The sequence below is a fragment of the Cryptomeria japonica genome, chromosome 3 (genome assembly GCF_030272615.1).
Source record: "Cryptomeria japonica chromosome 3, Sugi_1.0, whole genome shotgun sequence".
NCBI lineage: Eukaryota > Viridiplantae > Streptophyta > Pinopsida > Cupressales > Cupressaceae > Cryptomeria > Cryptomeria japonica.
Window position 1 is genome coordinate 507414681 of NC_081407.1, and position 72089 is coordinate 507486769.

General features: G+C 37.1%; 1 protein-coding gene across 4 annotated transcripts; it reads right to left on the reverse strand.

The window, feature by feature from the left end:
- Window positions 1–546: 546 nt before the first annotated feature.
- On the reverse strand, window positions 547–42453 carry LOC131044832 (protein STICHEL). Of its 4 annotated transcripts, none has more exons than XM_059218426.1 (7): window positions 40386–42448; window positions 32854–33073; window positions 5995–6615; window positions 4686–5520; window positions 1201–1270; window positions 933–1063; window positions 547–806 (listed from the first exon to the last, which is right to left on the reverse strand). In XM_059218426.1, the coding sequence occupies exons 1-6, from the start codon at window positions 42081–42083 to the stop codon at window positions 977–979; spliced, it is 3531 nt and encodes a 1176-aa protein (XP_059074409.1). In that variant the 5' UTR covers window positions 42084–42448; the 3' UTR covers window positions 547–806; window positions 933–976. The 4 variants fall into 4 exon arrangements, with proteins under 4 accessions (XP_059074409.1, XP_059074408.1, XP_057834268.2 ...); XM_059218425.1 differs by having other exon boundaries at window positions 547–831; XM_057978285.2 differs by having other exon boundaries at window positions 547–1063; window positions 4686–5511; window positions 40386–42453.
- Window positions 42454–72089: the final 29636 nt, after the last annotated feature.

The window sequence follows — 72089 nt, forward strand, 5'->3', positions numbered from 1 at the left end:
TTCGACTTTCTTATTTAAAACCAGTGTTCCACGGGGATGCATCCTCCCACCGCACCCAACTCTTGCAGAAATCACAACCTGCAACCTTTTCAAATGCAAATTTTTGAACAGAAAATTGTGGGAAAGATGCATGGAAGTCCTTTGTGATTTCTGAGCTGAATGGTTTACAATTTCTGTACAGCTATAGCTAGGGTTCTGTAATTCTTAATACCTCAGCCTATTCTGTAACCTATGCAAGTCGAACGTGATCTGAGATCTCCATGTCTTAGTTTTTCCCCAGCTTCTGCAGTTTCAAGATGGCCTCTATATTTCTCAGTCTATAAAATGGCCAATAATATTAAAATATTTGTTATTATTATATATTATGAGTGCTGACATCCCCATATTTAGGTACTTAGACCCCCACACCTGACACTGATCCCATTCAAAAACTTTGTGGAACTATTGTTTAAAACAGAGAGATCACCGACAGCGAAGTTTAAAATGAAATCTATTCAATTTAAGAATAAAATTGAACGCTAACATGGCAAATCAGAAACAAAGCAATATAAAACATAGAATAGGGCATTTCTTGTGATGGAATAGAATTACATAGCCATGTAGTTAGTTGGATTTCAGATTGCATCCAACTGCAATCCACATGGACTTGTCCCTGAATTAAGATAATGTGTGACTTCTTAATCTTGCATTTGCCATCCATAGGATATTGCACAAGCTTCAATTGTTTAAAAGATTTTATTTTATGAAGGTGCTGTATTGCAGCTATGTCATCCATAGCACCCATCCCCATGAAAACAGTAGAGAGGCTGCAAGCAATTTGATTGGCTTAGCCTGTGAAACAATTGTGTTTGTTGTGCATCTTAAGTCAGTTTACAAATTCTAAAGATCGTGATCTAGAGATCAAAATTGTGTACATAGTTTATCCTTCTTACCCTGGTATTTGCTTGCCAACTTGCTCAGACCATTCCATTTAAAACTACTGTATCTGGTGCCCCCTTTTAGCCTTAGCACAGGGCACAACCCAAAACAGTAAGCCCGGTTTCCTTCGAGGTCGTCTCCTTTGCTGATTTGCCCAAAAACAAAAAATATAATCATGATTTCAGTAAACAGCTAGAACCATCTGCTCATTAAAGCAACTCAAATGAACACCAAAACATTAAATGACAATTGAGAGAGCTAGAAGAGATTCTGATCAAAAACCTTTTCCTGATCATATTTGAGTGCTTTCCAACAAAGAATACCACTAGAATTTGAGTCAGATCCATATGCCCTATTTAGTGTAGCATGGACACAAAACACGAAAAAAAAAATTATTCAATGTAATGATAATATATGAAATAAAATTAGACAAATGCAATGCCATAAAGAAACCATGAAATATACACAATAATGACAACATTGGCCAAATAGACAAAACAGTATGTATCTCCTAAAATGTAAAACAGGGGGGGAGGGACTCCAAGTTGATTATTTCTGCTAACACATTCATTATTACAAAAATTGGCATTTCCTGCAAGCAAATCATATACTACTGTTATCTCACATTGTTGACAGGTAATTATCAGTCATCCATGTTTCAAGTCAAATAGATGTTCTTCAAACAAATTCTGTAGATAGGTACCAAATACAGAAATAAGCTAAGTCACAAGGTTCGAATTCGAGTTCAAGTTCGGCAACAATAAAATTCGAATGAAGTTCGGCAAGGGAAAAAAATTGGAAAAAAAATTGACGTTAAATTTGCCTTATATATATGTTCTTTAAATATGATAATGTAAATATTAAAATAGCAATTTAATTTAAATAAAATGATATTTGACAATTACAGTGTTGTAAACATCTATCATTAAAAAATTTAAATACATCAATAATTGTTTGATAAAATATTATAGATGAAAAACAACCTAAATGAAATAATAAAAACAAACAGCCGTAAAATAAAATTCGCGGCCTATCTGCACGCCCAGAGGCTGACGACTTGGTCGCAACTCAACTGTTGGAAGAATAGGAGTCGCAACGCATGTAGCTTGATGGTGCTCAACTCTCAGCAGTGGCCTCACTCAAAATCGTTGCTAATGTTTTTCAGTGACCTTTCTATGATGGATAATGTGTGCTCAGATTGACAATTATTAGTGTTTTAGAAGAAAAATAGCTCAAAAACCTTTAAAACACTTTCCAAAAACACTAAACAAATGATTTCCGAAAATATATATTAATAAACACATGCTCCATGTTTTTCGTACGGATCCCAAGCGAATTCCAACGAATTTTATATAGAAGTTTAATGTTTGCTGAAATTTGAATTTCTTGCTTGAAATTCGGCGAATCTTGTGACATAGGAAATAAGTATAGCACCCAGCGAACCCACAGTTGTAGAGAATTCGCAAGCAACATCAAATGTGTGCCAAAAGCATTCTGCATAAAATGAAAGAATAGAAAAGGCATTTCACATGAAAAGACACAATTGACATGAATAGAAACAGGAAAGAAATTCTGATATCTGTATTATATATAAACCTGAAAGAGTGCATAATTCTACGGCTCTTTACATGTCGCCTTGGCTGAACATTAAGAAGGTATGCACCATAGTTTTAAAACTCACTATGTGGCAACACTTAGCAGACCAAATTTTGACTTGGACTGAACAACTCAGTAAAAGATCGACAAATTAAAAAAAAAAGTACTTAAATTCATTAACCCAGGATGTTTCCTGCAAAAAGAGCCTGATCAGGGATGCAGCAGGGACATCCCCGGGATGGGGATGGGCTTTTTAGGCCCATAGACGCATCCCCGAATAACATAGCTTTTTTCCAATTACATCAAGACAGTCTTTCAAACACAACAAGACTGATGAAGTCAATTTGTGCCACCTCCCTGATGAAGTCAATTTGTGCCACCTCCCTGATGCTAAGCACCATCACTATTTGCTAAGAAAATGCAAATCTAGTTTTGAGTATTGAAATTTCTGAAGGAGATTGTAAAACAAAAAGAAGACTATGATGATTGTATTCCTTGTACTACTGTGACAATTGTTGCTGCAACTCAATAAGAATGTTCACGAATGTTCATTATTTCTGTGAATTATCTGTATGACTGAATTGTTTTGGATGCTAATCCCAATGTTCTGATAAGTCATTGTGATTCAATAGAAATTGAACCTAATGTTGACTTCAGTTTATTGGCAATTATGAGTATCACTGTTTCTATGGTCTATAATTTTAATATTTTGTATGTTTGTATAAATACCCGCACTCACCCAATCATACCATACCCAAGAAAAAAAGTTTGACATACCAATGTACCTAAACCCTGTACCCATTGATAGAACCACCAACTTAGCCTATTAACTATATCATATAATGGTCAAAAATAACACTTAACACAGAATCTTATGCACAGATTGCTAATGGAATCAGAAATAAGAAACAAAAGGTAGAGCTAACATGAATGTTGGAAAAGACTTGCACTGATGGAATCTGCGTTACCAAATTGGCAGGAAAACCCCCACATATCTGCGCATGATTCGACTCAGAATCAGATTTTAAGTACGAAACACTTACAGAATTGGAGAGGGTACAGCCTTTTGGGATCAGAATCATTTTGAGTCGTTGACACATGCACCCAGGTGATTCCAGAGGTTGGACATGGCATTTCCACAGCAATTCTAGCAGTGGGCAAAACATCTAATGCATTTTATTTGATTTTTTTACCATAAAACATGCACTTGAAACCCTAACGACAGTCATTAACTTTTAATGCATTTTGTTTGCTTCACAGCCCAAACTTTTGACACAAAGAGCAAAGGAGTTGCAGCCCTAAACCCAATACTGTCACAGCGAATAGGGAATATTTTATGCTTACATTTCCCATAACAGATAGTCTTGCTGCTCAAACTTATATCGTATATGATAAATCCCTTACAATAAGTTTTAAATCAATTTACAAATGATTCTGGATTCAAATTTACTTTATTACAGGTTATAAATTCTTACAATTTTGAAAAAACATAAACGATAACCTCAAGGTGCACATATTTATGGTAGTTTAGTTGATAATATACCCTGTAAAAATATTATAAATGATAACAAAATGAGAAACAGTTTATGATATAACATATATTTAAGATTTATTAACGAAAAGTCAAATTTGGTATAAATCATAAATTTAGAGTCTGTGGTATATTTAGTATACGATACAATTTAGGATTTATATTTAGTATAATTTTGTTGTATAAATTTATTTTAATATTGAACAATGAATATTTATCATGACAATCAAGTTTGACCAATTGATACTGAATTAATATAATGAATTTTAAATTTCAAATATTTGTTAGCATATACATGATATGCAGCATTAATAACTTAGTTCCTGTTTTTAGGCTGCAAATATCAATATGTATATATTTATGACTTTTATCTGTTTTCTTGCACAGGTGTACCTAACTCATACCCAGCTCAAAAAAATCATCATTTCAGCATACAATACCCAAAAACATACACCCAAACAGAATCCTGGTTTGTGTAAATTAGATAAAAACCGTATTAAGAGAAGAATATTATAAAAGTTTTCCAGAGAAGAAATCAATAAACACATTTTCTATCAGCATGCCATATTACTTGAGAATTTAGAGCTACAGAAGAATTGAAGGCATCAAAGGTACAAGACATTCAAAAAACTGAACTTACAAGGTTTCCTCTTCAAAACTCGTTACAAAAGCACCTTGATCAAACGAACTAGAACATAGGCACTCTTGGTGATCAGTCCTTGCACATCGAAGTTTCCGAAAGTCAATACCTCCATTTGACTTCACTGTTCTCATCTCATGACATGATCTCCCTTCTTTCTGCTGTAATGCAACTCCTAGTGGCACAGTACCGATACCACCAGAAGATACAAATCCATTTTGAAGATCGATGACATCTCGAGGGAGCACTTGGTTCTTCTCAGGCTTTAGAATATCCTTCAAGCCAGGAGCACATTTTTCTACTGCTTGCAACCAAGCACTCTCTAGTCTCTGTTCATCTGTTATTGAACTATTTCCTATTTTTGAATCTTCCTCTATTCCACCATGCACAACAGCTGGACCACTGTTTTCCCCTGTAGTAATAGTTCGCAATTCATCTGCTTGAGCACATTCTGCTGGCATCAGTAATCCTTTATGGTATCCTTCAGAAATTGCTGAAAAGGATTTAGTTCTACTTATTGCAGAGTGAGCTTCCATACATGTTTCTCCACATCCCGTTCTATGATCAGAATTCAAGGCAGTGCTCTCACATTCCTGGTCTGCTGTACTATTTATTACGACATCCCTCTGTTCATTGGCTGAAGACTTTGACAGCTCAATTGAGTTTTTTCTGGATTTAGTATTCTCAATTTCAGCTGTGAGAGATGCCAGGTTAATTCTTATCTCCACATTGCAGCCTAGAATGAGTGAAACTGAACTTGCAATACTCTTGACATATCTTTCAGCCAGGGATTTTGTATCTGGATTCCAGAATTCTAATTGAACAACTGCAAAACCTACAAGTGGCCACTTATCAGTTCAAACTTCAACACAATGTGTGCAGCATAGGTAGTCCAGTTTTTTTATTACCACTTCAACAGTTACACAAGGCTACAACAATGAAAACCTTATGTAAACAATTTATGGCACAAAAAAACTTTTCAACACTAGTGTGCACCATAAGTATGATGCATATATTTCACAGCAGTGCAGACACCGTTCAAATAATAAAAAAAATAAAAACCAATAATCACTAAATCAAAACAATATTGATGACCAAATGAAACATCACTATTTCAAAACTGCACTTCTCATTCCAGAAAAGATAACTGATTAAAATTCCCACCAATTCATGCCTAAAATCATCCTGGCAATTGTTTATAAAACCCAATATTTTAAGTAAAAAATGTTTTGGACATTTCCTGAGCAAATCCATTATTTGAATAGAAAAAACAACTATGGACTCTTATTGGAGAAAACGATATGCCTACCTTTTCCTATAGAGACTGACACTAACTTTCCTTGTGTACACAACTGCCTTAATGTGTTTGAGCGGCATTCTTCTATTGTTCTCCTCCAAAGCTCATCCAACTTACTTGGGCTCATACAGCTGAATTCTGGTTGAGCTGAATCATTGTTATCATTGATGTCATCTGAAAAACTCCTCCCATAATGACCCGACCCAGGTGAATGACACAATGAATGAATCTGTGACTTGATCTTGGACACCGGTATTCCTTTATTTGAATCATTAAACAACACAATGTGTCCTTGATTCAGACTGCCATTTCCATTCCCTACCACAGACTTTGGCATTGCCATCGAATCCGAGCGCTCAACGGATGGTTCAATGAGTTTTTTATTACCTAAAAGTTGTCGGGATGATGAACCACTGTACAATAGTCCATAATTATTCCTTTCTTTTACAGCTGCAGGACTTTGTGTGGCACTGGTACCAGCAGATGTGGGAACCAGAAGAGACCGTCCAGAACCAAACTGGAGAAGAGCTGCTGTCAGCCATGTTGTCTGGTCATTTGAAACCCTCAGCTGTTTTTCTGCTTCAGAAAGAATTTTCAAAGCCCGTCTTAGTCTCTCTAACTCCTCTTCTGTTACTGCAGAAAGAGAGAAGTTAGCAAATTCAAGGAAATTTACACAGCTCAAATCAAAAAACTTAATATCTTAAAAAACTAAACAGTCAATAGGATAACCATATAATATCAAAGATAAGAACCAGCATGCTACCAGTACTCCTATGCAAAAGTCATTTTTACCAGGACCCAATAGATAAGAGTTGCTATTCTTGCTAAAGCTTCTGTTCCAAATAAAATAAACATATGCAGTTTCTTCAGAAGTGTACAAACACTTACAAAACTAACCAATGCTTAATATCCTTATTAGTTTTAAGAACCGCACATGCATTAGTTTAGTTGACAATGAACAGGATAAATGCAATAAAGTTACCAGAACTTCACTCAACAAATGAGAGATCTGGAAACCTGACAGATTGATGAGAGCTTAGTTTATACTCTTAGAGGATTTGACAGACAAACAAGTTTGAAGGAAAAAACATAATGCGTATTTGATAATTTCAAGTCAAAAGCTAAGAGCACAAAACATGCTTGATATCAAGTAATGTTTCAAAATTCTAGTCAGGAAAATTATAAGAAAATCGAGCGTGGAGACCACTTGATAAGAACATTAAATTTCTACTCATAATCAAATACAAAAGGTATCAAATACAGATGCTTCTAACTTCAAGTTTCAAAAATTAACTTGGCAGCCATCTTGTACTGAACTAGAGCAGTCAAAGCTTCCCTTATTTATTGAATCCTATCTTTCAAGGTTGGTCAGACACATGCATGGATGCAGACATACATTCATTTGTGCACTGTTTTATAAAATGGAATTCAAAAAGGCAAACATGGAGTTCAGAGTGACAAAATACTGTGTCTAAGTCGAAACAGTAAAGTTATAGTATCTTCTCTTTCTACATCAGATTTCTTGGAATTTTGCTTTTAAATAAAATTTTGAACTTTTTTGAAATATTGTTGGAAAGTGCACAAATATAGCTATTACAAGTAGCTCATAAGAATATAACCAAAACAAGCTCCCACAGAGCATAAGTTCAAACAATAGTAGTGAGACCAGTAAGACCAGCTCCTGCAGAGCTAACAAAATGACCAAGACGTACATCATATCTGGCAGATTTACACAAAACAGCAAGAAACTAAAAACCAACAAAAGTAGTAACAAAAAGAGATATCCTCCCTTCTTTTTCTCCTTGGCTTCTTCCTTCTTATGAATTGCTTCGAGTAACTTCAGCATTTCATTCTCCAGAAATTTGGTTCCAACTCCATACACTTCCTAAACCACCTCTCAGGATAGATGTTAACAGAGACATCTGGAAATGGAGTAGATGCATCATCCATGTTTTCATTCTCTGAGGAGCTGTCTACTAAAGTCTGCTGAAACTTAACTGAATCAGGAATACCCACATCACCAGGAGCCTGCTGGTTATCATCTTAAACAGACTCTGACCTCACCAACTGGAGTAAATCTGTTGGGAAGGCTTTTTATCTTCAGAATCTACTTCATGCATAGGCTTCCCATCTGATTCATAACTCATGTTCCCAGAATCAGCTACTCAACATCATTCCTCTCCTTTGGAATGAAAATCTGGAAAAGAAGGTCCCTCTTCAACAAACTTCTCCGCATCTTCATGACATCTTTTAACCTGCCAAGACATCATGGAATGATAACTTCTCTAGAGAAGTCACCGAGCTAGGAAGTGATGGAAAGGGCAAAATATATTAGAAAGAGCATTGTATAGTACTGCCTAACTTTAAAAAAGCCTATTACAAAATTGAATGGCCTTCTAGCACATTAAGAATGAAAGCTTTGGATTTTACAGAGATTTTCTGCCAGATAGCTGAACCTCTCTTTCATGATGCCTTTGCACATGTCAAAGTTAATAGAGCCATCTCTAAACCCTTTGCCCTTCAGAGATCTATCAGACGGGACTGTCCCCTAGTTCCTTCTCTATTTGTTATAGTTATTGAAGCAATACACTATCTCTTAGAGACTCACCCTTTGGCCCCAGTGTTAAAGATATTTCTTTACCTGATGGTTTGAAGTTGGTTGATTTTCAGTTTACTAATGAAACTTCCCTTTTTTTCTTATTAGGATGAAAAATAACTTTTTCTAATGTGATGATCAAACTTCAGTTGTATCACAATACGTCCAAATCCAAACTCTAATCTTAGAAATTTGTAGATCTGAGCTTGACGGTTTCTCCTTGTTTTAATAAAATTCGGTGGGAATGTGGTAGCCCTCAAAAGAATAGTTAAATCCTATGAATCCCCTTTGTTTTATCCCCTTCTCTTGGTGATATGTGGACCTGGGTGTTTCATAAAGTTGACTAGAAGGTTGCAACAAAAACCCGAAATGGAGATAAATCTTGGATGTATTGATAATTTAAAATATTAGTAAATTTTGTTCCCAAAAACAAAAGGAACAAGAAAGGCCTGCATCCTCCTGACTCCTTTAGAAAATTCTATATTAAGCAACAAGGTCCACTGTATTCTGTAATATCTAAAAGCTTAGGAATCTGTCAAACACCTTCTCACAGTGCATGTATTTATATTCAGAATTTATGGCAGCATTCAGAATTTAGTATCTTTACGGTGGAATTTACCTTATAATGGCAAACCTCTATGTCTCTTAAAAAGTTGCTTGACCAAGGCCTAGTTTTTAAAAGGTAAAAGCAGGGAAACCCAACGCATCCCCGGCATTTTTTGGGGGCACACCCATTTCTGAAACTTTCCAAGGCTAAAGGGATGCCTAGGGAACGCCCCTGAACCATCCCCAATTTTTGAAAAAAGCAAGGGATGTCCTGGAAACTTGGGGATGTCCCAGAAAACAAAAGGGGAGGTCCAGCCGTCCCCAAGACAGACAAGGACCTCTGTGACGTTCCCCAACCATCCTGGGGACAGCTGACTGTCCCCATAAAAAGATAACATGTCTGCATTCAATCAGCTACACAGATAGTTGTGTTGACCCTCACCAATAAATAGTTTAACTTTCTTTTCAAGATAAAAAGTTGATTCCTTCACCTTTGCTGTAATATTTTGAAATGATCCGTGTTCAGAGAAGAGCGGAGTAGCTGTAGGTAATCAGATCCCACTTAGTAATGAGATTGACATGACCTGACCTGCCTTGTGCTTGTCCTATTACTCACTGCCAATACCTGTCCCTGACTCCTTAATCAAGTAACATGCAACACTAGGTGTTTGGCTTTTTTTGGAAAAAGAAACTAAAAGCTTAAACAGTGTTGATGTGTACAGTGGATTGGATGGGATCTTTGTCGGCCCTGCAGTTATGATAACCTAATACATAAGTTTTAATTTTTCTTTCTTTTCAGTAATGGTTGTATGTAGTTGTTAATGTGTTTGCTTCATGTAGTTGTTAATGTGTTTGCTTATGTTGGTGCCTGCTGAACTCCTTTGGGAGCAGTTTATGCAGGTATTTAGTGTATGTTTTAGCATGTATTTACTTGCTTGAAGCTGCTGGGCTGGGGCACCATAATAAAACCCTGGAATTATATCTAAAATAAAAAAGAAGAATCAAAGACTAAATATTTATTTACTATAATCCTTTGGACTTTCACAGCATGCTGAAAATTCTCCCTTTCATTTGATAAAGCCTCAAAACAATTGATTTTATTTTGTTTGGTGCATGAACTGGTACTCATCATCAGCTGTTTAATAAATGTTAGATAAAGAAAACTGACATCATATGCCAAAAGCCCCCACACCTCAATTCACCCTAAATGAGGAGGAAATCAAATGAAACTTTGTTTTTGTATTTTCATATTGTAGTAGAAAGTACAGCCTTTGGGAATTTTGTTGCAATTTGTATACAATTTTTTAAAATCACATGCATATTGACAATGAATAATGAAAACAATTAATTTTTGGCATTTGCTAATTTGTTCAATTCTTCTGTGACCTCTCAATTTAAGACAAATGTTATGTATTAAAGATCTATAATGTATACGATGAATGGCTTATCAATGTTATCATATGAATATTTGAAATTTCCCTATATATTTTAAATTTTCCCTATCTTTTGTATAGCCATCCCCTTCTGTCCCGTGCTGTCCCCGTCCTGGAAACTTGTGGTAACATAGGATACAAGTCTTTGGAGACTTGTTCAGAAATGGGTTCGTGCTAGCTTCGGATGATGTTAGAACTGAATTTTTGAATTCAGACTCTCAAATAACATTTTCTATGGGGACCAAGACACTAGAAATTTCCCAAAATAGATCAAGTTCTCCTTCAGTAACACTGAGATATGGAACAATATTTGAAGGAAGGATGGGCCTCCTTTAAAAAAATCTCCTCCAAAAGCTTTTATGATATGTTATCTTGTACTCGAGGTGTTTTTCAATACCTTACCTTAACCTCAAGTAGGGAATTAATTTTTCTTCTAAAAATTGAACCTAAAACAAGCCTGCTTTAGATGGTTCCTTTCTTTTAATAAATTAGTTGGCCTACACGTATTCAGAAACTACTTGGGTTATCTTAATAGAAAATTTTTGTTTTCTGTGCTTGTGTGTTCTTTATAAGTGTTAAAGAAAGATGCATTCATCTTTTTTTAGTGTTCTATGTCTAAAATCATTAGGCCTTTGTTCCTTGATGATGTGATGGGCTTAGAAAGATTCTTTTGAACAGTTTGAAACTTTCTTAGATCATATCAATGGATTGACTAAGGATAATTGTAAATTTTGGCTTGCTTTATCTACTGACATTTTGTGGGGCATCTGGAGAGCTAGGAACAATAAGTTGTTTCAAGGTAATAGGAGGCTGCATACTATGAAGTCGTCTTATCCTCTGTTTGCAAGTTGCAATGCTCTTGAATATCCAAAAGAATAATTTTTTCAAACTGATGAATTAACTAACTGTTTTTGATTAAGTAAAAACAGGTTTTAGGGGACCCGAAACCCTTTTACAATTCGAAAGATAAGCATTAAAGAGGCAAAACAAAACAACTGCAAAACACCAGCACAAAAACCAGCAGCTAAGAAAAAAGACAGCAAGAAGCCAACAAGATGTTGGCTCCAAACCCAGCATTACAAATTAATTGAAAACTTTAATAGATTCCTCAACATTTTGAGCCAAGAGCATCATCGCCTTGGCCGCTTCCCTCAGGTCGTTGTTTTCCTCTCTCAGCTGGCTATCTTTCGTATTGATCTCCATCCTAGTAGTGTTCTGCCTTGTTTTGCGCCTGGGAGTCTGGTGGGTGGTGCTGGAAGTTGGAATATCATCAATGACAACCAGATTCTTTTCCTGATTTTTCCTTTCCAGATGGTCCACCAAAGCATTCATGTTCTGTGATGAGACTTTGAGGACCTAGAGGCTATGGTTCATGAAGTTTTTTAGGGCCTTCTCGATACAGGCGACCCGGGAGTTAATGTTGTCTTTATCCTCTTCAATCTGTTCTTTCAAGGTTCTTATAACATCCTCCAGGTGTTTCAAATCACCTTTGATCAAATCTTTTTCCAGCCAATCCTCCATCTCGATTTCCTCTTTAGCTTCACTGGTTTCCATCTCATCATTCTTTTTCCCAAAGTCCTTAATCAACTTATTAATCTTGTTTTCCAACTCCCTCTGTTTACTTTGCATGCTAGTAATGTTGTCAACAACCCATTTCTAGAAGTTGAAGGACTCCAGAGTACAGTTACGGGTAGTATTCAAGATGGTGGTCGCAGAATCCCTACCCTGTTCAGTGCCCACAGAGTTGGGATTGTCATCCTCCTTAGCATTCCGAGCAACATTCCTGCTGTCCGAGCCCATAGGGTTAGAATGAGGGTTTTCAGAGTTACCCCCTTCATCCTCTTCACCAATGTTCTCATCCTTTTCATACTCCATATCCGTTTCAGAATCCTTACCCTTTTCCTCCTCCACATCATAGTGCAGCTCCGTATCCACATTATCTGTGTCAACTCTCCTTTTTTGGTGGGTCGAAGCATTAGGTTGTTCCTCTTCCGAATCCGAATCTTTGTCGCTCTCAAAGATATGTGCATTCGTGATCAGAAGGTCATCTTTGGTCGCCCTAGCCTTGTCCTTCAGATGTTCATAAATGAGCAATATAAGCCCCTGATGGGCTATAGGGTAGGAGTTAGGCTTTTTAGCGTGGTCAGCAAGACTCTCATTCAGAGAGGAAGCTAAATAAAACGGTAGGGATATTTTGGCCCCATGACGGAAGTGGTTCAAAATAGCAAAGTGATAGTTATAGATTTTTGTAAATCTACCGTCAACAGTTAAATACTCCATTAAAACCCTTAAAACTTTTTGCCAAAAGGGCTTTACCTGCTGGGGAATGTAGTAGGAAATGTTGTCTTTCTTCACAAGCTTGCCCTTCTCATCCTCCGATTTCGTGAAGATTTTGAACGCCTCAGCTGCATACTTCCGATCTCTGTAAAATTTGGTGCCCTCAGTCTGTAGACCCGTGACCTCGGCGACCAGGTTCTCATCAATTTGCCATATCTCCCCGAACAGGGTAACTCTGTTGTTACTCCAGCCTCTGGCAAAACCATGAGAAACAGAATTTTGGCTTCCGTGAAGCTTTTCCATATAGTCAGTAAAGCCATATCTGTGAAGTCTTCTCCAGACTTTTCGTTCACCCTTCCAATTTTCGCAACCTGGGGGCTCGATCCTGTTTAAATTACCACCCATTTTGAGCTCCAGGTAGAAGTACCAGCAGCTATACTTCACAGACCGCAGATGAAACCCCAAATGCTTGTAAATTCTGGAGTTACTGAACAGAGACTCTTTGGTTGTTTTGAAACTTATGTTTATGGCTGCACAAACCCAACAATTATGATTATAATCTTCCTCACGCATATGATCATGGAAATGATGCCAAAAAGCACTCATTAACTGGCAGTTAATCCGCCCCCAAAATCTGTCTTTGGAAATCGTTCCCCCAAATATAATCATGATATTAACTTGACCCATTGATACGATCAAAATATAATTGCTCTTTAACCTCCCTTTTACAATGAGTTTCTCCAATGTATTTAACATCATTCTCTAAATTGACCCCTTCATTAGCTAAGAGATCCGCTACCTTATTACCTTCTCTTAGAGTATGAGTTATGCTAACACTAACATAGTTATTTAACAAATATTTAGCACTTTTAACTAAGTTAGTAATATTCCAAGAAACAGAGCTTGTACCTTTGAGGGCTTGGATGATGTTTAAGGAGTCCCTTTCGAGCCAGATTTTTTTGAATTTGAATCCCTAAGCAAGCTGGAGGCTTTTTAGCATGGCCAGAGCTTCAACCACATGATTATTTTGGACCCCAAAAGGAGAGGCAAAAGCTGCAATGCAGACTCCTTGAGCATTTCTGATAACTCCTCCACCACCAGACTTCCCAGGGTTGCCCTTAGCCGACCCATCGAAATTCACCTTTATCCAATCATGATCAGGAAAACGCCAAACAATATTATCTCTCCTATTCTTATTGTCAGATCTGCAGACTTTATGTATTAGGTTCCATTCAGTAACGATGTCTTTTTCCATATCATTCATATCAGTAACAAACCATTGCTTATTGTTCTTGTGAGGAATATTGATGTTCTCTTTTATGGCCCTGCAAATTTTTTCAAAAACCACCTGAGAGTTGCACTTAGCTTCCCTAAATATTTTGTTATTTCTTTCTTTCCAAATGCTCCAGCAAATCATGGGGAGGGTCAAGGACCAAAGGTTCTTGATAAGCTGGCATTTAGTGGGGAAATTCCATTGCCAGATAATATCCTTGATACTCTTGTTCATAACCCAACTAACTTTCCATTTCTCCCACATTTTACACCAAATTTCCCAGGTAAAGGAGCAGTGAATTTTTACACAAGACGTATTTAAAGCATGCATTATAGTGGCCATATTTTGAAGTCCAAAATAATCCTCCAAATAACACAAATTATGAGGTTTATGATCTTTCTAATGTAGAAATTAGAACCTAACCAAGAAAGAACAAAATGATCCAAAAGTGGTAATGATGAAAAACAGTGCAAAATCAATGGCCAAAACGAAACTTAATTCTACTTTTTTATGTTTTGATAATAAAGTGGGATCCCTTTGGCTGAACATGTCTTGCAAGGAATGAGATCGAAGCAAAGAAGAGTGATGAAGAAATCAACAAAAATAATATCCATGCTCAACAATGCATCAGGAATCTCTTAAAGTAATGCTGATTCTATCTTTTTGTCTTAGAATGATTTCTCAATCAGTCATCTGCTGGCAGTTTGATTATTAAATTATATAGTATAAATACTTTTTGTATTTACCCCAGATGTGAAACTCTTTCTACTATCTTGGTGAATTAGTTATGGTATGTGTTAAGTCAAGATGGTCGATATATTGTAACTTTTTGTTAATTCTTATACAATATAAAAGTATATATAAATTAAAATTTATTAATTTATTAATATTTTTTCCTAAAATATTAATTATTACAAATGTAATATTTATGCTTTAGACTTCAGCTTTTAGTTTGAATTTTTCATAACATTTTAAATGTTTAGGACCTAGGTTATTTAATTTTTCATAACTATTAATATTGAATTTTAGGAATTAATCTTATAACTGATTTTAAAAATATTTTAATATCAGAATAGAAGTTATTAAAATTAAATACACACAAAATGAAAATAGCAAGGTTTATATGTGGTAAATAATATAATTAAAAAACAGACATAAAAAGTATTCATACTTGATCATGATTTTTTTATTTTGTCAATAATAGAAGAGGCATTATTTAGTCACAGAGACATGTTACGATAAGGGCAAGAGACAATCATAATAAACAAAAGACTTCAGGCCCAAGATGGATCAAGTATAGTTGAAGAAATGATAAGAAGTCGTGAGTTGTATCTGCTCTTTGAGTTCTAAAATCTTGTATGCATGCTGAAAGGAGGCTTAACTGAATGCCTTCATTGGCCTTTTTATCAGCCACATGTTTCAATTTTCTCGGAATTTGAAGCCAGTTAATTTGATCAAAATTTTGAAGAACGCTAGTAATGTGGGTAAGCACAAGAGCGAGCTTAACAGATTCGACAACTTGTTTAACCCAAGAGGCATCAGATTATCAAATTACAATCTCCATAAATGTTGTAAATCTTAAGGTTTTTCTTGATTGCGAGAGAAATGGCCAAACTTGCAGGCCTTAAGCTCAGCAATATTATTAGAGGCTTGCCCTAAATTTATGCTTTAGTCAAGAATCTTAAGTTGAGGACTATGCCATAACATGCCTCGAGCAGCAGCAATACCAGGATTGGATTTAGAAGCACCATCAAAAATAAGAGCAGGGTTGATGAAACAAATATCCAAACGGGGGTAGCTGACTGGGGATGTGCTGAAGAATCCCTCAAGGTTCCATTTTTTAAGAAGATTAAATTCCACTCTAGACTGTTCATACAGATTTTGCCTTCTTTTGAAATGGGCTTTGGCATTTTCCACCATGGTGTTGATGTGTTTTTTAAGCACTTGCAAAAACAGAATAAAATACCTAAGTATCTTATCCTCTCTTGAATAAAATCTCTTGGATGCTAAAGATTAGCTTAAGGATCATTCGAGAAGACTCCAAGGTTCATGTATGTAGGATCACTACGTGTGGATAAGCTTTGTTGGTCATTGTGATTGCTGTTTCATCCAAGGGCATTTATGGTTAGAAAGATTTCATGAAGTGATTTGCAGATGATATGCAATGAAGTTCCTTCCTAACACTATGAAATGATTACCAAAAAAAAATGGCAAAAGATAAGGGTTTAGAGAAATTCTAAACTATTCTAAGAATGGATGGATGAAGAATGACACAAGTGAAACTCAACCAGTTATAGATTTGCCATACATGAACAACTCCACTAGAACTAGTGCAATCTTCTAAGGGTGTTTGGGAGATTTTCAAATCATTAATAATTATAGACACCATCAATTGAATGCATATCAATGATTAAACAATAATCAAACTTAAACACTTTCAAATGTTCCAGTTGACCACACAAGGCTCACTTCCAATCAGCAAGAAAGCTAGTGGTATGGATAATGAGCTTCACAATATATCAAGTGCAACATTCCGTCATTCAATCTAAACACTAAAACTAACATCAAAGATTGGCTTAAGAAGATAAAAGAACCATGCAATAGGCTTCATGAATTGAGCAAAAACACCATAACTTCAATGTTTTATTGATCCAATAGCCAAACAACAACAATTCTTCAAGTCTCTCTCTTGCCAATATTCTAACACTATTACTCTCTCTTCTATTCTATTGCTATTACTATTGCTTATTGCTTATTAACCCTTACAAATGAAATGAGTGGAGTTTATATAAGACTCCCAAATACAATGAAGGGCCCAGATCGAATGAAGATCAAGGGCCAAGATCTTTCCACCTAAACCCTAATTAGGGTTTGATACAAATGAAAACCCTATCAAGATAATCATCATCATGAATCAACCAATGAGAAGATAACATGTGCCCACATGGAAATTGAGGAAGCATCCTCCAATAGGAAAATAGAATGCCGAGTGGGATCATAACAAACTATCTTCTAGAATCTGGTTCCTTTCCGGCATATTCAATGAATCTGGACGTCATACTTTCAACTTGAGAAATTGGAATCTCTGGTAGATTCTTCATTCGTTCCTCTAGGTGGATTACTTCATCAAAAGCTACAAGAAGTGTTATCTCACATCCACTCTCAAGTTCTTTTGTCTTATCAATAAGAAACATACTAGTATGCATATGATCTAACTATTTTTCTGTGATCAGTCCACCTTCTCCTTGAAAGATGACTTTTATCCTGTCCTCCAATTCTTGAATGTCCATATCTGTTTCAATTTCTGCCCTTTTGTCAAAAATGACGCACATCACCTCAATTACCTTGTCATGAATAGGATGGACGGTATCTTCAACTTGATTACATTTGTTACTAATGTCTTCAAAAAGGAGTTTCTTCATTTGAAGCAAAGTCAACCACTGTAACAGATTAGGAGTTGATTCATTTCTAATTACCCCTTCTTGTGCCAATATATGTCTAGGTGCCTTCCTTATTGCTTGCAATACTGGGACGGCGACATCTTTAGTATGAGTGAAGGCATCAACTGTCACCATGAGGTTATGAACTATCTCAAGAACACGAATGGCTCTACCAAGTATTTTCATCATATTTCTCACAAACTCATTGGCCATTGCGAAAGATTTGTGGACCCATGCATTTAGAAGTTGTGCTGAGTTCGCCATCATTTCCATATGGTTCACCGATTCATGAGGAAAAATTGGTGGAGGTGTGATTGTTGGATCATGTTGTCTTAGTGGTTCCTTGAACAGATGGAAATAGTTCCTCCATGCATTTATCTCTTTTTCTAACCTTTTGTTCTTCTCTATTTCAGCCTTTAGCTTCTCATTGACTGCCTTCACTAAATCGGTTGCTTCATCCATGGCTTTCTCAGAAGTAAGTGGACCTAGGTCAAATGTCTCCAAATCATATTCATTCGCCGTAATCTCATCCTCATACTTATCTACTGTCGGGGTAGCAATTTGTATCTTCCTGGAGCCTGCATTGTCTCTTATTATTTTAGACATCTTTGAAGCTTTCCTCTTCTCAATGACTTCTTGAGGTCCATTTCGAAGACAACTCAAATGCTTGTTCTTCTTCTTCTACTATTACCTCCTTGTTAAGTCTCTCCTTGAGCCAGTCGGGGATAGAAGATCTTCCTTCCTTTACTTGCACTTCTTCAGGCAATGGCTCATTTCTAGGAGGGGAAGTTACTTCATTATTATCTCCTTGTTCTTCATCATATATGAAGGGCTGGATTTGATGATTCTTGTGGCATTTTCCCTTTATCTTGTCTATTATTCCTATCATTTTGTATTGTAGACTCCATTGATTCATCCACTTTGTAGACCATGCTTTCATCTATCCTTTGATCCTTACCTTGATTCATTTCTTTCTCATGCCTAGAAGAAGCGCTAGGAGGCTGATCAAAATTTGTCGTTTGCTTCTTCTTGGACGTCTCCTTCTTTCCCTATTCATTCTTCCTCTTTGATCCTTTGGAATGAGAAGTGCTCTCACTTACACTTGCCCTTTCTTCTTCTTTTGTCCTTGTTTCCAAATTGAATGTCATGGTTACATCTTGCTCCTTCAATTTCTGATGTTGAATATCCACCAATCTGTGTCTGCAAGTTAAGACTTGATTCATCAATTCCCTCAAATCTATAACTTCCTTTTCATCCCAATTAATCTTTATTCCTTTATCTTCCATCTCGTAGGTAGATTGGATATAACTACCACTATCTTGTGCTTGATCGGCCACTCTATAGACTTTGGATTTTCTGATGAGATCAAGAGGCAGCCAGGAGTGCATCTTCTTCTTTATCTCTAAGTCATCTTGTGCATTCATCCAAAAGTCTTCTACTTGAAACACATGTTTATGCCTTCTTCCAGCCATGTCTTCTACATTACCATAGGGATCAAAGTTATCTCTAGAAGCAAATGGTGTAAACGAATAGAGAGATAACTCTGGCTCGGCACATTGAGCTACTTGAAGGGAAGGACAAACTTCTATTGAATTGCCAAGTGAAATAGAATTAGTGATGACACCTCCATGTTTGTACCTTAATGACTTGGTACATGATAATAATTGTCTTGCCACTTCAAGTAGTGCTATCCTGTTTGATGGATAACGTGGTAACATATAAGGAGGTGAAGGACATCCTTGGATCCTTATGTATGTAAATTTGGGAAATTGAATGAACCATGCACCATATTGTTTGATAAGTGATTGTGCCTCCAGAGACAATCTCTAATGGATTCCACCTTGTAGGATCCTAGTGATGTGCATTGTGAAAGTATCATTGACCGTTCTATAGTGCTGCTTAGGTGGATGATGCAATATTTCATAGGAATCACAAACCCTTATCTCTTTGGGCCTTCTTCCGACTATGCCTCTATGTGGTAGCCCCGCATATTCATAACTCCTTGCTAGAGAATATATGACATATGAGCTCATGTGGAATGACTTGGTGGTAACTAACCTTCTCAATTGTACATCTAGGCTATTACTAATGATTCTTGCCCAATTGATCATTCCTTTCCCTTGGATGATTATTTGTATGAAGAAGAACATCCATTTATCAAAACAAAACGCTTGAGGAGCACCTATAACTCGGCCAAGCATGGTGATCAAATCCCTAAATTCTTCTTGGAAGTCAATTCGGTGTGGCCCATTGATGATTGATGAGGTCTACTCTTTTGCAACCAATCCCTATTGATGATTGATAAGCATGCATCAGGATCATCTTCATATATTGATTTAGCTCCTTCTAAGCTTCTATAGATCATGTCCCTTTGTTCTGGGAGGTGGAAAGCTTCACTTATAGCTTTTTCTGATAGGTAAGCAAGAACGGTTCCATCCTTGGCCACAATTGTCCTTGAGCGTGAATCATTGTGCTTGGCACACTCAATCATTAGTTCATGGCATCTAATTGCAGGAGGGAAGTCGGCTGCCTTGATGATGCCGCTTTCTATTATCCTCTTGGCTATAGGTGATGGTTTGCCAATATATGTTGCCTTGCGAAACTTCTTCACATTGAAGTTCCCAAGATTTGTATCTCCAATGTTGCTCCACCAGGATGTGATTTTAGTCTCCAAGTCATCGTTCTTCTGATCTTCTTTGATGAGAGCCTATCGGAAGGTAGATCCACTTGCCTTGGGCGTTGCCATCATTCACCTTTCAATCAAAGGACTGATCCTAATCAATAAATTCACAGTTTGGAATGCAATTCTGATGTCTAAAGGCAAATTTGGGTTGTCTTAATGATCGAATTTACTGATTGATATGTCTCCCAGCTGAGTACAATTCGCTCCCTCTTGATTAATTCAGATGCTTCATGGTGAATTTGCCTTCCTAAAACATCAGATCTGTATCTTTGATGCTCGAATTTATCTTCTTTGATTACTAGATCTGCACTTTCAATGTCCAATTTTGTCCTTGTGCTGGAGCAATTCGCCTATATTCTGATGAAATTCACTTATGTGCTGACAAAATTTGATGCCTAGCTGAAGAAGTTCATTAAATCTGTTCCCAAATTCGCATTTGGAGAGAAGAAAATGTTTGAGTTGATGATTAAAATGAATGTTCTAACTTCTCCTTTATATGCGCCTAGGGTATAAGTCATGTCTTTTGGGGTGCAAGGCCGACTTGATTTAGCAAAAATAAAACAACAAATTACCTTTCTCATGCCGGCCGACTCAACACAAACTTTCTTCATCTCCTTTGCAATTTGAATTTTGAATATTATTTTGGCGCCAAAATGCTTGTCTTTGATGAATTCGCTCTTGGACCTTAGGGAGGTACACATCTTGAAATAAGTTCGCTCTATGTCCTTAGCAAGGACATGAATCTTGACAAGAATTTCGCTCTATGTCCTTAGCAAGGACATGAAAATTTCACTCTGGATCCTTTGGAAGGACATGACTCAAAAATGAAAATCGCTCTATGTCCTCTCCAAGGACAAGACTTGGATGAAAAATTCTCTCTATGTCCTTTCTAAGGTACGTGACCTTGTGTTGAAATTCGCTCCAAGACCTTCGGGAGGTACATCAATTGGAAATAATTCGCTCTAGGACCTTGGTAGGGTACACATGATGAAATTCGCTCTCTGTCCTTCGGAGGGTACATGACCTTGACAAAAATTTCGCTCTGTGTCCTTAGGAAGGACACGACCTTGAAAAAAAATTTGCTCTATGTCCTTAGGAAGGACATGACCTTGATAAAAAAATTCGCCCTATGTCCTTTGGAAGGACAAGTTCAAGGTGAAAAAGTTCGCTCTATGTCCTTTGGAAGGAAAAGGTCTTGATAAAAATATCGCTCTTGGACCTTGGCAAGGACAAGACCTTGAAGGTGAATTTCGCTCTTGATCTTCACTTGGAGAAATTTGCTCTGGACCCTTAGCAAGGACATGACTTTGAGTTCGCTCTAGGACCTCTCCAAGGACATGGTTTTGAGTTCACTCTAGGACCTCTCCAAGGACATGGCTTTGATTTATTCCTCTTTCTTCTACCTCATCGATTTGAGCCTTAAGTTTTCCAATCTCTCCACATGAAAGCATCATCAATTCGACCCTTAAGAATACCTATGGAGGAAATTCGCTCCATGACCTTTGGAAGGTGCATGCCCTTGGTAAAATTTTCGCTCTAGGACCTTAGCAAGGACATCAAAAAATTCCGTTCTAGCACCTAAACAAGGTACGAGGTCAAGGCATTTAGGCAAATTCGCTCCAATGAGGGAGCAAGGTACATGGTCTTGATGAAAATTTTGCTCTCAAGTTAGGACAAGGTACGTAGCTTCATGAATGACTCTTCACTTAACTCTTTCACCTGGCTTTGCTCAATTTGTTCAATCTACAAGTCCTTCATCATGACTCATTCTTGCAACACTTGTTGATCTACTCCACTCCATTCACTAGAAGAGAGCATAGAGAGACTACTCCTAGAGAAGGCAAAACCTAAAAAAAGGGGGGGTCCCCATCTTGATGGGGCGATGTGTGATGTGGTCACAACACATGGCATGTTGAATCCTACGAATAAGAAAGTTCTTCAAAGCTGTAGTGGCTTCAAATATGTTTTGTTCCTGTCAATTAAAACAAACCACATACAATAAAAATGTAAGGAAGGCCATAAAAATTTAAATAGAAGTTTGCCTTTTAACAAACTGTTGTAGCAAGAGCTCCAGTGCTGAGTGCAAGTGTCCAAACTTAATCTATTTTGAAACCAAAGTCCAAAGCTGACGGAAACAGAGATCCAAATAGAATAAGATTCTTTGCAGTCGGAAACAAATAACAAAAAATTGAAAACGCAAAAAATAAAAAATGTGGCTTGGCAGGATGGCCAATAGTTGTCAACAGGGTCACACAAAAGGAATGGCAAGAGCTGCACAAAAATATAGTAGTTTGACACCTCTTGAGTCTTGATGATGCTCTACTCTCAAAAATGGGTCATTTTTCTTTCTTCACGGCTCCCACAATGCAAAAAATAAAATATTCGGCAACAGGTACAAAACTGACTGTTTTTCCCAAACAAGGTATGTTTTGATTGCTATTGTTTCAAACTTTCAACTAACTCAGCTCCTAAACAACCTCAAATGACTCAATTCCAAATGAAGAATCTTTTACAATTGTCTTTCATAGATAGTTGCCCTCAAAAACCCTGGAAAACACTTTTCAAAAATATATTTTAATAAAAAACACACATTCGCCTTTTTCCATACAAATATCAAGAAAAAATTTAACAATTTTTAGAAATAAGTTTAATATTTACCAAAATTTGAATTTCATGTTTGAAATTCAGTGAACCCTGTGACTACTTATAATGAAAAATCTATTTCCAAAGAAACACTGGAGGATTTAAGAGGGCCCAAATAAGCTTTGTGCCAAAAGCAATGCTTACAATTTATGCTACCAGTTCTAGTATGGAAGCTGGTTTGGGTTCACGGATCCAGCAAAAGAAAGATTTGGGGCTAGTTTTGTCCACACAAAATGCATATAAAAATTGAACATGTATACATATAGACTAAAAATAGAAATTAAGTTTAGAATACGACAAAGCATAATATAATAATCAATAAAAACACCATAAACTCTAATATCATTTAAAACATAAATGATAAATATTATAAAATATTCACTGTTCAAACCTGAAGTTTAATATTACAATAATTATAGCAAGTTCAATCAATTTTCAGCATCATATGGATTTTCTAAATCATCAACACCAGCATCATCATTTGACATTAGATGTAGAAACATTTGAAGAACCACAAGCAATGCCATTGCCACTCACACTAAAAGTGTGCTACATTTTGAACTCATGTATAACATGTCGGAAAGTGAAAATATCCAAAAGTCAAGTTGACTTGGCTCCATATCCCATAACTTCATGGGGGTCTATGGGCAATGCCCATATGAAGACCTTCAAAACTACATAAACATTCATGGTGCTTACCATTTTCATAATCTTTTAAAATGCAACGCGAAAGGTGGAGAAAAAAAATTAAATAAATAAAGGCAAAAAAATGGACGGATACGCCTTAGGTTTGCCTAGGTTCCCCCAAATCCTTCCCAAGGTCATCCCAAACAACCCAACCCCACTCTCCTACATCCTGACTGTATCCACAAGTAGATCGGGCCAGATCATAAATCCAGTTCAAACCAAACCCAGATCTGGCTGGTCTATAGGTGGATGCTCTTGCCATTTAAATTTTCATTTTTTTTAATAAGAGCCTAAGGATATAAGCTGGAGGATGATAGATCATGAGTTGGTAAATACGGATGCTTGAGATAACTAATATTGCTGTTATCCACCTGCCCCCAAGATTGAGCCACTTACTGTTGAAACTTAAAATGCACTTAAAAAAGCTTAAACAACAACCAATGCTTTTTAATTTAAAGCTCATGGGTCACCCAAATATTTGAATGGATTCCCATCATCGTGAGCAACCCACGGGATCTCAAAGAAGCTTCTATTTTCAGCAGCAAAAGTGTCTATGGTGTAGAATCTGCATGTTGATACTGATAACAGCTCCAAAAGTGAGCAAGAATTTGTCAATGCAGCACTTTCATTTTCTAATATTTTGTTTGGTGGCTTCCCCAAGCAAGCAAATTGAGCATGGGTGATCTCCCTGAACCTGTTGACAAACTTAGTTCAAATGGTGGCTGATGCTCTTCTTTCAGCAGAAAGGAACCTACATAGAGCATCAACAAGAATATTGTATAGATAGGAAGATAACGGGCAGCCTTGGCAAAAACCCCTGGCCGCCTTTAAAAAACTAGAAGAGATCCATTAATAATTGAAACAATGCAAGGATCAATGATGCAGCCAAACATCCATTTCCAAAAGGATAAGGGAAGCCCAAAAGCTTCCAAAACCTGTGCTAAAAAATCTAGATTAACTCTGTCGAAAGCATTTGACATGTCAAGTTTAATGGCAATACTTTTCTTGGCTTCCTTATTGCTTGAATGTGACGCTTTATGGAGAATCACTATGTTGTCATTTGTTGAATGAAAATAGGTTTGAATCTATTTAAGGAAACAACATTCTTTTCCTTTGGCTTGAAAGGTGAAGTTTATGGCACCAATGAGCTTAACTATTTTTTGAACATATTCAAGTTTCAACAAATTTAAGTAGATCAATCATGATGAGATCAAAGAACTGATGATAGAATTAGTGAGCCCATCAAGAACAAGGGCTAATCTTTAGCTAAGCTATAAACAACCTCTTTAAGTTCCTCCATGGTGAGTACGTGACACAGTAATTTATTTAAATCCACTATAAAGATATTTAGAATATTACTAAGGACAGAGGCATAGGTGACACGATCTCCGTCCATTTTTTTGTACAGAACTTCACAGCAGTCATGAGCAGCTTTTGTACTTATCCCAAGGCCAGAGAGCACCAGAAAGCATGCAACTACTGTGAAGCTGAATTTCTCTGATCATGTTTCTTTGATACCTCTGATGGGTTTTGAGATGAAATTATCTACTGTTAACATGACCTTCACAAAGCCAAATCATGAGAGATTTGAGTCTCCATCATTGTTCTTCTTGCTTAGTTTTTTTCCTGCAGTTGTAAAAGAATAGAGTCTCTTACATTTATAAGAGCTTCCAATAGGGACTCCGTTTGCTTTAGTTCTTCAATTTCTCCAAGCCTCAGAAGAAGAATTGCTTTGAGGTCAAAAACAATGCTGTGGATAATTCTGCCATTGGTTGAAGGAAAAAGGGTGAGAATGTCTTCCTAAATTAAAAAATGATCAAGCCTTCAGAAATAAAATATTTTCAACTCTCCTATTAGCTTAAGTGTATTTACCTCAAGAGGGCTTGATACCTTCGAGACCAGCATAAGAAATGATATCTTCAACCTGCTCCTTACAGGGGCCTCTAATGTTAGAGCCCACCCTTTTTAGAAGGAAAAAGAACCACATTGAAGTCACTTGCAAGAATTGGATTACAAGGTTTGCATTCCTCAATGTAGGACAAAATAGAAAGCAAACACTGCTTTTTGTTGATAGGAGAGTTGGGAGCACAAACATTCAGATAAATGAAAATGACTCTGCCTGAACCAAACTCAAAGGTTAAATAGAGACAAAGTTTTCTTTGGTGACCATCAATCTTAGTGAGACTACTAGTATCCCAAGCTATTAGGACACCACCAGATGCTACTCTGGCACTAATTACTTCCATTTCAAATCGATTCCAAATAGACATTCAGGAATCACAGGCAACTTTTTGATGTAATTTGGTTTTTCAAACTCCTATTAGAAAAGGACTATGATCTTTGGTTTGACCCTTCAGCTAGTTTCTTCTAAGGGCACCATCGAAGCCCCGACAATTCCATGAGAGCACCATCAGATTTTAGAGGGTTCCTCACCTTTGGAGAAACCTTCCAAAGTTGCCTGGGTCTTAGCCACTATGTTGTTCCTTGTTTCTTCAAATCTAACTTCTTGATTCATTTTCCTTCTCAGTTTGGTAGATAATTTGATATGAATGTGATCAAAGCCAATTATAGGCATGTTGACTTCACCATTTTTTTTTTGCTCTACTCAATCCATTTCCCTAAGAGGTTCGAACTTTAGGTGGATCCTCAGGCAATATCCAAGTGCCTAATCCCTAAGAGATTCTTTAGGTGGATTCTCATACAATATCCAGTGCTTAATATCACTTTATGAGTTGTTTCCTGACTGATTTGTATCTAAAGTTTCTCTTCCAGCTTAAAATCAAATTACAGATCTTTTTCCTGACTAGAAACCAGAGCAGCAAATTTGTTTGAAGTCTCAGGATGAGAGTCAGCAGGCCTCGGTTTTCTACTCCTCGATCTTTTATTTTTTTTCTTGTGTTGGACTTTTTGAAATCCATCAGAATTGGGTGACTCTTTCGTAGCTTTAGCTTATTTATTGAGAGAACAGACCCTGGAGAAATGACCATATTCATGGCAAGATAGACAATTCAGAGATTCACTTTCCAAAACTTTAATGAATGTGCTTTCGTGAAGGCCTTTTTTAAGAGTTGCTTTCCAACGGATACAAGCACATGTAACGTAAAGAGATTTAGGGGTAATCAATCCCAAAGAATTCCAATTTTATTACCAATAAGCTCTCGTTAGGATTTGATCCAGAGGTGCAGAGGAAGAAAGGGAAGACATACCCAGAACAGAACTTCTTCAGGCAACCAAAAATTTAGGAACAAGGCACTAGTGCCCCTAAACAAGCGACCACCCTAAAAAATTCTATCTTGCTTCTTCGTGGACTTGAATATTAAGGAGAAGTATCTGTGGATCACATATCAGTAGCTCATAAGAATATATTTTTGAACCCAAATTGAGGTGATCCATCTTTCATGAGTGGTAGGGCTTGGCCATAATCCAATGAATTGGCCAACTAAAGCATGCTCCATTAAGGTGTCTATGGAGTGGCTGATATTTTCAACAAGAGCCTCTATCATGAGCATGCAGTCTAGTCAACAAAGGCATTTTGGGGGCAGATTTTGATCCAGATGCTTCATTGTTGATGGCTTTTGGCAGCAGTCTGAGCTATAAATCTTTAAGTTTGGCACCTTCCAAAAGCAACATTAGAGAATTAAACGTTGAAAAGGCAATGGAGCAGAGCAGGCAGCAGAAAACCTACCCGACATTGGCTATAGCACTAGAACTATCAGCAATTTGCCAAAAAGCAATCATAGACAGAGCACAAACAGCAAGAAAAAAAATCATGACTTTTTTCTCAAAGTTTAGTAATTGATGAATTTGTCCAAGAATATTTTCCTTGCCACACTCAAAGTCAAACACAAACATGAACCTTGTGAAACAGATTACAAACATCTACAATCCCATATGCATTAAAAAACCAGACTTCAAGCCATAGAGTTCTCTATGAAGAGACTGTCCATGGTTGCACCTACGCTGCTCCTGGATAATTAGCCCTCAGCTAACATACATCTCTTCTCCAAAGAGTTTCCTTTATGTTTCTTAATAATGTTCCGGAATTTCCATATTTCAACATTGAAAATTTTAAAATAAAAACAACAGAATATCATATTTCAGTTTAGGTTTTTCCTCAGTTCAGAATTTACAGCAACTAGAATGTCAGATCTTACACCAGTGTTCTTTACTCCTATATCTGATAAGACTAATACTTAGAGTAATGAACATAAACAGCAACAAATAGCAGATAGACTAAAAGAATTATATCTTTATTCAAATGAAGTTCTTTCACAGTAGTAGACCAGAGATGATCAGCCAAGGATCAGACTACTTTCCCTGCCAACAAAAAACCTATTTCAAGAATCTGATGATTGACGAGCAGAATACAACCATCAAACTATCAATGAGTGCCTCCTAACAACTACCCAAAAGCTGATAAGTAAATAATACTGTCAGATACAACCAAATTAACAAAACTTTATAAAGTAATTTTAAGCTAATTACAAATGGCAGATTTTTGTTTGATTTTAAATATAAAATCTAGCTATCTGTAGCTTTCATGGTACTTATAGCAGTTTTGCAGGTTGGAACACAGAAATTAATCTAGAGTTTTTATATCACAACAGTGGTACATGAATTACTTTCTTGGCATTGTGGAAGATGCTCTAGCAATGGCACATTTTTTTGATGAATTGAAGGATCTGTCAACTCTGATTGATCAATATCCAAGTACAATCAACTTCTTAAGCTTGAATCGCTTGCCTTATTGTCCAATGGAAACTGCTATTAACCCTTGAATCGCCCTCTACCAACGGTACATTTTGAGGCAAATTATTTCTTAGACATAGATTGCAAGTTTGGGTGTTGCCTTCCAAGCATGAAAGTAAGGGCAATTGCAGCTCCATACATATTGCAGAAATTAAAAATTACTTAAGAGTACACAATTGAAGAAGCATTAGAATCCACTATTGGAGTGGGTAATAACTCTACTTGGGAGATGAAAGCTCGATAAAATGATCTCATCTATGTGGCATTCCTATCATAACTAGTACACTATGCTTGATCATTCCGTTTCCTATTTGACCCAAGAGGTAGTGCTCACTAATAGATGAAGAAGCTCGAGAAAATGTTTAGAAGGCTTAGAAATTATTTAGCATCCAGCTCTACAAGTGTTTTGAGGAAAAATCAATTTAAACAAAGGGAATTGTTATGACCTTCATCAGTACTTAAGATGAGAAGCAAAGCTTTATATTTGTAAGGGTTAAAAGAGAATCGCTTATACTTTTCCCCTTCATTTTACGCACCTTTGTGTGTGTATCCCAAGTACATTGCCCTAGCACATGATTGTCGTCAATTTAGTGTTCCCATTGACCCGAAACAAAAATTTACATTCAAAAACAGAATCTTCTTTGCTCAGAATGTAATATCCCCAAATTTTGGTGAAGTGACTTAACTAAATTAATTGATTAAATTATCCAAAAATTAATATTATTTCAAAAGGATGACTCGTAATTGATACATTTAATTAAATATTAAAAATTAAATAGTCACTTTATTAAATAAAGTTCTCCAGCCGTGACAAATATTAAATGTGTCTAATCTTCTAGATAGTGGTTGAAGGTCTTTATAAGGAGGTTTACGGGCTGTAGTAAGGATGATTAATTGATATGATGAGTTTGTATGATGCTTTGTGATAAGCTGGATCTCTGAGGACGGAAACCTTCAGCAGATTAACAAGGTGTTGGACAAAAACCTAACTCTTTCTAAGGATGGATTTAACCAGAATTCACTTTTGGGACAAGTTGGAGACAAATTTGCAAATAAGTTTAACTGTCAGATTTATAAGTTAAAGGATGTTTGCCGATAGAAATCTTTCTGATATTAATAAGTTTCATGTAAAATTACTTTGGCATGGAGTTTGTTTATTTTGGCCGATTTCTTTAATCTTGGCATAAGGGAATAAAGCTTGGAAGTATTTTATAAATAAAGGAGATTTGATGTCGGGTTAATAATTTTCCTCAGCTATGCTACCATTGGGGAACTACAGGCAAATAAGGAGCCATTTCTGAATATTTCAATTGTGCAGTTTTTTATATTCAATATTGATATTTATCTCCATTAGTGGTATAGAATTCTTTTGAACTGGACAAATTATTATTTTGAGTAGGTACATGTTTGAAGGCAGCCTCATATTGATTTCTGGAATATTATATTTCGAAGTGAGCCTTATATTCACAGGAGCATTTCTTTGGCGATATTCCTCAAAGGCGGAAAGTTGCATTAGTAAATCGTGGGTTCTTCCCTTATTTCAGCAGCACTTAAATATTTCATGGGAGCCATATTACAGTCTTGGTCTTTCTACACAAGCGCACAGAGTCATTTATGCTGTGGAAATTATTCTCTATAGTAACCTGTGAAGATGGTCAAACCAGCGATTAGGAATAATTAATCTGCCTTTGCGTGGGAGCCTGCAAAGTCCAATCAACTCATACCTGGTGGATTCTTCCTTGGTGAGAGTGGCTGTGTCTAAGTGGAACTTTCTTTACCTTGTCCGAATTGTAGCAGGTTAGCATTCACATCATTGATATGAGCTGAGCCGTATTCTGGAGTCGGGTGCGCACAGACATCCCTTCTGTCCTGAAGCAAGCGTTTCCTGAGGTTTGGAGGGTTGATACTGTCTGTGATGCTAATTAATACTCTGTGACTTCGAATGCAGGCACTGATCGTTTTGAATCAGTCCTACCCTCAATCTGGCAATTCATAGATGTTGTGCAGAAAAAGTAAGGTGCAAGCCAATTTCTTATTTTCAGCAGTTCTCTTATAATAACCTTTGTAATCTCTGAACAATATTATGATGGAATATGATGTTATTGCAAATCTGAAACACACTCCGTAATGCTAGAATATCACTTTGTGCATTTCATTTTCCTTATATGTTGAATTTGCAATCTTGGTCAAAATAAATTACGACACTTCTACAGAATGTAAACTCTAGTGGACCTGAAAATAAACCTTAGTAAACCAATTCTAAACTGCAACACAGAGATTCCGAAGTCTGTAATTATAGAAATATAGCTTAAGGGAGGTAGGGGGGGCAGTGGTTTCGGACTGAAACTCCTGCTCTTGCCGAAGCGAGAGGGGGGACGGACAAGAGCAGCTCACCTAAGTTATGATCATAGCATGGATCAGGACCAACAAGGTCGTGGGGTTGGGATACCAGTTCGACCTGGTAATGCAGGGCCTGAGCCAGATGCTTCGGTAAACATACATAAGGGTTTAGATCTACGTAATCAGAAAGCTCAGAAACGACAGACACGACGTTTGCTGCTTCAACGGCTGCTGCAACAGCATCTGGATCAAGAACGATTGGATCAACTGCTTCATATACAACTTAATCGACTGCCCGGGGAAACTGGTGGATCAACAATATAAACAGATATTAAAGGTATACCTAACAAACTAAGATTCCCTCCCTCCCGAATTTCCATTCCTATGAACACCCGCTAAAGTTCTCCCACCCGGTTCTGCTGGGGGAGGGCCCCTACTATTCTAAGGATAGTGGTCAGTAACTCACTCTTTTGGATCTGTAGGGTATGGATCTCGATCTTGAACATCAGAATCTAACTGAAGAATATAAGCACACACATATATACATACATCTATGTATTTTAGAGACAGCAAAAAAGAGATCCCAAATTTTGGGTATAACTAAGGATGGTTGGGGAACTGCTATCAAGGTTTGTGATGTCTATATATACTCATATGTGTGTATATGTGTAGATATAGATACAAACACATAAATATATATGCATGTATGTGTATATATTATGTATATGTTTTTGTATGTCTATATATACACACATATTTGTGTGTACAACAGTACAAGTACATGCACACATGATTGTATGTGTAGATATATACAGACACATGCACATATATACATGTGTATATGTTATGTATATATGTATATACATACACATATACACATATATGCGTACATACAAATATAATAATATATACACACACATGTATGCATATACATGTATGTCTTTATATATCTATTTATTTATAGATATATGTACAAATGTGGATACATACATATGCACACATGTGTATATATGTGTAGATGTATAGTACATATATACACTGTATAATGCTTGTATGTGTATATACGTATAGATACATATAAATAGATATACACACAAATATACACAACATGTACAGACTTGTCTGGGTGATGAAAAAAGTCAACAATGTTTTCTTAAACTTAATTCTTTTTCATTTTTTTTTCCTCATTTTGTCTTCAGAATGTGCAACTGCAAACTGAGCAGTCTCAGATATTCTTATTTTGTATTGTAGACGGACATTTGTTTTGAAGACATCTGTAAAGTTAAACTATTCAGATTTCCTTGTTTTAGTGTGTGATTTTATCTTACCTAAAAACAAAATTCACTAATCCTGTAATTAGATTTCCTGGGCTTGAAAGATTTTAAAGAATTATAAGGAGCAATGGGCTTACAGCTAGGCATGGTGCAACTGCAAGGACTAACAGAATCCCTGTGGCCCATACCTGCAGTACAGTAGCTCATTTTTAGTTAGTTTTTCGAATTATGACAAATTGATAATCAAAATAGTTCTGTGTTCTCTAAATTCATTGTCTGTGTGCATGCATCATTTTTGTTCTTTTCTGTAAATATGTATTTTTTGTTTTTTGCTGAATTTTTGTCTAGTCCCGAGTTTGAGTCAAAATTTTGTTGTGCCAAGTTTGCATTTTCCAACTATGATCTCTTCAAAGAGATCCAAGCTTCTTACAGGAAGAAATCCGTACAACCCAAACAGATGGTCAATCCAAATTCTGCAATTAGATGACCAAATCCACAGGAAGAGAGATAATTTGGCTATTTTTTCTATTATATCAGAATAATAAATCAGTTGCAATTGAAATGAATCAAAATAAAAAATTATATCTTAAGAATAGTATCTTACCAAAACAAACTAATGAAGTGATTCTTCAATTAACATGAAAATATTGGCATGTTGGAGTTTTCAAGTCAAGCAACAGTTGGTAAAGTACCATCATTAAGGTGCATGCTACAAACATAATAATTCAGGAATGACTGTGCATCTTCATAAAAATTGAATATAAATGATGATAACATTGGGTTATTTCAAAGTTGAATTAATTTTCTAAACAACGTTGCATTTAAGGTACATCTAAGAGTTGCATGAGTAACACAAACTTCATTTGCAAGAAGAATAAGAGTCAAGAGGTTCCCAACCCAATCAAACATGCAAAAAATGAATGTACTTACAAGCATGCCTGTGGAAGAAGATTCCCTTGCACTTAATATCTCCAAATTTGTAGCTACCAGCAAGAATATCCATGATGAGAGTAGCTAATTGGGACATTAAAGTCATTGGTTCAATACCAGAATCAATCAACTCCCTGGTCCTTCTTACAGTTCTGGCTGTGTCAGCTGACAAGGCCAATTCTAACAAATCTAGCAATTTCTCATCTGAAACTACACCCACCTGTGGAAAAAAATCACAAGTGAATGGGAGCTTTTAATAATAAGTCAAAAAATAAATACAGGCATTCAAAGCCACTTGTAACATAGAAAGAAAGAAAATATCTCCAATTGACTAAGTAAATCACTGGGACTGTGAAGCACAACTGGCTAAGATAACACAAGGCAGCAACCATAAACAGTCTACCAAAAATAAAAAAGAATTAGAAAACATTAAAAAAAGGCAGGTTTACATCATGTCCTCGCCACTTGGGCCGATCTGATTGAAAAGAACAAGTGCAAGGCTTGATTCAAGGCTGCCAGAGCAGGCAAGCAAATTTCCGTTGTGCAGATGACTGTCCCTTCTGGACAAGGGTGAGAGCACAGATGAGGACGGCATGGCCGATGCCAGGGTTGCCAGGGGCAAGGGCGTGTGGCAGTGGTTGGTGGTGAGGTGGTTTTAATGTGGGGAGGGAAATGCCTGATGTGGCTGAGGAATTTATGTCCAGTTGTGAGCCTGCAGTGGAGATGCTGATTCTGTCCAATGCAACAGCTGCTAGGAAGGCTGATCCTCCCTCTTCTACTTACAGGAGCTAACCCCAGGTCTCAGATGTCTTTTCTGCTTTATTTTAAGATGTGGGATATACCTAAGTAGTTCATGGTAATGCAATCTATGTATTGCTATTTTCCGTATGTGCTAGCCAGCTGTAACAATGCAAAATTCATTGCTGGATTTTTCCTGGTTCATTATCTTTCAGCTCTTAAGCTGTGTGTCCAAGCTGCAGCGCATAGGGACACAATTGTGTTCTGTGAGCAAGGTACCATAGTAAAACCCTTAATCTAATAATCAAAAAATAAAATAATAAGACAATCTACTAAAAAACAAAATGCCAAAAGTCCCTGAAAATTTAAAATGTAATAAGTTATTCAACTATTTGAATAGCAACAGAGACATATTGCAATATCAAAGTCAAAGAAACCAATTTGAAATCTATATAGCCTTTACCTCTTTTCATTTGTGAATATTACATCACATGAGTGCATTACAACTCAAAGAAAGCTTGGTATATGGCACTTATTACTAATTCAGCTATCTTAATTACAGCCATCTGTTTAGTGACAAGAGTACCAACCTTGAGGTACCTATCTTAAATATTAGGTTTATGCATGACACTAAAATAAGATAGTCATCTCAAGGTTGATACCTCTTGATGATTAACAAGATAGTTGTTTTTCTGATATCTGAGCTAGTTGAGAAGACAACAAAATCAACACATTAAGATTGTTGTGATGCTCATAATATACGCCTAGGGATTTTGTTTGTTCCCACCTCACCACCTTTGAACACTGAGACTACAGCCATACCTTACTCTTATCTCATTAATGAGAGGAGGGCACTAATTTATAAACTTTTTTCCGGAAGATATGGTTTAAATATATCCTGGTGATCGTGATGGGGTTCAATGGTGATTTTTGACAGACTGACTCTGTTGAGCACAACTGTAGGAGAACCCTACATGTGGCCCGATTCAATCCACCCAACATTGAAATTCAAAAGAACAAGAGCAATGTCATCAATAAGCATGAGGCATCGTAATTGGTATGAAGACATTGTGTTTATACTTCAAATTTTAAATGTTGTAAATCTGCCTCCTATCCCACCATCCTCATGAGTTATCACATCCTTTGGGATACTAAAAATAGGGTTCGGAGACAAAAGGATGGGTTTCAGGAACCACAATTATTTTCCAGTTTTGTGTGGAGAGCATGGAGCAGCTATTAAAATAATATATAAAATTTGATATTTGATATACTACTTATAAAAAAAACAATAAAAGAAGTTGCAAATTATCATTTATGTAAACAATATGAATAAGAGAAGCTGAAATTTATATAAAGTTCAACAATTTTGACAATCATTTGATCAACTGATCAATGTCAAGCATCTATAGTCTAATATTTATATTATTCATCTGGTTCGGGATACAAAACACAAAGTAACAGTGACACAAAAAATATAATAGGTAATCTAACTCATCAGATTTAAACCTCATGGCATACTCTTAATCATTGGGACTACTAGACTCGTCTCACTCCTGCAACTAGATCCCAACCAGACCTATATGTGTAACCTAATCCTCATCAATTTACATCAGCTCCTCAAGTTATATACCCCACCATGTTGTTGGAGTCGTTGAATTCAATCGCCTATGTTCCAAGAGACACAATGGTGTACAACAACAAAATTATCTACACTCCTAGAGTTAAACCTTTTCTTCTTGGTGAGATAGATAAAATTTCATGTAGATCAAATAATCTCTGCAACAAAGGAACAACAAACCTATAATAAGAGTTCAATGCGTACCAATGATGGAAGCCTATACAAGTGTCTCGCAATTCACTAGGTGCTCCTATTCTAAATTCTCCCTATCTATTTTTGCTAGACTCATGTCACCCCTAAGTTTTGCAAATTTTCTCAACTTGTGTCAAGTCAATAGCGCTTCTTCTGCACCATGAATCTTCCTAATTGGCTTCAGAACTCTTTGCCTCCACATCATGTACAGGAAGAAGTCCAACAAGCTTCTACACATATCAATTTAGCTTCAATGCATAGATGGCCATATTTAAAGGAGTGTTGAGCTTCTCCCATCTTCATTAAATCATAAGTTACATGTGCTCATCTTCAAAACTACAAGATGAGGTCTCTATGTTGAAGTACAACAAGCCTCTACACATATCAATTTAGGTTCAATGCAGATAGCCATATTTAAAAGAGTGTTGAGCTCCTCCAATCTTCATTAAATCATAAGTTATGTGTGCTCATCTTCAAACTACAAGATGAGGTCTCTATGTTGAACAACCTTCATTTGGCCAAGTATGACAACTAGAAGTGTCAAAGTCCCCCATACCTAATAATCACGAAAATTAGGAATATTATGAAGGTCATGTACATGATTTTTGAAAAAAACGTATCACTCTTCAAAACTTTCTTCACCCTAAACTTCTATTATGTCTTTGAATCAGCCTACGAATTCCAAGGGGTCTTGCAACTAAGTCATCCTCTCCAATAGAGTGAAATAAGATGCACATTTAGTTTTGATCAGTTCAATAAATTCCTTCTTAGAGAAAGATGAAAAGAGAGCATGTGATGTGTCATAAATGTGGATAAATAAATGCACATCAAAGCATCAACTATAATCGGATCCACTCAATTAAGCCAAAGTCCTTGAGTGCATTATTCATGGCTACAGATTGAGAGGTTCACTAGATATGCTTGTAGGCACCTTCGACCAATTTCATATATATATAACCACATTGTTAGAAGCAGTCTCCTCAATGGCATCTCTAGGGATTTGAAATTGAAATTCTATATCCTTGAGGTTCCCCTAACAAATATTACCCTAAAGAAGTAAAGCCCCTCATTACATGTGACCATGATACTCATGAGTGGATTAAAAAATGATAGCAAACGTCTCCTATTTCAGAAAAGGGCCATAACAATGGAACGTCTAATTATTGTTCACCTATCCCTGATAATGTTCCACCCACATGAGGCTTGTGTAGCTTTCATTTCCACCATGCATACATTTAAATTCAAGAAAAGGGTTATCAACTCCATCTCCCTTGGTTCCACACATGAAGGCCCTACTCACACAACCTTCAACATGGCCTCCTTAAAATAATAAAGAGCAAGCAACATAAAATGGAATGCCAATTAAAAAGAAGAATTTGCCAACACTTCATTTAACTCATCTCTAGCCTATGCCTTAGACATAGCTACCACTAAATTTAGAATTGTACCCATGGCCTTACAACTCTCCCTTGGGATCTATTTGCACCTGACTGCAAAATAGGAACATGTGCATTTCAAGTACTAGAAGTTTTGGAGTAAGGTGTCCATGACATCAAGAAGTGTGGATATGACTACATTATACAATTTTATTGTTCCAATCCTCTACTCATATGAAAGCTTACCACATATCACAGCCATTTTATCAACAATGTGTAGGTGTGCATTCAATCTATGAATGCAACAAAGATGGCAATTCCATCCCCCCCTAAATTAACAATTCTGTTGGCATTCATTCTTGTTGCAAACCGCCATAAAGATATCTTCTTATTGAATGGATCCTTGGCATGCTTTGAAGACAACTTGGAAGGGCAATCAAAATTCATCACAGTCCCAACTAAACTACACCCTTGAGTGATACCTTCAACAACCCTTCCCTTCATCTACTACCACTACCAACTTTTGGAGTTCCCAACATGATAAACTTCTCGTTGTCAATTAGATTAAAGGAACTTATAGTGGCACTACAAAACAAAGTAAAACTTACTTTTTACTACATAACTAAAAAAGTAAGACAATTTCTAGTTATACACAAGGATTTTGCTTTTATTTTTCTTACTTCAAGTCACACAAGGCACAAAAGTAAAGGATATACACAAGTTGCAATCCTTCTTCAAGTTATCTAAGACTTCTAAGATAGGCAATTGCTTTTCCCAACATGTTAAACTTCTTGTTGTCATCTTAGCGAAAGGAACTCATAGTGGCACTACAAAACAAAGTAACACTTACTTTTTACTACATAAGTAGAGACATAAGACAGTTTTAACTTTTATTTTTCTTCATTCAAATCACAAAAGGAACAAATATAAAGCCTATACCATAGAAACGAAACTCAGACTCGGTGCGGACTTGGCAAGGGCGAGTTGACTCGAGACTCGAGACTCAAGACTCGACAAGTGAAAAACCCAAGAAATTTAGAGCTTTTTAAGAATTTAAAACTTGTTTCATGCACCCTTTATTAAATAAACCTTAAAGACACAATAACATCATCAAATTGAAGCTAATTTGATTACATACACAAGTATACATCAATCACATAAGTATAAATGCAAGTTGTGGTTGAAGGAAATAACACACTTAGATATATAAATATTGCCAAATGTATACAAAACTCATGGAACGTGAAATCCATGATATCAAATGTTCCAAACAAATATCAAAACAATAACTAGAATTCTATGGCTTGGAGGAGCCTACATCCCTCCTACAAAGGCATCTAAGGTAGGCCCTGAATGACGTACCAGCCTTAATATTTTTTTTAACTATGAATATGCAAAGATTTGCAACAAGTGATATGTATTATGTAGATATTTATGATCATGATTCATTACTGCCCTATTACTTGCTTAGACTTATAGTTTGATGGGGAGTTTGGAGGCAACACCAAAATGAGGTTAAGGGTAGCACCCCTCGTAGGGCTCTGAGCGTGAGAGAGAGAGAGGTAGAGAGATAGGCCTAGACCTTGGGGGAGAGAGAAGAGAGTGGGATAGAGGTAGAGAGAGGGGATAGAGGAAGAGGGATGGGGAGAGAGATAGGTCTAGAGTTCAAAGCAAATAAAGTGAGTGAGATAGAAAGAGTGAGAGAATGTTGATAGAAGCCTACTGATTACTGAAATTTGACTGTCTGAAAATTTATAAAAACTTCTAAAACCTAGAATTTGTATTATAACTCCTAGAGATTTGAAACCACTCTCAAACATCCTGCCAATCTATACATGAAATATATCTTCATGTATATATTTTGATGAAGAGGATGAGACTGACTTGAAGACAAAGATGGGGAGTTACATGTTATATTTCATGTATATTCCGGGAGCATGTCATAAACCAAAAAAGCATTTCAATTTTGGTATAAAAAAAAAATGGGTCTGGCCGAGTCTAGGAAATAGAACTCAGCAAGTTTCGCCCAAACTCAGCCGAGTCCGAGTCCAAGCCCCCAAGAATCACTTAGGGTTTCCAATATACATAAGTTGCAATCCTTCTTTGAGTTATCTAAGACTTCTAAGACATTATTTGATTACCCCATTGCTTTTCAGGAAATGTCAAACTTCCCATTGTCAGTTAAGCTAAAAGGACTCATAGTGGCACAATAAAGCAAAGTAAAACATACTTTTTACTACACAAATAAACACGTAAGACACAATTTCTAGCTCTACACAAGGCTTTTCCTTTATTTTTCTTATTTCAGATCACACAAGGAGTAGAAGTAAAGGATATACACAAGTCACAATCCTTCTTAAAGTTGTCTAAGATTTTTAAGATATAATTTGATTAGCCCATTGCAACTAAAAAAATAAATTCAATCACTTGCTAGGCAAAGAAGTAAAATAGATCTTTAAGTTATCTAAGTCTCCTAAGACATTATTTGATTGGCCGTTGCAATTAGAAAATAAATAACTACAAACAATCACTAGTTGTTACAAACACAAGTACTTTCTTTTGGTTTTTCTTAACACAATGCTTAAAAGCTGAGGATACCTAGAAGTTGCAATCTTTCCGTTGATATATCTAAGACTCCTACAACATTATTTGATTAGACCACCACAAATAATAAATAAAAACAATAACTAATTGCTAGAAACACAAGGGTTTTTATGTAGTACTACAAAACCTCAATCTACATGGAACCTTTTAAGTAGATTAGCATGAGAAATTGGCATGGTCAATTGTTATGCACATATTATTTAATTGGGAATAGGGACCACGGAATTTCTTTAGCATTTGAAGAGCCAAGATCCAATTAAATTCTTTATCGATGATAGCATTACAAGCTGTTACTGAAAATTGCATTAGTCCATGTATTTTAAATGCCGTTGCCACAATGACCAATAAACAATTTTCATAGACTTGTGCACACGAAATGTTTTCACCAAACGCTCCCTGTTCTAACATGTAAGAACCAGTTTTATAGCTCACCTCGTTTATCATTTATAGGATAATTAGTTTATTAGCGCTATGCCAGCTAACAAAAATAGAGTTGACTTACAAAACATAAAGTCGATTAGCCATTAAAGATATAATTGACTATTCATGTCAACTGACAAGATGCCAATAACAAATATTGAGGCAAATCGTCTTCAGGCATCACAACATCCACTAAACATTGTCCTTTATGAAAAAACAATTTTGGGATACTGAGGTGCCTTCTGTTCTTTGGGGAACACCGTAGATTAATATCTACAGGAGTCAAACCCTGCATATCAGATTTTAGTATTTGATTTTCACTGGTTAGAGTTCAGAACGAAGTTAGGTACAAATCTTTACAATGTACACTTTCCTGAGATAGCAAATTGAACCTCCCAATAGATTGTATCTAAGAAGTTAAATCAGTGTCAAAATTGCATATTCATCATTGAGTTAAGAACACCTCAACATTTGTATCATCTTTAATTTTGTTTTGTCGGGAACTATACTTGACAGAATTGATGGGTACCGGGCATGCAGAAAAAATTAAAAAGGCTTTGCACAAGAGGGGCAGGATCACATACAAGCTCGTGTACTAGGGAGAGAGTAATTCTTTGTCCCAGCAAGCTAAGCTGATCAAGCATTGTCTCAGCGTCTCGAAGAGAACCTTCTGATTTAGCTGCTATCATATCCAATGCATCAGAATCAACCTCCAAATTTTCTTGGATTGCAAGCTTTTGCAATCTGGTTACCACTTCGGCATCTTTAATCTTTGGGAAAAGATATTTCTGGCACCGCGAAAGAGCAGTACGAGGTAGTTTATCAGAATCAGTGGTAATGAGAATGAAGACGACATGACCAGGTGGTTCTTCTAGAATCTTAAGAAGTGCAGCCCATGTTTCAAATGCCAACATGTGGCACTCATCAATAATGAAGACCTTGAAACGTGAAAAAGATGGCACCAAAGCAACATTTTTCAGAAGGGCTTTGACTTTCTCCATACCATTGCTATTTGTGGCATCCACTTCTCTCACATCCACACTTCTCGAAGAAGCAAAATCAATACACTCTCTGCAGAATCCACATGGCCTGAGATTCTCTGGGGAGAAACAATTCAAAGCTGCTGCAAAAATCCTTGCAGTTGATGTCTTCCCTGTGCCGCGGGGCCCTTGGAATAGATAGACGGGGGCAATTTTCCCTCTTAAGATAGCACTCACCAAAGTCTGCACCACCATGTTTTGCCCTACCAATTCCTCAAATGATTTGGGTCTATATTTCTGACTTAAGCTTCTGTGCCTGTCCCCATAGATTGCCAGCTCCCCACTTCCGTGCGTCAAAGTGAGATGTCCATGTTCTCTGCTTCTGTCTCTTGACTTCCTCCACCTCTCCAATTTACAAGCTGCCTCCATGTCATAAGTCGAATATCCATCACTCGTACCTTCTCCGTCTGCTGAAGAGGCTCCGTCAGTCAACAATGGCAAGCCTTCCGCGCTATACTCTGCTTCCGCCAATTGACCATGCATCCTGTAGTCATAATTCGATAGTGATGGTGATTCTTTCTGGTGTCTTGAGACTCCATTGCCCGTTTTTCTCTTGACAGAATCGGACAATGTCGGAGAGAAAGTCCCGCATTCCATTCCCCCTCCGCGATGCTTTGGAGTTCTGGACCAATAGCAAGGGATTCCACATCCTTGGGAAGGCAGATCCAAGCCATCTACTTCGTCCTCTCCAGACAATGCCGTGCCATCCCACGACCCAACAACACTGCGTTGCTTACGATCGCCATTCCTGCTGTTGGACCGAGTGCTTGTGGGAGTGTACGACTCCATCGCATGTTTTAAAATCTGAGACCTTTTCTTGTGCTTGCCATTGCCATTTTGTTGGCGTGATTTATAAGCATCTTTGGTGAGTAAGGGTGACACTGACCTGGAGTTGCAATCCAATCCTCTATCTCCATCGCCCTCCTGCTCCTCCTGGGAAAAATCATGTGTGGAGTAATCATGCTTTGTGGCATACTGATACTTCTTAAAAACCCTATCTCGAGTTTCGTCTCCATGGCTTATTGCATTACCGAAGTCTTGTCCAGTCCAGTTGTGAAGAATCCCCTTCACCTGGTCTCCTGTGGCTGAATAAGTGGCACCAGCGATGCCATCTTTGTGCGGAACAATGCAATTCTTAGGAGACTTGAGAGAGGAGCAAGTGGAGGGATCCTTAAGCCAACGAGCTCGTCTCAGCGCAGTCAGCTCCTTCCTGATATGAAGTTGCCCAACATCCTCCCACATTTTCCACTCTCACATACCCAATGCGTGCACACACAACTAGCGAAGATCATAGATCTAGCACTAGCATCAAATGGTTGAATGTAAATGCGAGATGTAGATTGTAATCGAGGCCACTTGTGGCACGCTGCACGAGACAAATGGATTCCCTCCAAAATCCAAACCAAAACACAAAACAACGCGGTTGCAGGCAGAGTTGTCACCGCTGCATTGAATTTTCACTCAATCACACGGTTAACATCGTTGATTGGCTACTACATAATAATAATTATAAACTTCCGTACATTTTGCTGAGCGGTGTGAACTTGGAAATAAATTATAAGAAAATCTGAATGAGACAACCCCGCAAGTGAAGGAAGGTCATTGGATTCCTTACGCTTCTGCAAACACACACACAATGCAGAGGCTCTCTATTTGGAACAAGAAAAAGCAAGCATTTCATGATTTTAAAAGATATTGTTCTGTCTCTGTTTTGTCTCTCTTGCAACTTCTTTTTTCAATTATTTTGGCCTTTCTCCATAATAATGGAATGCTGCTTTGAATTTCGGAGAGAAGATAAGTGAAACTTTGCACTATTCTTTGATGTGAATTTACACATTTGTTTACCATCCAATATATAAAATAAATTTTTAGATCACACTTAATTAATATTGATTATTTATTTTTTTAAATAAATCAATAATAATAATGTTTAAGTGAGATGGCTTCATAATATTATATTTTTTAATATGAATATTAAAACAATCTTTTATATATATATATATATATATATATATATACTTTTTAGGCAACTAGCAATTGCATCTTGGTGTGTAATGGGTATCTGGAAGAATTGTGGAAGGTAATTTAGGAAAAATTATGGTCTATTTTTGCATACAATTATGTTGTACATGAGATCAATTGACAAGAGAGATATAAGAGTAGAGGGAGATGGAGATGCAAGAAGATAAGAGTTAGCGAGAGAGATGGAAGAAGAAATAGGGAAAGAGAGGAATACAAAGATAGAGATAATGATAGAGAGAGAAGCAATGAGATAGAGTGAAAGATATAACTAGATATGGAGAGAGAATGAGGGTGGGGAGAGATAGGGAGACATACAAATAGAGAGAATGAGAGATAGAGATATACATGAGATGATAGAGAGAGGGAGAGAGAGATGGAGAGATAGATATATGATAAGAGAAAGAGAGAGCCAACGATAGAGAAGATAGAAAGGGGAAAAGAAAATAGGAGGAAGAGAAATAGAGAGATTTGAAGGATAAATTAATATTAACAAATAGAGAATTATTAATTGAAGGTAAGTTTAATTAAATTGTAAATATAATAAATTTAAAAAATTCTTAGAATTTTAAATTAAATAAATTTAAAAAATAAAATTATTGTTTTAATAAAACATTAAAAATAGAAATAAACTATATTGAAATTGATCAAACTAAGATTTTTAATTTTTATATTAAAATTTACAAGTCAAAATCAAACTTTAAAAAAAAAAAAAAAAAAACTAACTAACTAACTAACTAAAACTTTAAATAAATTATAAATAATATTGGTTTTCTTAATTTTTAGGCTAATGGAGGAGGGTTAGTATTTATGGTCTTCTATTTTAGATTTCTTAACATTGTGTAGTAATTTATAAATTAATTTAGAATTATAAAAATAATATTTATTTTATCTAATAATTAGATTTATAAATAATGTGTAAATGTAATAAAACAAATTAGATACAAATGACATGATGAATAGACAATACAATGTAATGAATAATAAATATAACAGATAAATAATTAATTTAATACAATCTATTTTTAATAATAAAACTCATTTTATATTTTAAAATAAAAATATTTCATTCTTATCAAATGCTCATGTACTTAACTAAACACATTGCCATCTCTTCACCTGTATGGATGTCTATCTATATGTGCTTCTACTTCATTGAGTGCAATCCCCTTTTATGATTCATAATAGATTTCCTTTTAATGTCTTCTTACATTGTATTTCACTCACTCACTATTATAAAATCTAATAATAATATAAATAATTAAATATATATATTTAAAATTTAAAATTATTTCTAAAAAAGTTGTAATTAATTCTTCTAATTGCATAGATCAATATAACATAATATTATAATTTAATATATAGTAGACTAAATTGAATAGCATATTATATAATATGCAACAATAAATATAATTATAATATTAATTATATAATTAAATAATAAACATAAGTAAATTTATAATATATGTTATGCCCTACATATCTAGTCCCATCATTTTCATTCCCATTAAAATATGAGTCCCCCCCTTTTTCTTTTTCTGTTAAATTTCCTTTGTTTTTTTAGTTTTTGCTTTGGCCACCTCGGGAGTTCGGGTTCTCGAAGTCCCGAGGTGACCTTTTGTTTGTTTTCGGTTCCTTGTTCGGAAGTTCATTTGCTTTTGTTTTGTTTCGGAGCATCACTTCGGAAGTCTGAGTTCCCAGACTCCCGAAGTGTTTGTTTACCTTTCGTTATCACCCCGGAGGTTCGAATTCCCAAACTCCCAAGATTGTTTTTTGTTTTATCATTCGATATCCCATAACCTTGGGGTTCCAAGCTTGTCATTTGTCGTGTCATTTCAGAAACTCGAGTTCCCGAACTCGCATTTAATGCGGTGGCTGGTTGGGGGTATAAATATGATTGGAGGTCATTTTGGAGCTCATTTGTGCACTCACTCGTCCGAATTTAGAGCTCAGACCTTGCAATTTCGCATTCATGTGCGCCCGATCAAGCACCGTTTTCATTTTTCGTGCCAAGTAGGTGGATTTATCGCCTTCCTCATTCGGATTTGCATGTGTTTTAGGTTAGATTTCGGTTTTTTTTTAGTTTAATTTCTTGAGTTTTGCTTGTTTTATTTGATTTTATTTTAGTTTTTTGTTGTGTCCTAACCTCGGAATCTCAGATTCCCGAAGTTTCAGGTTAGGGATTTTTCTCGTTGTCGTGTCATTTCAGAAACTTGGGTTACCGAGCTCCCGAAATGACAGTCTTTCGGGTTTGTTGTTTGCTTTCGAGTTATTTTAGAAACCCGGGTTCTCGAGTTCCCGAATTAACAGTCATGTTTTTTTGTTTTTTTGTTTTGTATCACTTCGGAAACTCAGGTCCCCGAGTTCCCGACGTGATGATCTAAGTGGTTTTAGGTCTTAGGTCAAACTAATTCGGAAACCCGGGTTCCTGAGTTCCCGAGTTAGTTTCTTTTTGCATGTTTGTTCAACTTGGAATGTCGAAGTCACGAGGTCCCGGGCTCTTTTTATGCTCCATCTTTGTAGTTTGTCAAGACTTCGGTTTTTCGAAGTTCCGCGTTGCATTTTAGAGTCCCACCCCGGAACTTAGGGACCCCGAAGTCCCAAGTTTGTTTTCATAGTCAAGGGTCTCACCATTTCGTAAACCCGAGTTCCCAAAGTGGTCTCATTTTGTGCTTTTGGTGAGTTCTGTATCCTGTGCCACTGGGGTTCCAAGTTTGTTAGTCTAGTTAGCGGTCTTAGCTAGGGATCCCGGACTTTCGGAGTCTCAGGTTTTCTTCGTGGTTTTTGTCTTTTTTCTCCTCGAAAACTCGGGATCTCAGAGTCCCGAGGTGAGCTGTTTTTGCAATGTTTTCTCTTTGAATAGTTTTTAATGTTTGTTTGGTTTGTTTTGCAAGATTAGTTGTGTTTAATAGAATCTTCCCAAAAGACAAAAGATCTTGAGAAGCTGTCAATCACAATGAAATATCAATACCAAGGGCGAACATATGCCTCCAAGCCGAAGGATGCCATCCAATGGGTTACGGACACCAAGATCGGACACATAGATCTCGAAGACATAGAAAAGCAATTGGAGAAACCAGGGTTGAGAGCAGAATATAGGAGGATCAAAAGATCTAGTTTGGTAGAGGCGACTATTTTCCCTCAATCAATACAAGCGCTGGAATTCATAATGCAAGTTACACAATTCTATAACCCCGACACTAGGCAATGTGTCGATGTTGATGGGAAACTGGTGATTGATCTGTCACCGAATATGTTGGCCCTGGTGTTCCAGATCCCCACTAGGAGGGAAGTATTGGTCGAAGGGGAGGAAGATGGCAAAAGAGAATGGAATCAGAATATGAGCCAATGTAAGAAAAGAATGAATGAAGAATGGCTCGAGGAAAAGAGAAAAACAGGCTTGAAGGCAAATGAAATTTTGAGGCAGGATTTTAAAGAACCACAAAGGGATCTGATTATAATGGTTAGCAAGGCATTTGGCAAACTTGCATGCCGACTCTTTCAGCCATGGATGTTCTCATTCATGCTGACAATTTTGGATGGATGACAATATTACAACTGGGCTCAAATTATGACAGATAACATCAGAGACCAGCCCAAAGAAGTGCACAACATGAATATTTCTTTCTTTACATCTTATGTTATTTGCGTTGCAACTAGATCAGGTCAATTTCCAAGGCTGCGGATTGAGGGTAGATTGGGTGAAGAAGAATAACAAAAAATCATATGGGAATATTATACCCAGTTGCTAGTGAAAGAATCTAGGTTGCATTATAAGAGAATCAATGACGCATTTTTGTTTCCTATCATTATAAAGTTGACAGGTGACACTGTGTTCAAGTTGAGCAAGGAGGCAATGGAGCTACTAAAGAAGTGGGAGTGTTGGTTCATACAAAACTCTCAATCTACTTATCTGAGACTAAGTGGGTTCATTGGAGAACCATTTTTACTGTTTATATATTGTGCAAATAGAGTAATTTTGTTAAAATACGCAAGACAGATGGTGCACTTCCAAAATTTGTTGTCGTCAAGACATAAGACAGGGGTTACAGGTGAAGACTTTCCCTTAAATTTATCATTCTTTTCATGTCAGAAAATTCATGTGGCAAAGGCTGCTCAACAAGAACTGCATGACCTACAGTTGAAGCCTTTTAATTATGCTAGGCAATTTTATGATCCATACAATAAATTAAAAGGACTAATACCAAAAGTATATGAAGGACATCAGCCTGCCTTGGAGGATTTTTGGGCCAATCTTCATAATAGCTTTGAGGCAAGAGAGAAATATTACCATCACCTCACTATTCCACAAATAAGATATTTTGGTATTGATACTAACCTACTCAAACAATTGCTTGATGATGGTATATTGTTGGATCCAATGTATAAGGAAACAGGAATAGATAACAGGCCAATCCCTCCAATCAAATGGTCACAACGAGAAGTGGTAGACATTGATACAATTTCTCAAGCAGTAATAGATAGAACTAGAAAGTAATTAAGTTTGAGGATTAAACCAGCTGCCTCCAAAGGTAAACAAAAGAATATCCCGACTAACAATCCTCAATCAAGAATACATAAGGAGAACACGATCAGAGTCGAGGAAGAATACCTCTACAGATCCGGAGGAGGAAGCTGAAACTCCTTTGACTACAGAAGAATTGAAGGAAAAATTAAATTAGAAAACGAAACAAGCTAAATATATGTCAAAACAAGCAAGTTTGGGGATTACAGTGAGTCTGGGGGATAAACCACAAGCGAAGATTCATCCTGTTAGGCTTGCCATTGAGGGTGTCGTAGCAATGACAACACAACCTTCTCAAGAGGCTCAACCCTCTAGTGCCTCCACTGCTCCTACTACAACTACCACCCCAACTACCACCGCTACCACTACTACCACAACAACACCAGCCACCACATCAACTGTATCTATTGCAGCGGTTATTTCAACACCACCTCCACCCTTGGCTACAACAATTGTTACTCCATTTTCTATTGCTTCACAGATGCATGCACCTACAATGACTCCTACAACTGAGACAATAACTACTCATAATGTGGAGTCAGACTCAGACCTAGAGGAGGTTGAGCCAGCACCAAAGAAGGTGGAGCCTAAAAAAGAGAAAAAGAATGATTCCTTCTAGTGCAGAGAAACGAAAGGAGCCTGTTTTGCATAAGGTATCAGAACTTCCACAGGTAACTCCTATGGATGTAGATGGTTAAGGTCTACAGGAGCAGCAACAGGATGAAGAGGAGGAAACAGAGCAAGGAGAAGGTGAAGAACATGATGAAAGGTTGGTTCTTTCTCTACAAGATGTAGAAAACTCATTGAAAGGTGTCGTGGGTGGAGATAAGTGAGTGACGAGTTAGAAGAATATTAGCAACAACTCGATATCGATGGCGCTCTACAAGCGAACTTGGCTCAACAAATGCTTTCACAACAACAACAACTTGTCATACCAGTGCTTCCCACTCAGGGAGAGGCCCAAGCTCCTCTGGATACATAGGTTGGAGAAGAAGAGGAAACTGAGGAAGAACAGTCACAGGAAGCTGGAAGGGTGACAACACAAATAACCACTGAAGAAGGGGGCACAGATGAGGGGACACCACAATGGTTAACCTTCACTTTTGATAAGAAACAGAAGGTGGTGTTGCCTAAACTCACATTGCAGCAGGCTATTACGGAGGAGCCAAAGAAAACAAAGAGGGCTAAGACAATTCATCGTTTATCTAGAACTGGCTACGGTGAAGTAATTGCTAATATTGTATCCCCTGTGGAGATAGAAGGAGAGGGCCCTTCAAAATACCAAGTGTCATAGGTCAGGCTTGGAAAGCAAACGAGGTGGGGAGAGCTTAATACTTTGGAGTTTGCTACCAGCACGGTAAGGAGTAGAATGGAGAAGGAGCATAACTCCCAACTACAGATAAAGGCACAATTAGATCAATATAAACAATTGCTTGTAGAAATGGGGAAGCCTTTGAATTCAAGGACAAATGACACATTGCCATCCACATCTTCGCTGCCAAAGGGTGATGTAAGAACTTTGATTGAAATAAGAAAAGTAGCTACCACTACAAAGTCTTGGGCGAAAGAGAACGTTTCAAATGTGAAACTTTTCCTACAGCATACAACAGGTATCTATGAAAAGATCCTCAAAACGGAGAAGGTGATAAGAGATTGTTTAGCAAATTGGGAAGTGAGGATCAAAGACTTCACCAAGCAATGTAAAATTTTGAATAAAATATTGGCCTTGGGTGAAGAAGTAATTAAAAATGAGGATTTGTTGGGAGGAGATGATGTTGGTAGTTTACAATCTTATATTTTTATAATAGAATTTAAGATAGAAGCTCTTGAGCAGTGAAAGTCAAGTATATTGGAGGCACATGATCCTCTTTTGAAATCACTTGGTAAATAAGAATTTTGTGAAGAAGTTGTTAGGGGCGTATGGTCATGATATTTTGAAAGACGGTCGCCTGAAGGAAAGTGTAGTACTAGATCAATGGGATCAGTATGCGGCTCATCATTTTGTACCTACAACAGAGTTTAATATAGAGTTAATGGATAGATACTCATTTTTTACTTCTCAGTGTATACATGCAGAAGGAGTAATTGATAAGTTGTCAGTAGATGGGATAGGCAAAGCAAATTTTGAAGAAGTTTGAGTTCCAAATTTTGTATGTTGTTGATCCTCCTGAAGATGCAGTTGCATATTTTATTAGTAACTATAAGAGCTATAAAAGAAGTAAATGATGAACACATAGTTACCACACATGCAATTTTGACAGCTTTTTGAAGATATTTTTGGTTGCCACCGGAGCTAAGAGTTCATCCGTTGTGCAACATCAACTTCAAATTTTGGGCAAATTTTGCATGGTTGTAATGGCTAATTTTGGGAATGCATGTTTTGTAGTGATAGTTAATTAGTAGTTTCACTAGAGTTTAAGGCAGAGACTTGCATGTCAACTGTGACTCCTTGCTTTTGTAGCACTTAGTTCAAATAGCTTTAATTCCTAGAATTTAGGACATGAAACTCTATAAATTAGAGATTTTGATTCATTGTAAGGGTCCGAGTATTGATGATTTGAGGTCCATTTTAAATATTCTATTAGAGATTTTATGCAGATTTTTTATAAGTTTAGAAGAGTTTTTGATATTCTTTGAAGTTTAATATAAAAAGCAACTTGTGGATTGCATGATCTACTTGTGTGTACCATATGGTTGTGTTATTTGTGATCTGGTAACTTCTATAATTTGAATCAGCAACTAGTTCTTTTGGATGCTTTATTACTTTATGAATCATGTTGCGCATGTAAATGGTATATGAGGATTGAATTGATAGGGCGATTATTGGTTGGGTGATATTCATTTCTATTGGTGTGTGAAGTTGTCTGACTTTATATACTTTTCAGAGCTCGTTGTTTGAAAGTTGATTTAGTGATATTGATAATATTTGGATTACGAAATTCTAACTGTGTGGATCATTCAGTTGCTATTGTATCGATTTCATTGTTATTATCTTGTTCCCCTGATCTATCTTTTTTTGTTTATTTTGAGAGAATCTAAATCAAAAATTACAAACAAGAAATAGGCAATTCGAAGTAGTTACAACCAGCATGCCCCTTGATAGGTACAATCGCATCAGCCACTAAGTTGCCCATCACCGTCGAGACCCGACTATAGAGACCTTGGAGTAGTTAGTTTCCCAAAACTTACTGCTTTTCAGGAGAGGTGGTGAGTGTTCACATAAACTACTTGACTGTTGGTGAGTGTGTCAAAACACCCGTCAATAGAAACTGGTGCTAGAAGGAGGGCCTAGGACAAATTCTCTTAACTTTCAATTGCACAGTCACACTATGACCTAACATGGTACTCCCAGGAGATAAACTTTTACCATTCACACAACCCAACCTCAATTACGAACAAGATGAAATCATTTCTCAACTATACTCTCTTGCTTGGGATAGTAGAAGGAATCATAGTGATTAGTTACAAACACGACAAGTCCTTGACAACAAAAGGCAGAATAGAAGCAGAGGCCCAAAGGAAACTCCTTGCTCAAAGAAACCCTCAACTACCTTCTCCACAACCAAGAAATTGAGATACCAAGCTGGAGCGTATATCATCTTTCTCTCTGGAGAGGTTTCATAAGTTCTTAGGAGTAACTCTTCTCTATCAAACTTAGTAGAGTTAGGACCTACAACTAGGAAGAAGAGAAATAAAGCTAAAGGACGGTCTTCAACAGACCCACCAGTGCAATCATCTGAATCCAACATAGAAGACTAGCTAATCCTTAGTCCTCAACCCGTCGCTACACCTTTCATAACTCAACATCCACCACCACCACCTGTAATGGCCTACTTCAATCAAGATCACACACCATTGGGAAATATACCTGGAGGAATACACGACCTACCTAGGAATCCTGACAAATTATGTAGTAAGTTCTACTTTGAGGGACCTAGCTCAGCAGAAGAGCATATTGAAGCATTTAAGGACGCAGTGGTTCGTAATAACATTCAACATCAGGATGTAGCATGTAGACTTTTTCCATATTCACTTGGGGAGAACGAGTATAATTGGTATCTTACTCTACCAGCAAACTCCATTGATGGTTGGGACCTTTTAGAGAAATATTTCATGAATCAATTTCAGGTGTATGTCAATCCTGGAACATTGTACCATCAGTTTGCCTCCCTAAAGAAGTTACCTAATGAACCTCTTACAACTTTCAATACCAACTTCGAAAGGGCATACAAGAGATTACAGGCTCCTTACCAAGTGGCACCGAATGTAGCAATTGATTCCTATTTGAGAGTCGTTGACCCCTAGAGTGCGATGTTTATTAAGAAGAGTGTGCCCGAAGATCAAAGGGATACCTTGGGAAAAGTTTATGTGTTGGCAATCAACATGAATCAAGAACTAAATCAAACACCTAGGGGGATTGGATACAACTTGCCTATAGGAGTGAACCAAGGAAACTATAACCAACTCCCCAGGGTGCCTTCATCCTTACCAAAAGGATCACATGGTACCACTTTATGCACCCCAACCTCAAGCTAGTCAACAATTTGTTGTGCAAGCCCTGCAATGGTAGAACAATGCCAATGTTACCCCTATCCAAACACAGTACGTTGATCAAGTACATGGGACATGACAACAATATGGTAACTTAAACACAACAAACCAAGCCCCAACCTCGACACCTGAGAGTCAAGGGTCACACATATCCGCCGAGGTAGAAGCCTTGAAGAAGATAATTTTGTAACTTACTTCATATCTTAGTCAACTAAAGATGAATACTTTAAGAGGATACAACCAATCCCAATAATATAATAATTTGTGTGGTTATAATAATTAGAATTAAAACCAAAGATATAATTCCAAGCCATACAATAGACAATGGAACATGGTTCCAAACAATAGTGGAGTAAATCATGACCATCCTGACGCAAGAGACAACCATAACAACACGCAAAGTGTTAACTTGGTGGATATGAATTTACTAACTAATTGGTGTAGGTTGCATGATACAACATCACATTCGGAAGTTAATTGCACACAGTTCAAAAAGATGATTAGGATTGCTCAAGAGGATTCACAACCAAAGGGGTCCTCTAATGAGAAACCATAAAAAGTTAACACAACAATGTTGGTTGACACATTCCTTTACAAAGAGTTTCAAGAAGAAGCTAAAAGTGAACCATGTGTTTACGATGTGCAAGCCTTCCAAACTAGAAATAATTACAATCTCAGAAGTCAAGGAAAGGCACCATTGATAGAACCACCTCCCCCAAAAGGTGGATTTGTACCTCTAGATGCAAACGCAAGTAACAATTCTCCTCCTCCTCAAGCGTTTCAAGGGACACGTTCTAAACAGGGGCAACACCAAGAATATGTTGTAAAAGGATCTTATGACGTTACCAAGGAGATGGAGAGGACTGCAACAACTATGTCATTAATGGAAGTGTTAAGATATTGCCCTGAACATAAGAAGGCCCTTCTCAAGAGATTAGAACAATCTGAATCTTAGAGCAATGAGGTTAAGATGGCTGATTCAAATGAAGTCAATGATAATGTTAACAATGATGCCATCGAGAACCCTCCATTCCTACTCAACCTAAATATATGTGGAAAGAATTTACATAACTGTTTGGTAGATTCGGGTGCTTCTAGAAACGTGATGCCTTATTCCATATGTCAGAATCTTGGTCTTAACCTGGTGCGTGCAAACAACAAAGTGGTACAATTAGACAAGACCGAGGTGAATGTGATTGGGGAGTTGAAAGATGTGTATATTCAGTTGGGTGTTGATCCACGCATATCTCGTTATACTGACATCCAAGTAGTTGATATTATGGAAGTATATGGGATGCTTCTCAGTAGAGATTGGTCAAAGACTTTGGGAGGTTACCTTTGAACTTTTTTTACATACTTATGGCTTCCATGGAAGGGTGTAAGTAACCAGATACGGATTGACAGTGAATCAAAGTTGAAGAAACTATTTACGGATTATGGAGCTCCCAATGAGGTAGTGTATGTTGAAGTAAGTCTAGGAGTTTATAGAGTGAATGGAATTCTCACTTTCTCTACACCTCCACTTCCCAGTCCCATCAAGTTGATGTTGCAGAATATATGGTGAGAATTAAGGATTTTATTGTAGGAATAAAACAAGGGATGTGCTTGTTAGGGGATAACATGAAAGTACAAGATTTATTACTCCCGCAATGGTGTAGGATACATCATTAAGAAAACTTAGAGATATCCTGCATCCCTTGTCAAAATGAAGTTACAAAGTTGATGAGTCCAATCCTTTGTGAAGATACTGATTATGATACCACAACTGAAGAAATTGAAAAGACAAATTATGAGAGAGTAATTCTTCAAAGGGAGGAAATTAAAATGGAAGCTCCCCAACCAGAGCAATGCAAAATAGAGGTCATTCTATTTGAGGTCTTTCTTTGGGAGAATGAGGAGACCCAACCTCCCATAGAGCTTCAAACAAAGCAATTCACTTGCACTACGATCGAAGTACTCCTAGAACATGTAAATGAACAACTTTAGATACTAGAAGATATCAAACTCAAGGTTGGCAATCACTTTCAGAAAGTAATATTCTTTCGTTGATCGTTGAACCCAAACCAAAGAATATAAATAAATTAAAGGATGAAATCTAGTTTCTAAAGTTTGATGGATTCAAATCCAAACAAGGTAGTGGAGCAGGAGTTGAATTAACCAGTCCCAAAGGGAAGACCTTTCTAGCCTCCTATCGACTCCAATTCCCTTGCACCAACAATATGACTAAATATGAAGCCCTAGTTAGAGGAGTCCTCTTCGCCCATAAAAAGGGACCTAAATGCTTAAAAGTGCAAGAAGATTCTGAGTTAGTAGTTAAGCAAATAAGAAGTTAGTATGCATGTAATGATAAAAGTCTAGCAACATATAGAAACTGGGTATGGGGACTGATTGAAGACTTCGACGCTTTTGATATCTAGTTAGTACCTAGGAAAAGAAATGGAATATCATATGCATTGGTTGTAGCAACAAGTACACTAGAACTAGTAAGTCAATCTCCTTTGAAAACATTTTCAGTAGAGCTGCTCTCCACACCCATCGTACCCGATAACATCAAATGTTTCCAAGTCTTTGAAGATGATAGACACATCTTAGCTTTGCTAGCTAATTCTGGTGCTTTTGAGGAACAAATTATTGATGAAGATGATAGATTAGATATTGTTGATGAAGACTATAATGAAGAAATTGTCAATCTCCCCATGAACGTAATTCCCAAAGGTATGGTTACTTTAGAATGGCTTTTTGACTTTGATCCTAGGATAAAAGAAAGGTTGACCATTGATTCAGATGCTAGAAAATATGAACCACACAATATTGGTCAAGAAGGCCAAGAGAAGATAGTTTATATTGGGAACATTTGTACTCCCACTGAGAGGGAGAAAATCATACAAATCTTGAAAGAATTCATTGATGTTATAGCATGGGGATATGAAGACTTGAAAACATTTGACACATCTATTATTACACATGTTATACCTTTGAAATCCAACACAAAGCCATTCAGGCAGAAACAACGACGAGTCAATTCATTAAATAGAGCCCCTAATTTTTAAAGAAGTTCAAAAGTTACTTGTTGCTAGGATTATTTTTCCTGTATGTCACTCCACTTGGGTTGCTAATCTGTTGCCATTAAGGAAAAAGAATGGAGAGATTATATTTTGTGTTGATTTTCGCAACCTCAATAAAGAATCAGAGAAAGATAATTATCCACTGCCTTCCCTAGATGAGGTATTACAAATTGTTAATGGTTCACAGATGATGTCATTCCTTAATGGTTATTCTGGATATAACCAAGTATTGGTGAACCACGAGGATCACATGAAGACAACATTCACTACAAAATGGGGCACTTATGAATACCGTCGGATGTAATTTGGGTTGATTAATGTTGGGGCAACATTTCAGAGGGCAATGGATACAACCTTCAAGGACTTGATTGGTAAATGCATCATCATATATATGGATGACCTCACCATATTCTCCAAAATCAGGGGAGATCATCCAGACCACTTGCGCAAAGTTCTAGAAAGATGCCGAAAGTATGGGGTATCCCTTAATCCCAAAAAGTGTGTGTTCGGAGTTGCTGAAGGGAAGCTCCTTGGTCTCGTAAGCTCCGAAATCTCTAAAAGAGGTATATCCATCGACCCAAACCGAGTGGAAGCATTGTTGAAATTGCAAATGCTTGGGAGTAAAAAAGAAATGAGGTCTTTCTTTCAGAAGACTAATTTTGTAAGAAAAATCATCACCGGATTTGCAGAAATAGTCAAACCACTAAAAGAGATGATGAAGAATGATTCCAAGATTGAGTGGAATGCCGAAGTGAAAGAGAGGTTTTCCCAAATCAATAAGTCCATTGTAGAAGCTCCTGTACTGACTAGTCCCGATTATACTCTGTCATTTTACATAGACTCTTTTGCCTCATTGCATTCTTGTGCCATCGTTTTGACACAAAGGCAAGCACGGGATGAAAAACCAATCGCATTCATGAGATCACCTTTCAATAATGCTGAGGTACGGTATTTTTTTCTTGAGAAGCAAGCTTTCGCTCTGGTGAGAGCAATTAAGAAGTTTAGACATTATATCTTGAGGAGCAAGATATACGCGATTGTACCTGATCAAACAATTAAGTCATTGCTTATACAATCAGAGTTGGGGGAATGCCGAGGAAAATGGATGGCCATTCTACAAGAATTTGATCTAGAGATGCATCCAATGAGGCTAGTTAGAGGCCAGGGTGTGTTGCAAGCTATGACAACTGATACCCCTCATATCTAGTGCCAGTAGTATACATTACAGTCATTCACTTAGGACCCATGGTATGTTGATTGGTCTCCATCTTGTTGAATAAAAAGTGTCCTGAGGGGTTGACGACTATGTGTGTGAAAAAGTGAAATAAGGTCTGATAGCTGCAGGCACAACACTTTAATTAAGTCATTACATGTATGGTTAGTAAATCAATAATCAATAAATAATAAACCATAACAAAGCGACTAATTGTCTTCTAAAAGATGCGAGTATAAAAATTGCTCTTAGATTTTTATAAGCAATACCAGTGACTAGACTACACCAAGACGAAGGATTTAATATATACGAGCATAAGATTAAACTATATGGATGCAAGATGGATGAATAATTCAAGCAATATGGATTCAAGCAATAATGAAATAAACTAAATATGGAAAAAGCTAAACTAAGATGCAATAATCTCAAAAAAGCAAGCACAATATCTTCAATGACTCCAGAGCAAAATCAACATAATAAAAATCTCCAAGGTGTTTCTCAGATATCTCTGGGGTGATACTTCTCTTGCTTCTGGTCCTGCCTTTCCTACTTCTCCCACTGATTCTCAATCTTGATCTGCATCTGTCACTGCCTTTGCTAGGTCTTGGTCTCACTCAGATGTACCAAATTATCGGCAAAATATTTCAAGGGTGGCATTGAATGAGAGCTAAAGGCTAAATTTATAGAAATTCACAAGAGAGATCAAGAAAAAGCACAATTTAGAATTAATTGAAATAATTGAGAAATCAAGTTCAGTTAACCTTGAGATAGATCCCAATTATATTTTAATTGAAATGCATTTAAATAAGAAGTTCAAGTTGCATTAGAAATAAGAATTAATTAATTCCATGCATTTGTGATAAAAATAGATAATTCTTTGATTTATTCAAGAAAAGAGTCTTTTCAATGCAACTGAACTTCTTTTTCTCAAAAGCTTGGAGTTCCAATTTTAGAGAAAGCAATTAATAATTCAATTAATTATTTTTTTGATTTCAAGTTCTCAATTTAGAAGAAAGAAATAATATCTTAAGTTTGATTTCTCTCTCAATTTAATTCTTTTATTTTATTTTCAATTTAACTCTTGCTTTGTGATTAATTCCTCTTTTGTAATAAATTAATTCCTTTTTTGCATGATTAAATGGCAAATTTATTAATTAATAAAATATGCTAGGATATTTAATAAATTAAATAGGATAATTGATCAAAATGACATTCTTGGAGTGATTCAATTAACTAAATAAATATTTAATTAATATTGAGTAATTCATTTGCCATGTGACATTTGATGATTAAAGAATTAATTAATGTGCTCAAGATTGATTTAATTGCCTTTGGTTAGGACCTTGGTGATGTTGTCGAGATTAGGGGCCCATGGTTTAGATGACCAATTTTAGGGTATTACATTTGCCCCTCTTTGAATTAATGTGCGAGCAACGCGTTGGTCCAAAGAATAGTTGATGTCTAAGAGATGCCAGTTCTGAACTTGATTGATCACGAACCAGATGAAAAGCGAGGTGTTTAGCTTGATTTGAAGTGATGAAGCTAAACAAAGTTGATTAAAGCGAAACCGATCCCAAAATTGATTGAACTAGGACCGATGGAGAGCAAAGATACCGAACTTGAACTTGATTGATCAAGAAGCGGATCTTACTAATCTAGAACTTGATTGATCTAGACACAACGAGCGAAGATAAAATCGATCTTGAACTTGATGGATCAAGATACGATGAGCAAAGATAAACTGTCCAGTTTGATTTGATGCGATGAAACTGAACACCTTCTTAGATTGAGCGTGTGATCAAAGATACTCTTTAAACCCTTGATTGAGTTTAAACAAATAATCAGCTTGATGAAAAGCGATGAAACTGATTAACACTAAGAGACTGATTCAGATGAAGACAATATCAGCTTGATTTGAAGCGATGAAACTTATATGCCCCTAGCTATTGATTCGATTCAGATGATCGAGAGATCTCAACTTGATGTGAAGCGATGAAGCTGAGATGCCCCTTAGCAATAAGAATTTGATTTTCATTAGTTGAAAAAGATTTTTTTGCTCGACTTTGATGAAGATTTGAAAATTTTCTCGACTTTGAAGATGTGAGGTCATGAGGTCATTAGGTCATCAATATGCCCCCTCGAGAGCAAAATCGAAAGATAGCAAGGGTACATGATGATTAGGCAATTGTTTATCGATGATAATTATTTGAGCACAAATTGATTCAGAGGAATTTTTTAAATTTTGGCGTTGAAGTTGAGCCCAAAGCTGATATGCAGAATTGAATTGAGATTCAACATTGATTGATGAGTGCAAATTGAAGCGAGAATGAGCATCTGATGAAAAAATGCTAAGTTGTCCAAATTGTGAAATTGACTAGGAAAATGATCTCAAATTTTGATTTCGATCCTGAAAATGGAATCAAAACGGGCAAATTAGCTAAGGGTACAATTTTCATGTTCATCGAAGCAAGTTGAAAAATTAGGGTTTTGACTATATATGGGGTAAAAGTGTCATTTTCGATTCATTTGAACCCTCCAAGTTTGAAAATTCAAAAAGCCTTCTGTGAAGAAGAATGGTGGTTCCCACTCAAGTGCATCGATTCGAGTGCTAGAGATGACATAATCGACTTCAGAACTATGAGCCAGCCGTAAGTGATCGATCTTAAGCCTGTTAATCATTTCAATTTTGAATTTTTTTATTGAATTTTTCAATTTTTGGCACGTTGAAGTCGGGACTTCTCGTTTTGTCATGCGAAACAGGATCCTGTCTTGTACGACAAACTGATTAAGTTTGTTTTGTCGTTTAAAGTCATTAGTTTTGTCGTACTAGGCCTACCCTTATGTCATACGATAACATTCAAAAGAGCCCCTTTTGTCGTCCTAGGGCTAGTCTTGTGTTGTATGAGAATCTTTTGTCGTACTATGTCTATTTATGACTCGTACGAGTTTCTGCCCCTGTGATGTTTTGTCGTTTGGAAAACAATGAGCATTTTTTAAGGTGTCAACTTGAAATTTTGATTGTGCAATTGATGTAGTTGAATTTGCATGATGTTTTACTTCTCTTATATGCTTATTTGAAATGTTTTCTGATGCTCTGTTGTTTGATTTTTGCAGGTTTGATTGTTTCATGTTTTGTTCAGATGTGTATATCCACCGATGATGACATTAGTGCGTCAGTTGTCAGAGATTGACCGGGCACATAATGATTTGTGCCGATTGACCCACCTTCTTGATTGACCTGATATATGTGAATCATGGTATGTTGACCACATTAGTTGAGAGATTCCACTCAGAGCATAACACATTCCATTTGCCAATTGGGTAGATGACCATCACTCCCGAGGATGTGTACAGGATTCTCCATATCCCTTTTGCTGGGGATAAGGTTGATTATAATGCAGCGCAACTTCCTGGGTTACCAGTTGTTAGACATGTTTTCAGGGATCCTGATATCCTGACACGTTCTATCAGTTGGGACGTTATGATGAGCAGGTATAGTGAGGACTTTCCACTTGCTTGCGTCTTGGCAGGTTTTATTGGCTGCTTTCTGATGTCAGACAAGGGACAATAGGGATTTTTGTGTGGATGGGGCAGGATGTTAGAGAGGCTTATTGAGACCCCTCAGAGATTAGGCCGGGGTTCTTGTATAGTAGCCCACATATATCGTGAGATGCATGAGATTGTATATAGGGAGGGGAAGAGTATGGCTGCAGAAGTTTTGATTTTACAGGTATGGGCCTGGGAGCACCTCTTAGTTTGTAGGTCGATTGTAAATGACGACAGGGATCCTGGTCAACCCATTGTATACAAATATTCAGGATATGTTACTCAGCCCCATCTGGGCAAGATAGATTTTTGGAGACGACAGCTAGATGAATTGATAACCGTGATATGGAGACTGTACAGGGGTCTAGAGTCGTGGGACGATTGGAGGATTGTTTGCAAGGATTTGTTCGTGACTGGACCACTCATCGACAGATCACAGACTGTAGTTGAGCAATTCGTTGTTTCCCGAGTGATGAGGCAATATGATAGACCTTAGGGGATCTCGCAGGAGTTCACTGCATACACGCATTATGCAGATGAGGAGAGGCAGGGATGGGCACCGAGATTATCTTACACCTTGAGAATGCAGGAGCTGACTAGGTTACAACATCTCAGATGGGACTATATTGATGATATTGTAGATGCGAGGATATTGCCCCAGTATAGGGATTGGTTCCAGCAACATCCATTCTCGAGATTTACGGATTCGACTGAGCAGGCACCTCGCATAGAGGAGGTAGAGGATGATGTCCCCGCGCAGAGACAATTACATGGACAGAGGCAAGGACAGAGAGCCGAGCCTTCGAGGCGGGCAGGTGGTGATCCTGGTGCTAGCAGCAGCAGGGTACCAGCTGGTGGTAGGCAACATAGAGGAGAGGGCGGATCCCTAGGGACAGTTGGAGTGAGACTTGGCAGAGTGAGAGTGTCGGAGGGTGGAGGAGAGGAGGAGAGGAAGAGAGAGCAACGTCGAGACAGGTCAAGAAGAGGAGAGAGGAGCAGGGAGGAGCCGAAGGTGGAGATGTAGGAGGCGATGGAGGCAGAGATTCTGTGAGGGATCAGGGGGTTGATACAGCGCGGTCGATGAGAGTACGCCTAGCGGGTTTGCAATCACAGTTAACAGTGGCACAGACTCAGCTGGTGGAGTGAGACAGACGGCTACTGGATCTTAGAGCGGAGAGAGATCGTCAGCTAGCTGATCTCAGAGCAGAGTGCAACCATTAGGTCGCAGCGATGAGGGCAAAGTGAGACACTCTTCAGCAGGAGGTTCTCCATCAGATGAGTCGGGCAGCCTATTATGTTGCGACTTATAGCGTAGCAGTTCCAGTAGCGCAACATGTCGTACCATATTCACAGTACATGGATTGATCAGAGGGAGCTCGAGTACCTCGTCAGGATCCAGGTCAGTAGGCTCCACCTCCTCCACCAAGCGATGAGGGAGAGGCCGAGAGCTAGATATTCTTTTTGTAGCTCTGAGATTTTTTTTTAGACATACCCATTTTTTGTAGCCCTTACTATTCTTGCTCTGATGGGAGTTTGTACATGTCAGTTGACATTATTTGTACCCCGAGACGTTGATGATTATATATATACGAGATCTGATTGGACTTCATAGTACTTGTGTTGATTGATTATGAGATGTCTTCTATATGCTTTATTCTATATGTATGCATAAATTTATTTTTTTCAGTATGGATGTATGTAAATGCAAATGAATATGAATGTTTGTTTTTGTTTCTTTTCATATGCAATAAATGATGAAAATGAGTAATGAGTAATGCAAATTTTTTCTATGCAATAAGATGAATGTGAATGAGTGATAATGAAATGTATGAATCTATATAAGATGCTTATGTATTCAACTAACATCTCAATACACAAGTACTCGATCAGAGAAGTGATGAAACAGAGACCAGTTAGCTAAGAAATGATGATGCATCCAACTCTCAATCAGAAGATAAAGAGATTATTACCATACCGAAATCACTCTAAATTCATTAAATACAGAATGAAATGCAAAATGAGATGCAAAATGAAATGCGACCTAAACCTAGTCACTGGATTTAAAATGCTAAAGTTTCATCACTGAGCATAACAAACATAGCAGACATATTAGAGTTCCTTTCTTTTCATGTGCAATATTAATTATCTTGTCCGCAATGACCCTTTTTTCGTTCATATCCTTAGACAGATTGCGCAGGGACCTGAATTGCATGATAAAGAAATTCGCTCAAAACAGACAAAGAAATGATGGGAACCTCCCTGTAGCAAACAAATAAGCGGAGTCGAGGTATGTGTGGCAATTTCATCTTAATGTGAAGGCACTTATCACAGACACCCAGCTGATTAAATGTTTTCAGACCATCGAAATCATTTCTACAAGTAGAAAACAAATAAAATATTATGCCCCCAATCCTTGCTCCTCTTAGTCAAGATAGACTTCCTCGAGTTACTCGGAGGGAATAATAATCGAAAACAAATATAAAAGACAACACACAAATAAATTTTTCATGCATAGCTCAAACTGTTTAGTGATTGTTTTCCATTATGTTGTTTTGCTTGTGTACTTAGTGATAAAACTCTTCGGTAGCTAGGAGACAGGTGACTGACTCAGAGTGGACAACCAGGTTTCACTGACGGAAAGATGACTTGGTTGATATTGCTTAGGACACGTAAATTGTTCAGTCGATTACCCTAAGACTAGGACATTAATCAGTTTAAAGCCATGGGGGTTCTAACGAACCAAAATGTCACAAAAGTGATTGAAATATATGTACAAGCGATGATAAAGATGCATGAAAGCGGGAAATGCCAATGTTGTGTTGATAGATGGAGCATTGAGTACAAGAGGTGCCTATTTGCCAGGTTTTCACCTACTTGGCAGAGATTCTTTTTTTTTTTACTAAGGTGCCTGTTTACCAGGTTTTCACCAAGGTATTTTTTTTCTTTTTCCCCTTTTTTTTTAGGACTTTTTCTGATTTTTATGAGTTTTTTTAAGGACTTTTTCAGCTCTACAAGTTGCTGGAGTAGAGAATGCTAAGTGAATAATTTCTTTAAATGGATGGTGTTAATCGGTTCACGGAGCTGTCGTCCTTCCACTGTTGAGAGTTGATAGGCACCAGAGCCAAATACTACAATAACGATGTAGGGACCCAGCCAGTTGGGTTCAAACTTGCCTTTGTTGTCTCGAAATTGTTGATTTTTAGGATTTTCTCTCAGAACTAGGTCACCAACCTGAAATTCTCTTTGTTGAACCTTCTTGTTATATCCTTTGGACATTCTCTTTTGATACACTCTGAGATGATCAAACGCCACTTGCCGACATTCATCCAACAATTCGAGTTCTTGCAATCTAGATATCCTATAGTCTTCATCAGTAACAAGACCTTGCAAAGAAACTCTTAGAGATGATATTTCTACTTCAATAGGTAATACTGCTTCGGACCCATACACCAAAGAAAAAGGTGTAGCCCCAATAGGTGTTCTGATACTTGTTTTGTAAGCCCATAATGCGGGATTGAGTTGCAGATATCAATCCTTCCCATATTTGTTTACTATTATGTATAAGATAGTCAACAGGTTTTTGTTAGATGCATCAACTTGTCCATTACTTTGAGGGTAATATACAGATGACCAGTGTTGTCTAATTTTGAATTTCTCACAGAGCTTGTCCAGATCTTTATTCTTGAATTGTCATCCATTGTTAGTCACGATGGACGAAGGTATCCCATACCTGCAAATGAAATGGTTTAGAATGAACAAAGCTACTTGTTTACTGGTCACTTTGATGAGCGAAACCGCTTCTACCCACTTAGTGAAGTACTTAGTAGCAGTTATGATAAACTTGTGTCTGTTGGATGATGCAGGATAGATCTGACCTATGAGATCAAAGGTCCATTTCTGAAAAGGCCAATGTGTGATGAAGGGTATGAGATCCTTTGTTGGAGCATGCATGAGATTTCCATGTAGTTGACACTTCTCATAAGTTTTAGAAAACTTTATAGCATCCTTCTCCATGTCTGGCCAGTAGTAGCCAACCCTTAGTAGTTTCTGAGCTGAAGTAAGACCATTCAAATGAGATCCAAAAATACCTTCACGGACTTCTGATAATGCACGTTTAGACTCTTCAGTTTCTAGACACCTAAGCAATGTACAATCCAAACCTCACCTAAACAAATCGTTAGCAATGATGACATACCGTGAAGCATTTCGGGTTAAGTTCCTTTTCTCATTATGGGTAAGATTTTCTGGGATAATTTGGTCACGCAGATAAGAGTAAATGTGGTTATATCGAGATGAGTCATGTCCAATAATAAAATAGACTATCTGGGACTCAGGAGAATCATAGGAAGGGTAATTTAACTCTTCCACCAAGAATTCAAAGCGAAAATTAGATTCTTGTAAGTCAGGTATAGACGCCAAGGTGGCCATAGCATCTGCTGCTCTGTTTATTGATCTGGGAATCTGTTGGAATGATACAAAAGTAAAATACTTCTTGAGATCATCAACCATTCTCTTATAAGGCATCAGTTTCTCATCTCGAGTCTGATATGTATCATTGATTTGATTGATAATTAGTTGAGAATCTCCATAGATATGTAACTCCAAAACCTTCCATTCAATAGCTAGCTTGATCCCATTTACCAAAGCTTCATACTCTGCAATATTGTTTGTGCAAGGGAAAAGAATCTTGTAAGCCTTCGGGATTGAATATTTTTAAGGAGTGATAAATAGTATTCCAGCACCAAAACCATTTTGTGTGAAATATCCATCAAAGAAGATCTTCCAAGATTGTTGAGTAAGGTGGATTATTGATTCGTCTGGAAATTCTATATGCAATGGTTGAGTGTCTTCAAGTGGAGCTTCAGGGAGTTGATCTGCAATTACCTGTCCTTTGATGGCTTTGTGTTCCACATATTCAATATCAAACTCTGTAAGTACCATGACCCACTTTGCCAATCTTCCGGTGAGTGTTGCTTTGTTAGAAGATACTTGAGCGGATCAATCTTAGCTACTAGCTTGATGGAATGTGTCAACATGTAGTGTCTCAATTTTTGTGATGCAAAGACTAATGCCAAGCATGCTTTTTCTATTATAGTGTAGTTCATTTCATAAGACACCAATGTTCTATTGATGTAATATATAACTCTCTCTTTTTTATTTTCATCCTGTTGTGCCAGAAGTGCCCCTGATGATGAATCAGTGGATGATATGTATAAGATCAATGGTTTTCCTTGAATTGGTGGCATTAGTATTGGTGGATTGGACATGTACTCTTTGATCTATTGAAGGTGTTGTTCACATTCTCGATCCCAGTTGTATATTACTCCTTTCCTCAATACTTTTGTGAATGGTTGAGCTTTGTCTGCCAGCTGAGAAATGAAGCATTTGATTGATTCGAGACGTCCCTGTAAACTTCTCATTTGACTGATGTTCTTCGGAGGTGGCATTTCCATTATAGCTTGGACCTTCTCATGATCAACCTTGATTCCCTTCTTTGAAATGATGTAGCCAAGTAGTTTACCAGATGTCACTCCGAATGCACACTTTTTTGGATTTAGTCGGAGTTTGAATTTTTCCATTCTATCTAGTATAGGGCCTAGTTCTTGAATATGCGTGGATCTCTTCATAGTCTTTACTAAAGTGTCATCAACATAATCTTCCATATTCTTATGCATCATGTCATGAAAGATAGTAGTTACCGCTCTTTGGTAAGTTGCTTTTGCGTTCTTCAGCCCGAATGGCATGACATTCCAGCAAAAGGTTCCCCATGCACAGGTGAAAGATGTCTTTTCTTGATCCCCAGGAGCTATTTTGATATGATTATAGACGGAGAATCCATCCATTAATGAGTACATCTCATACCCAGCAGTCATATCGACTATCATATCAATGTTTGGCAATGAAAATTCATCCTTTGGACAAGCTTTGTTGAGATCTCTGAAGTTTGTGCAAACCCTAATAGATTTGTCTGCCTTTGACACAGGTACTATGTTTGAAATCCATTCTGCATAGTCTATAGCTCTGATAAATCCAACTTTTAGCAGTTTTTCTAACTCAGCTTTGACTAGTAGTGCCACGTGAGGGTGCATCTTATAGAGGTTTTGCTTGACTGGTTTAACTCTTGGTGTGATAGAAAGATGGTGCATGATAAGATCAGGATCAAGGCCTGGCATATCAAAGTATGTCCATACAAAATTGATCTTCTTTTCTGAAAAGAGATGAGTGGAATCTTTCAATTCTTCTACTGATAGTGATTGAGCTACATGAATGATGTGTGGTGTCTCTTGACTCCCAATGTTCACTGGTTGAGTTGGCTCAATCAATATATGGAAGTGACTTGGCAGTATATTAAGTATCTCACCTTTAGGCACCTCATAGAGGTTTTCACCCTTAGGCACGTCCTTTATTTTCTCTTTTTTAGATTCTGACACTGCCACAATGTGGTTTTATCCACCAGATCTTTTATTTTTATTTTTCGGATTTTTGCGAGTAAGATACTTGATATCCGTTTCAGTCATGTTTTCACTCTGTTCGTTGGTGAAAGAGTACATGGGTTCAACTGCATTTAGGTAGTAGGCTACTATGTAGTCATTGGAAAAAGTAGGTACATTCATGGGTTGATCTTGTAGACTATAGTCAATTAATTCAGGATGTACCAAGGATAGAGTGTGGATAGGTTCGAGGGAGTTCACGGTATTGTCATCATAACTGCGGATTAAAAAGTTGAGTTCCAAAAGGATACCTTGCGTAAATGTCTTGAGACCAAGAAGAGTCATAACATGATTATTAAAGTCCATGTTAATATTTAATCGACCTAATCCAATAGACCTACTTGTGGCATCGTTCTCTATGCTAGGCTGAACTTCATAGTGAGGTTCGACAATAACAAGATGAGTAGACAGATTCTTGCCATTTGTATTAGAGGATTCAGAGTTTGATGTTGAGTAGATATTGTCATAAACAAGACTATTGTCAGAGTCCTCAAAGTCATTGGATGAAGTTTCTGAGTCTTCTTCAAGTGGTTGAGTAAATGTATGATGGTATCAACACCAACATCTTTAATGCTATAAGTTACTTCAAGATTTGTCTCATTTAGCATTTGTATCTGACACACCTGTTGACATGATCTTGATGGTTCTGTGACTCCCTGTCGTCTACTCCATTCAGCTTCCTCTGGACTGATGACCAGTTCTACTTCTGTAGCTTCCAATTCTTCTTGTGTAATACCATACTTGATTTGTTCTATCTTTTTAGAGGGGTATATAATAGATGAAAAACTTTTTGGTATTCTTCCTTCCTTCAGCCCTTGTTCATAGTCTGCTTGTCTTTTTAGTCTGATTTCCTGTATCTCCTTTTCTAGCTTTAAGCGCATCAGCTCTTGAGTATCATTTGTGATACCACTAGACTCTTCTGGAGTTTTTGTACTGGATGTATCTGAGAGGTGGTCTGGACCCCATTCATACTTGTTTGAATCAGTCTCTGAATCGTCTACTTGTTGCCTACCAGTGTATGTGACTGGAACTTTCAGTGGTGCAAACAATTCTCTGATTCTTTCTACTTTGTCTCTTATATCCTATGGGACTTCAACTCCTTGTATTGTTGTGGTTGACACCATCGGAGCTTGAGTGCTGACTGTTTCTTCTTTCTTGATTGTTGGTTCCTCTTTTTCTTTTACACACTCTGTTTGAGTTTGTTGAGTGTTTGTTTTCTATAATATTGAAGGCGATATCCTTTTCTGCCACTTAGACTTGGAAACATGTTTTTGGTCTTATGTCTTTTTTGGATTGTACCCCAGTCCAACCTTATCATTTGTTGATTTTGTTTGCAGCTGAATCAGTTCAATAATACCCTCTTAATGTTTGCCCAAGGGACCAGTACCTAAATATCCCATGCGTTGAATCATTTTGTAGCCTGGACCATATTGTGTTGAGGAAATCTCACAATGTCGTACTTCTTTGTTTTCACTATCTTCCTTAAAAAGCCATTTTAGAACAACATCCTCTTCTATTTCATCTGCCAGGGAAGTAGAAGATTGTACAAAAAGACCATCATATATGATATTCGGAGTTGAAGTCTGTATTTTCATAGCCTCTGATGGTTTGCCCAATTGTTTCGATGATGGAGGAAGAGAGACTAATGAAAGTACTGATTCTATCTTGTATCCATCCATGCTAGTATTAGTAATTTTCAATTTCTTTTCCAAGTCTTTCATCAAGGCTTCTGAACTTTTATTTATAGAGGTTGCTCTATTATGAGACACAAAGGTATCAACACCTTTTGTCAATGCATTATAGGGGATATTTGTATCAGCAGGAATACTAACCTCAACTCCGTTATAAGGAAATTTTAAGCATTGATGGTATGTAGATGGAACTGTCTTCATTTCATGAATCCATGACCTTCCTAGTAAGATATTGTATGATAGAGGAAGATCAAGTACCTGGAAAATGACATCTCTTTCTACAGGACCTACCCTGATTGGTAATGATACCAGACAATTAGAGGTCCTTTCCTCTTCATCATAGGCTTTAATTGTTATTTTCTTGACCGGATCAATGACATTTTCAGAAAACCATAGTTGTGTAAGCATACTGTAAGTACAAATATTCAACCACGCGCCTCCATCTATCAAAACACATTTGACTCTATGTTTATGGATCATGGCTTCAATGTGCAATGGCTGGTTATGTGGATGATTTAGGGAGTTGTCATCTTCTTCAGAGAAGCTCAAATAGTGAGGTGAAGTTAGATGACCCACCATAGACTGAAACCGATCGATATCTAAATCTTTTGGAACATTAGTGGTGAGCAAGACGTTGTACAAGATTTCTTTGTGAGCAGAAGAGATTTTTAGTAATTCAAAGATGGAAATTTGAGCATTTGTCTTTTTCAACTGTTCCACAATGCTATATCCAGAGGATGATGATGAAGTTAGCCTTTTAAATTTATCAAATGTTGATTCTTTTTGTTTGTTTGATGAGGCTGGTAGGTTTGATGTTGTAAGAGCAGAAGTTGAAGAACTAGCTCCTTCGAGAGTTACTTAATTTTGAGAATGGGTCATAGCCTTTGCATATTGTGAATCATTTTGTTTATCTTGGATTATGATCACATTGCAATATTCAGATTGGGAAGGCTCAATCATGTTGATGATGTTGTCATTGCTGGTATAAGTATAATTTACTTTGGCACCTCCTTTGGTCTTTGAGGAATCACCTTGTTCGTAAATAGGTAAGGGGTCCTTAAAAGCTTTATGATCAGCATTTGTCGGGTGATTCCTGACAACAATTTTACTAGCGTCTATGAGATCTTGGATCTCATGCTTGAGCTTCATTCAGTTGTTTGTGTTATGATCTTTATTTTGATGGTAGTCGCAGTATTCATTTTCTCTCCTCCATTTTGGTTTGACTTCCAGATCATATGGCCTAGAATTATCTGGTAATGTTATCAAGTTGTTTGCCAATAGAGTTTTGAAAGTGGATTCGTATGATTCTTCTAGAGGAGTGAATTCGCATCTAGGTTTCGAAAGCTAAGGTTTCTCTTTGAACCACTCTTTTGCTTTCTTCAGAGGATTTTCTGTTGCAGTTTTAGCTGCTTTGAGTGCTTGTGTGCCACTAGCCAAGTTGAATATTGTGGGCTTTGAGTTGGTTTTAATAGTGTCTACTACTTCGTCATTAACAACATTCTTATTATTGTCTTTGCCATACTTCCAATACTTGTTCTTCTCTTTAGAGCTAGACCTGGTTGTGTTTCTTTCCAAGGCGTGATATCTCCTTTCTTTATAAGCACATCTTCCATTCGGATAGCATTATCTGCCATTTTGTTAAATGATGGGTGTACTTGCATTTGGATACTATATTTCAATTCAGGGATCATATTATTGACGAATATATCCATTTTCTCAGCATCTGGGATAGGCCGTGAATACCTAGAGAACATCTTTCTCCAACGTTGGAGGAAAGTGAGAAAAGGCTCCCCTATTTTCTGTTTGGTATTGCAAAGTTTGATTATAGTAACAGGACGTTGAATGTTGTATGAATATTGTTGTAAAAATAGTTGGATTAGTTCTTCAAAAGTTTTTATCCCCTTAGGTAGACTTGAGAACCATTCCATAGCTTGTCCTCCCAAACTCCTCAAAAAAAGGCGCATGAGATACGTTTGATCATGCATGAACTCCATGCAGGCAGCACAAAATACTCTGACATGATCTTGAGGATCTGAGGTACCATCATATTTGTCAAATTTTGGAATCTCAACTCATGAAGGGAATGGAGGCATGTATAGGTTTTTGTCAAATGGAAATGGGCATATTGTCTCCAGAGAATATTGCTTTGGGGATTTATCCTTGTTTTTCAGTTCTGTGATCTCAGTCCACAATGCTTGTAATTGTCTGTGGACCATTATTATAGGTGATTCTTCCTTTTTAGTGATGAGAGTCTGAACGTCATATCCAGTAGGAAGTTTGGCGCCTTGTTTTGCTAGTTCTAGAAAATAGTCTTCTTTTTCTCTAGCCATGATTGCCTTCGTCATTTTTTGGAAATCTTTATCCTTTTGACATTTATGAATATCTTTTTCTGGAGGTTCAGAATCTTCAGCTTCACTTGATGAGGAATCATTATCGGTTTCATGAATATTGAGGTTGTCTTCGTCATTTTGTTCTGTTCTAGGTATAGTGGGAGATAAAGGTTCGTCATAAACTGGTATCTCCGATGATGAAGGTTTATCAGTCAGGGGATCCTCTTTGTAAAATGGATTATCTTTATATGAAAAGGGTTGCCCTTTGCCTTTGGCATCTTTCTTACGAGAAATCCTGGTTTGAATAGGCATTTTTATTGATTGGTGTGACCTAAAGTTGTTTGTGATGCAAAAGTCAAGATCAAACTCAAAGCTAGTTGTTAAGTTAACGTATTGTTTGAGAGAAGCAACTAAGATTTGGTCTGGTTTCAGGAACGATCTATCCTGTATAAGATGTTTATCTAAGTTTATCCGAGAGAAGTGACTAAGACTCAGTTTGGTTTCAGGAAAGATCTATCCTGTATAAGACGTTTATCTAAGTGACTTAGGTTTGATATGTAGTTGATTGAACTAGCTGAAAGATGATCGACAAAATCGTGCAACACAAATGGTAGAGGTACATTGTTTTGATCTGTTTATGCTCAAGATGATGATAACCGGTTTTATGTTCATTGTAGACTATTTTAGGCAAGTATGACTGTTCTGGACTAACAAAATCAGAGATTCGTACGACAGGTTTCTCAGGACTAGACGACAATTCAATAGTTTTAGGACGACAACAATAGTGTTTCGTACGAGTTGTTGCCTTGTACCGTATGAAAGATGGGTATGTTTAGAACAACAGACTGATCAATGCAAAGGTTTCTCGTATGACACAAGATTCAAGATAAAATGACAATTCTTAGAACTGGACGATAGAAAATCAGGACTCGTATGACACAGGATGCAGGCTCAAACGACAGACTGTTAGGACTGATGGAATTTTGTATGACACATAATATGAAATAGAATGATAAATCAGAAGACTCGTACGACTGTTTACTGGACAAAGGTAAAATTTTGAATTTTTGATCGCTAACTGATGATGAGCAGTTTAGAGGTGGACTGAGTTTTTGACAGCTAAGGTATACTAGTTTGTAACATGGACAGAGTTTTGACTAGGATAGAGTAGTTTTGGATAGAGTTGCGACTGGGATAGACTAGTTTTGGACAGAGTTTTGACTAGGATAGACTAGTTTTGAACAAAGTTTCAACTGGGATAAACTAGTTTTGGACACGAACAAAGTTTTTGATCACTGAGTTGTTTCTTGTTTTCTCCAGTTTTGGAATTTCAGTTTCAGTTTCAGGGATGAAAACACAGAAGACACTTAATATGAATAATAACTCCAATCACAACATGCAAACCCTATGGAAATTGGTGAGAGAAGAAAACCTTTGCTTATAGACTCAGGTACACACCCAATAGCTAATCAGAATACGGCTGCTGAGTCTCATGCAATAGATTCTCAACGCCGTATTATTCGATTTCAAAGGCTAATGGGGGCACGAAATGACAAGTATCTTGGGAGAGTTATTATCTCTCTTGCACAAATATTATCCCCCCTTTTGGAGGTGAACTGGGTAGCTTCTAATTTGAATTGGAACTAGTAAGGGGTCCATTTGGCGTGTCGAGGTATAAACTCAATTAAGAGGTCTCCCAGCCTTGAAAACCAAGGTTTAATATACCCAAAGGTACTGAGGAGAGCTATTCTTGAGCATTGCCGTTGACTTGATTTTCATCAAATCACGTTTATTTTATAGTGGGTGGGAGTACTTGG

Excerpts from the sequence above, each read along its gene's own strand:
- LOC131044832 (XM_059218426.1), bottom strand. The coding sequence starts at position 42,083 with ATGTGGGAGGATGTTGGGCAACTTCATATCAGGAAGGAGCTGACTGCG. Across the intron at positions 6,616-32,853 it reads CTTCTTCCACAGGCATGCTT|TAACAGAAGAGGAGTTAGAG; the intron begins GTAAGTACATTC and ends CTCTTTCTGCAG. Across the intron at positions 1,064-1,200 it reads TCAAATATGATCAGGAAAAG|CAAAGGAGACGACCTCGAAG; the intron begins GTTTTTGATCAG and ends TGGGCAAATCAG.